This window comes from Streptopelia decaocto (assembly GCF_964273445.1).
Source record: "Streptopelia decaocto genome assembly, chromosome: 3".
In the NCBI taxonomy this organism is placed as follows: Eukaryota; Metazoa; Chordata; class Aves; order Columbiformes; family Columbidae; genus Streptopelia; species Streptopelia decaocto.
The window spans coordinates 96,106,336-96,178,424 of record NC_138656.1 but is presented as its reverse complement, the minus strand read 5'-3'; the positions used below and the strand labels follow the sequence as shown (position 1 = coordinate 96,178,424).

The 72,089-nt window shown below is 42.4% G+C and overlaps 1 protein-coding gene across 3 annotated transcripts; it reads right to left on the bottom strand.

Annotated features, from left to right (window-relative positions):
* Positions 1-13,899: 13,899 nt before the first annotated feature.
* Positions 13,900-48,847, bottom strand: GCLC (glutamate-cysteine ligase catalytic subunit). 3 transcript variants are annotated; one of them, XM_082047816.1, is made up of 17 exons: positions 48,581-48,674; positions 38,351-38,519; positions 34,808-34,920; positions 33,570-33,752; positions 30,608-30,721; positions 29,716-29,774; positions 29,489-29,625; positions 25,638-25,712; positions 24,668-24,784; positions 23,663-23,801; positions 23,017-23,129; positions 22,254-22,346; positions 21,445-21,549; positions 19,319-19,400; positions 19,119-19,222; positions 18,897-19,017; positions 13,900-15,410 (listed from the first exon to the last, which is right to left on the bottom strand). In XM_082047816.1, exons 2-17 carry the CDS (start codon positions 38,459-38,461, stop codon positions 15,205-15,207), a joined length of 1,872 nt encoding a protein of 623 aa, XP_081903942.1. In that variant the 5' UTR covers positions 38,462-38,519; positions 48,581-48,674; the 3' UTR covers positions 13,900-15,204. The 3 variants fall into 3 exon arrangements, with proteins under 3 accessions (XP_081903942.1, XP_081903941.1, XP_081903943.1); XM_082047815.1 differs by lacking the exon at positions 38,351-38,519 and having other exon boundaries at positions 48,581-48,846; XM_082047817.1 differs by lacking the exons at positions 21,445-21,549; positions 38,351-38,519 and having other exon boundaries at positions 48,581-48,847.
* Positions 48,848-72,089: the final 23,242 nt, after the last annotated feature.

Genomic DNA, 72,089 nt, shown 5'->3' with positions numbered 1-72,089 from the left:
AAAAAAGGTCTGTTGAGGCAAGCTTGGCTGAATGTTTCATTGTTCTTTTGTTTCTAAACACATGGAAGCTGATTTACTTCTACTGCCATCCAGTTAGAGGGAAACAACTGCTTAAAAAAGAAACAAAAACAAAACTAACAACAAAACCACCACCTCTGGAAACACAAGGGAAAACAATTGGGTTTTGAACATGAATGGCCATAAGCTCAAAGAGAACCATGTCTGACAAAGAAGAAACAATAGATTTATCCTTGCTATACATAAAGCAAACTGTATGTTTTTAAACCCATGAGAACAAATACCCCTTTTTTTTTTTTTCAAAGCGTGTTCAAAAACGGTGGCATTAAAAGCACGAACAAACAGTTTTGATGCCTGGCTGGGGAAAAAGGGCTTCAGCATGTCCCGTCTTTGTTGGCGAACTGTTCCCCAGCCAGGTGAACAGCCGGGCCCCTCCACGGCGTGACCGGGGTGCACGTGCACGTCTCCCAAAAGCCGCATTTGCCCCTTTCCCTGCCCAGCTGTTGAGTTCAGCATTTGCTCTGAGGTCACTGAATAAGCTTGTTAGATGCTCACAAGGTATTATTAAAACTGAAATATTCCTAAGCTGATCTTGTGATTTTCTACAATACTACCAGGAATATGTTAGCACAGTATTTTTTGCCAGGCAGCAACTGCAGAAGCCAAACGTATGATGGTGGCTACAAATGTGTTTTTGTGGTCCACAGAAGGCTTTACTGGAAGTACAAGAATGAGCTTTAATGTCTGCACACTCTTTTGCTCGATTCCTTACTTGCTCTTCTAGGATCCACAAGAAATTTAGCTTGCAACAAGAGACAATTTGGTTTTGCTATGAAAACAGCACAAATGAATAGTTTTCACCTTGAAATCTTAAATTGTTTGCTAATCTTAACTACCAAAAAGTGAGAATAATTTAAGAGAAACCACTTAAAGCACTTGCAATCTAATTACAGTGGTGTGTCCTCTGGCAGTAGGAAAAGGCTTTAAAACATGGATACACTCCAGGCTATTCTACTTTGCCAGAAAGATATATGTAAGTACATGTGTCAGTAGGGCAATAACCACTGTCTTTTGTTGCAGTAATTTGAAATTATGTGCCATTCTCTTACACCTCCTGCAAAAGGGACAATGAAGGACAGGTCTAAATGCAGCAAAGTCACCTACTGTACCTCCTGGATTTTGTAAATGATTAGGATTTATCAAAATGAAGCTTTCTGTGACTTTTGTGTTACTTTTCCTGTTCCTGTAAAATGCGCAGTTCAAATGCAACATTCAAAAAGGGAAAAAATGCTCCTCAAGAGCAACGTTCTCTTTCTACCCATTTGGTGCTAATATCTGCTTTTCCCAAAATAAATTCAGTGTATTTGCAAAGGACTTTAAGGATATTGCCTTTATATGTTTAAACAAACCCTGAGTGCAGGTGTAAGTTATGTAACATCACCAGTGAATGGATAAGCAGATAGGAACAACAAAAGATAATTGTTTACCCATTCCAGTCACAAAACCTTCCTGCTGGATGACTTTCTGCTGTCACTGGTTGTGTAATACTGAGGTAACCTCAGTGCTGTAACTCCATATCTATAGCAACACAGGTGAGAGAAGCAAAATGTAGCTGCCTACCTCATTTTGATATAAAATTATCTGGCCATGGTTTACCACTGGCCAATGTTTTGCTTGGCGCTTACAGTCTTCACCCGGAACACATCTCTGCTTTGAGGTGCTAGCTTTTTTAGACAAAGACTGCATGACAAGTAGAAGTTGAGGAGTGAACCATGAAGTCAGCATTGGAGACATGCCTTACACCGGAAATCTGTGTGAACGATGAAAACTTGAAGGAAGAAGGGACACGTGTTTGTGCTTAAAAGATCAGGGAGGTTTCTCCAAGCACTGCAAATGGTCCAGGGAAAGGGAAACTGGTTGGAAGTTGAAAGCAAACGTCGGTGGGAGTATTTGGGAGGGAGGATATGAGTGCATCATTCATCACAGGGTGGGGATATAAAGAGACTTGCTCTGTTCTGAAACAACCAAAACCTATCTGTTACCTGACACAGGTGAAGGCCCTGCAAAACATTCATGGATACGATCAGGTTTGTTGGTACAAATTTGAAGAAGTATGAGAACTCCTATTAAAACTCCTCTGTCTTCTGTCTTTTCTCCTCCCCTCTGTGCTCCTGCCTCTTTGCACCCATCCACCACTCTTGCCGTCCTAGGCCTTCAGAGGAAGGAAGACCTGCTTTTCTGCTGCCAGCTGCAGACATACCCTTGGCTGCAGGTTGGTACCAGAGGTAATAGGTGTGAACCGCTCACAGCCCTGCAGCTTTCCAAAGGTGTTGGGTTTCTGTGGGGCTCCTGGGTACGCCCAGCAACAGAGGAGCAGGGAGACAGGGAGGAGGGATACCCACAGTATCTGCCTTCTGAACATCAGATCATGCACCTTACATCCTGTCCAAACTTCCCGATGCAGTATTTAGGCCCCAACACCACTTTCTCTTGGAGAAGATCTGAGATATTCAGAACAGATCTATGATGCTATATCACACACAGCAGTGTTCTAACTTCCTAATCTCAGAAAGAAGCACCAGTCTCTGCACCAACCATAATACACAATTTTCTGCTCTTTTCCTCTTTCTGTTTGTGCGTGTCTCTGCCACAACTCAGTCGTTGACCATTGAACTAGATTGGAAACTTGCATTAAGCCAAGTGATCGTCCGTTTTGTACTAGTGGATAGACCAACATGGGCTGTGTTGTTGTGGATCTTGTACAGATTGTGGGATCAGAAAGAAGTAGTAGATCTTCAGATAACTGGAAGAAGCCTCATGTGATTGAAGTGATTTGGAGTAGTCAACATAGATTTATGAAGGTGAAATTGTGCTTAACGAGCCTGATAGCCTTCTATGATGACATGAGTGGCTTTGTAGATGAGTAAGTGGTTTTTATCTTTACATTAACTAGACTTTCAGCACTGTCTCCCATCACATCCTCATAGACAAGCAGAGAAGTATGGGCTCGATAAGTCAATATTAAGGTGGACTGAAAACTGGCTCAATTGCCAGGCTCAGAGGGTTGGGGTCAGTGGCACAAAGTCCATCGGGAGACCTGTCACTAGGGGTATATCCAGAAGTTGATACTAAGGCCAGTATTAACATCTTCATTAGTAAATTGGATGATGAAGCAGAGTGCTTGCTCAGCAAGTTTACAGATGATACAAAACTGGGAGGAGTGTCTGATGCACTGGTTGGTCGTGCTGCCATTCAGAGGGACCTGGACAGGCTGAAGAAATGAGAGGAACCTCATGGAGATCAGTAAGGAAAATACAAAGTCCTGCACCTTGTTAGGAATAATCCCATGCTTCAATAAGGGCAAACACTGGCACAGGTTGTCTGGAGAGACTGTGGAGTCTCCATCTTTGGAGATATTCGAAAGCTGCCTGGACACAGCCCTGGGTTGCCTGTTCTCGCTGACCCTGCCTTGAGAGGGGGGCTGGACTAAATGATCTTCAGAGGACCCTTCCAGCTTCAACTGTTAATGTGCTTCTGCTCTGTAATTTCTAAACTGCTGTGCATTTGAACTGCATTTTGTTTTACCAGGAAAGCAAATCAGTTCCTGCTCATGCTATAGGGAACAGACAGATATTAGACCCTCTCCATGCATGAGAACATCTGTTTGCTATTTCAGACACAGAGTCTGGATGTAGCTTTTCAGATGTTTTACAAAAACCTGGAGTTGAAGACAGTGTGCAAAAACATTTATTATATGAGACTCAAATGCTGCTTGATTTTCACAAGGTTGAATAATAAATTTTGGACGCTTTGCCATTGCCTGGAGCTGCAGTACTTGACCAGCCTCCTCAACTGTGAAGGGCTTCTTGAGTCCTATATAGGATGTGATGTGCCATCAAGTACTACTGGATATAACCACAAAGGCATAACAACAGTCCTCTAGTTCCATAGAGAGTCTGGTGGCAAAACCAAGAAAAGATTTGGGTATACAAAAGTTAGATTTCATTATTACTAATTTATAGCTATATCTTCTTGTTGCCAGTGGAAGTTGGTGGGAGGTACATACACTACATCAGTACTAGTAAATGAAACAGTCCAAGGGGGCTGGCTCACCTTGAGGCCACCACAACTCATGTGCATACAGCTAAGTTCTCTCCCCTCTGAGCAGCATGGCCTCATCCTGCCTGGATAACTCTCCAGCCATGGCTGCAGAGTCCCGTCAGCTCGGGATAGGTCTACGCAGGGAATAACGTAACCAAAATGACTTATATGCATACATTGTCAGCCGGGACTTTTTGCTTTCCTAGGACTGTATATGAACCCCAAGATCTTTTTTTCAGCTCATGGGTATGGTTTGGTATCTCCATGGTTCAAAGCAACCAGTAGTTCCAACAAAGAGGCTAGTTAGTATTAACAAGCTGCTAGAGCAGTGTTGCCCAAGATATGGGCTGTACCCATTAATAAGGTTATAAAACATGACTGGGAAGGTAGTTGGGGCATGAGAAAGAGCAGCTCTAGGTAGATTAATTCATTACCTGAGTAGTTAGGGAAAAGAGTATGAATGACTGAGTTCACTTACAGCAGGAACATGGAGCAAAACAGTTGAAAATGCTATTGTATATCAAAGTTAATAGGAAACACTGAGGTTTTCCTTACATCCCACTTAGTGAAGGTGGTTAGAGAGGTAGCCCCACCAGAACCCTGAGTCCTCTCAGAAGATGAAGCACCTACGTGTTCTGCGTGACTGCTGAGAGGGCTGGGCAGACTTCACCCTTCCACCCAGGACCTGGCAACATGGCTGCCGCTGGTCTAGTTGTCTTCTGTGCGATGCTATTGTGTTTGGAGGGCTCACCCAAAAAGCTGAAGAGTTTGATTCAGCTGCACTCTCAGACAGTGAGAACCACCCTGCAGGAGGAACCACCAGGCATGGTCAAGGCTCCCACCAGAGAGCACATGTAGGCCTGGTGGTTGGGAGTTTATCTGCTACAGGAAAGGTCTGAGTGGTCCATATTCTCTTTTTGTGTACTCTACTAGTGATTGTTTGAATACTGATCCAGCTCCCAAACCCCAGGACTCCTAACCCAACACCTGCCTGCTGGGCTGCAGTCCTTCCTTTCTCCTATGGTCTCTTCTCAATTAACATTGAATTGTGTAAGAACGTAACTCAGTCAGGCTGGAGAGCCAATGTTTTTTCCCTGGTGAATGTGGATGCTTAGGGAAAGAACATGAGAAACATCCAGTATGAAATGATCCTTCCCTGACATATTTTCCACATTCCAGCAGTCTGTGGCTTGGGGATTTCCTCAGGCAGAGATGGCACCCAGGCCACAACCACCAGAACATTGAACATTAAATGAGATAATAACAATAATAGTAATGACAATGATGATGTTGCCACTATCTAGCTACTGTAGCTACACCTTTTCCATTAATTTGGCTAATCACCTGATGGTCCTTTCCATATTTTGGCTCCCATAACATCTTGCAGTGATCAGTTCCACAATTTACTTAGACGATTTAATTTTATGTACTCCTATCATGTTACTCCCCAGATGCCTATTTTTCAAGAGAACAAGTTCTGGCTTATTTTGTCTTCTTTGTTAGGAAAGACCTTCTATTTTTCTGAAAATCGCCTTTGGCCTTGGCCATCTCTCACGCTCTTTTATGCTTTTTTGAGATAAGGCATGAAGAACACTGCACAGTAACGAAGATGTCAGCACATTGCAGATTTGTACAAAGGTTTAAAAATATCTTCTGTTTTGTTCCCTGTGGCAGCAAAGTTGACGAAGGAGGAAGGAGAATTTCTATCCTTTGCAGAGACCCCTTAAAAATATGTTAAGGAATTGGTTTAGGTACCCTGTGTGGAGATTATGTGTATTTGAGCCCTCTGAGGCAGCAGAGCATCTGACCATATGCTTTCTGAGAAGTGCCCTAACCACAGGGTCTTGGGTCTTGTATGAACTCTGAGTCAACATCTTTTTCTGCTAAGCCCTTCTTGAAAAAATGGAAGTGGCCACTGTTTCAATTTGTGGATTGCCATTGCTGATTGCTTACCTCCCAAACTGAGTCGTTCTGAGGCTTGGGCATTGCTGGTTTGGGCGGTGAATGAACCTACACAGGTGTCTTGGCATTTCCCCTCTGTCTGAAGGGGTGTGTGCTGAGACACCTGAGAAACTGGAGGTCAAACGTGAAAGGAGTCTGGAGCTTGGACACTTGTGGAAGATAGCAAATGAGCAAGGGTCTGATGCCTCAACCCACCTTGGAAAGAACTGTTAACAAAAGTCAACGTTTATCATTCCCAAGGTAGATAAAAAATAGCCGTAAGCCTGCAAAAGCCAAAGTTTGTGTTAGAATCGCTGCCATGAGCAACATAAACCTTCAGCTGCTGTCCCACGGCAGCAGGACACCCAGCCATCGTTGCAGTGCTGCACTAGTTACGTTGGACCCAGCCGCTCGCCAGCTTCCAGCCTCGCCTGCGAGAAGCTCCTTCTCCTCAGCGCCAAGTCCTGACATTTCAACGGAGGCAGGGCCGACAGCCCAGTCTCCCTGTAAAATTACCATTTTACCCCAGAAATGCTTCAGTCCTTTTCAGCTTCTATCTGCCACACAGAAAGAAGCAGAGAGAGGATGGAAAGCCCAGCTTTTCTCAGGAGGAAGGAATCACTAGGATTTCTGTAAAAGAGTCGTCAGTTGGATGTCCAAAACCGGTTCCACAGCAGCCAGACGCAGAGGAGTTCCTGCCTGCCTTGCTGCGTGCCAAAGCTAACGATGGAAGAATACAAAAGCATTCCTTGGCAGTCATTTGTGGATGTCTAAGTTGCAAGGAGTAGCTCAAAATTAGAGGAGCTTTTATTTTATTTCTATTTTAAAAAAATATTTTTAAGGCAAAATTTTGCAAACAAAAGGGCCTTCCATTACAAATACTACACCAGCCTTATCTCCTTTGGACCATTAAGCTTCACAGACACTGCTGAACTCTCCCCACTATCTAATCTTCATGGCTTTCTCTTGTTGGTTCGCTCCTGACTATCTCCTTGCTTTACCAGGTCACCTTCGGTGGATTGTCCTCATCTTCCAACCTCTCTTACACAGCCTGCAGGTCTCCATTTCTGCTGTCTGTTCTCCTCTCTCTGGATTAGAGAAGAATTTCATTTGCCTGTCTTCTTGCAGACAATTTACAGCTTCCTCTCTGTGCCAGACCCACCTTATTCTGCCCACACTGAATATCGGCTTGTTTCTTTGAGATCAGCTGCCAGATAAGCAGAGCTTGGCCAAACTGGAGCTCATCACAATCTTCCTCTTTTGCTTCTTTCTTCTTTTTTTTTGGCTTGTGGCCTGGGTACTCTCTCCCCATGCCCAGGCTGCCTAAGTCTTGCAGTATCTTCCTTTGTAAGGACAAGTAATGAGGCATTTTAAGAGGTGACTCATGCCTGTATCTGGCTGCACAGGTGTTTCTGTCTCTTCCAGCACTTGGGCGGTGGGAAGCAGGCAATTTGCTCAGTACATGGGAATTCAGATTTTTTCTTTATTCCTATCCAGACAGAAATCATTGAGCAAGTCACAAAATCAGGAGCTTCCTGTTACCTCTGTGTTTCCCACCCTGTTGAAACAGCTTTTGAAAGTGGCTGCTAAATCACCTGCTTCTGTTGCAGGGCCTGTCATAGCAGCTGATCTCCAGCTGGAGGGATGCCCTGAAGGCACAGCACTAGTATTTAGTGATTTTGGCTCTATCTGTAATGTCCCCTGGGAGGCACAGGCAGCCCGTGGTACCCCAGGGCACAGCCTACAGGTGTCCTCTCACAGCAGGTGTCAGATAAACAAAATCTGACTGATTATTGTGTCCTTACTGCTCACGGGCTCCACCAGTAAAAATTGTTTGTAAGAAAGTAGCTAGTACAGACCAAATGTATACCTGTTCCATATTTGTTTATGATAAAAGATAAGAAATGGGTATGTGAGGCTATCACTATGTCATCTCTGTCCAATTCGGCACAGCCAGGGAAATGTAGCTGAAGTGGTTAGATGACAAAATTGATCACATACTTTTCACTTTATTTGTGATTAGAGCATCAAACTCACTACACCACATCATCCCATGGGCTCTTCTAGAGCAGCATCTAGACCGCTGCCTCTTGAAATGGATGGATCTTACTGTGCGGTGCTCTAGCATGTTGTTGCAACAGCAAATGTGTTCGGCACCAGAGTTTTCACACTACAAAACTCAGCTGGCTGCATTAGGACAAGAGGAGATAAACCCTCCCTTTCAGGATGGCAGCAGAGCTGGAAGCAGGAGACAGCTGTGCTAATGTCCTGATCCTGGCAGACAGTCCCCTCCTCTGGACAGCCTGGTCCTGGAGGAAGAGTTCCTCTCCACCAGAGAACAGCTTGCTCTGGTATATCTTGAAAACCATCACAAAGCTTTGTAAGAACGTGTGAACACAGGAGGCAGCCAGTGAGAAACACAGCAGCCTGCAGAGTTTATCCCTGGATACTCTTGTTGCACAGTTTGAATCTTCCAAGATTCCTTTCTGTTGCAGGGATTTTGCTTTTCCAAGGTAAGATGAGAAATAACATCTTGTCCTAGTACTGTGTCAGGATTCAGGGCAAGTATCACATTTTATCGGCTCACGGCAATGCCAAATACGCCACATTGCTGGAAGCTGGAGTGGCAGCCAGAGGGACGGAGGCTCTCCTCCCCCAGCCACCCCACATCCCCAAACCCTTGTGACCTGAGAGGGAACGGGCAGATGCTGGCGACACCACGTGTGCTGGGATGACTGGGATGCGGACAGTCAGAATGAGTTTCCAGGAACAGGTGGATGCCCCTTTCCAGAGCTCTGCTTTTCACACGTGCCTCTGGAAATGGCCTCATCCCTCACCCAGCAGAAGCGGCGCGAGTTGTGCTAGTCAGGCTGTGCTGTAAAGAAAGAGGAAAAGACAAAAGTCTGGAATATACTGTTTTGTACCATTCACTGAGGAGGCTCAGACAGTCTTTTTTTTACAACAGCGTGTGAAGTTTGTTGTCTAGAGGTAAGTATTTTAAGAGCAAGACCTAGCTGCATTTGAAAGGAGAGCCCTCTTGTTCATCTCACATTGCCATTCAGGGTATGTCATGTCCAGAAGCACTTGGATGTTACACATTTTAATTCAGACAGTGGCAATTTTGCTCTCAGCAGTGCAATTGTGCAGCTGAACTGAATGCTTGAAAGGGACAAGCTGACCTATTTTCCAGCCTGTGCTCCAGCATAACCTTTTAAAACACGCACCGGGCCTGCCCTGCTTGTACAACATCTACACAGCAGGTCTGCCAGGAGGGGTCCCGGCCGGGTGTCCCCGGGCAGCCCCACACCGGCCTCAGCTCCCTCTGCCCTTTGCCGGGTGGAAAGCATCAGGTGAGGGCTGCAAAGTCACCGCAGCTGCTCTAGTGAGCTCCTGGAGCTGTGCCGGGACACGAGCACATGAAGGGGTTTGCACTGGGTGCATGGGCTGGGGCGAAGCTCATGAGTAGACACTTGGGCCAAAATCCGTGGAGGATTTTGACCTGAAATACCCTTGTGGCTCTGGCTCCTTTTTTCTCTTTATTCCCCAGTGAACAGTTATTTTCTCTCTCCGGCTCTGTGGCCTTATGAGGCCACCTAGGGCTGGGCCTGGGCTTAGCAATGAGCTTTTCCCGACCTCACCCCCCCAGCGCCATGAGCACACCCAGCAACGACCCTGGCTGGTTTTCCACTCTCCCTGCCGGGTTTGTTTTGCTTTGCTGGCAATGTTAACGCTGTCGTAGCGCAGGGATCACATCGAGCTTTATATTGCGCTGCTCTAGCTCACCCTGCCGAGGTGAGGAATTACAAGCAGAAGCAGTTTGTGCTCGGTAGCCTGGGTTGTATCTGAGACACAAAGCACAATGCAGCCACATCTGCCACTCACCAGGATCAGGGGCTCTGGAGAGAGCTGGCTGCTGGCTTGGCCTCCCTCCCGTGACATCCCTGGCCACCCTCTATCCTGTTGCTGTTTAAAATCAGATGCACTTTAGCTGATGCCAGAGGGATGAGTAATGCACAGGAACGCTGCAGGGTGGGGTGGAGGGTGTGACATGTTGGTGATGCTGAGCCTTGCTTCCCCTTGGTGGCAAGGTGGTTGTGGTTTGTGGTTTTTGTTTTTGTTTTTGTTTTTGTTTTTTTCTGGAAGGCTTTCCTGTTTTTCATTAAGCAGCTGCATGATGGTCTCTGTGCAAGGAGTCCCAGTCCCTTACATGGCCAAGAAAAATACTTTAAGTTCTTGGCCCCTGAATGCCCATGTTGTAAGCTGGCAGGGATTAGAAGTCCAGCACTGCATGTGCGTGCACGGATGGGAATGGATGGGAAGGCGTATAGTCCAACCTAGCAAATGGTTTAAGGGAAAGAATAAACCTAACTGAAAATTGTTGGAGAGTTTGAGGCCACCTTGGAACAGCTGCTTTCCCAGTGCAAATCAAAGAGTGGGGAGAAAGTGGGACATTTCAGAGACTTGCTGGTCATAGGCTTCACTCCTTTATACTTTCTTCCCCACTACCCCAGCCTCCTCTTCTGAACAATAACACGCCAAAGCAACATACACAAAGCAACTCCTCCCTTCCACATGGACTGACTGTAGTCAGGTAACCAGGCACTCTTTAAAATGTCTTCATCAAAATCTGTACCGTCATCCCCATAAAAAACCTCCTTTCTTTTGATCTAATTGCATTTAATAGGAATTTGGACTTTCTCCAAAGTAAGAACAGTTGTTGCTGCATAAATATTTTATAAACTAGCATTTTTTCCAGCCAAATCACAAATTCTGGAAAGTCAACGATGAGGAGCCATCATGCACCAACACTTCCATTTGTGATTGCAGGAGGTGGCCATCCTGGGGGAATACATAGGGGGCTGCCAACACCTGCCAGCGCTTCACCTTCTGTATGCCGAGGACACTGCAATTCAGTTCTTAATTTGCAGCTCACCGAATCCTGAGAGAGAAAACATTAAGCACACATAGCAGAGAGGGGAAACCCAATATCCCATCTTCTCCCAGTGAGGCTGCGTGGGCTGCGGGACAGAGCAGGGAGCGGTGCCGCACGCGGGCTGGGGGCACAGCCGCGGTGTTTGCACAGTGCCGAGGCATCGCTGAGGCCCGTTCTGCCTCCCAGCGGGTTCGCTGGGGGTGGGCAGCAGGTCAGGAAGGGACACAGCCAGGGAGCTGACCCCAGTTGGCCAAAGGGACACTCCACACCGTAATAGCTTTGTGTTCCTCTATGAAATAGAAAGTGAGGGTTTTGTCTTCCAGCACAGCTGTAGCTCAGAGATGGGGTCGGTGGGTGTCAAGCTGCTTGTGGGTGCTGAGTGGTTGCCTTTGCTTTTCCTGTTCTTTTCCTCTTTCCTTCCCTTATTAAAATGTCTTTGCCCCAACACACAAATTTTCTTGCTTTTGCTCTACCTACTCTCCCCTCTCCCACTGTGAGGGAGCAAGTGGGTGCTGTGGGTGCTCAGCTGCTGGCTGGCGTCAGCCCACCACACAGAGAAAGAGAGGAGTCAAACCTGGTTTATTAATCCCTTCTCATTGTCCTTTTTTTTTTTTTTGGCAATTATTTGAAGTGGGGCCCTTGACTCCTTTTGACATTAGTGATTCAGAGTTACAGGTAAGAAACATTGCAGATCAACTCTCCTTTAGCTTACACTAGATCCCATTCCTGTAAAATACTCTTGATTGAATGCGCTCTGGTGTCCTTCAGTTAAGAGGCACAATGAAGACTGACAATGCTGTGTGGGCAGGTTTGGCTTAACTCACATGGTGAGAATCATAAAAAATGATATTCTGCCACCTGCCCACCCCAGGAGCTGCACTGTCCCCTCCTCCCTCAGGGTGCAAGTACACTCCTTGCAAAGCTCACCGTTTACAAACGCTGTTTCTGTTTCTCCCCAGAGTGGCTTCAGAAAAATTCTAATGAAGCATCAGGTCTTTCAGACCTCAAGAGACAGTGTTTCTGCTATAATGCTAAAATTGCACATTCTTGCTTCCATTCCCTTGTAAATCACAGGTTCTTGAACTGTTCGGTGTCACACTTAACAGCCACCTTTTGATACCACCACAGCAAAGGGAACTATTGCATTTCTCTCCCCTCATCTCCTCTGCTGGAGCAGAGAACATCCTGACTAGCTTATTTTTGCATGTGCATGTGTTGCTGATTATCCTTAAGAGGCAGTTCAAAGGAAGGACCTGGCTCTTGAGAAGGGACTGCAGCATCCTTTTCTGCTAAAACCCAGCTCCCACCATCCCGAGAGCTGCTGAAATAACCTCAGCTCCTGCCACCAGCTCCCTGTGTAGCAGGAGGTCTCTCAAATTTACTGCAAAACCATATCAGCACACTTAAAAATATTAAACGACTACAAACAAAAGATGAGGTAATTTTTCAGGAAACCTCAGTTCAGCTTCTACAAGCTGCATGGTGCTTGTTTCACAGAGATCAGGTGGTTTCTGCAGGACCAAAGTATCATACAAAGCTTATGCTCCACTCCCAGGAAGGCAAACCGCTTGCAGAGCTGTGTGTGCACACAAAAGGAGCCATGTGTTAAAGATTTAGGCCATGATAAAAGCATAGCTAAAGTAATCCAGAAATAAAGACGCTTGTACTCAAGAAGTTTGACTCTCAAGAGAAAACTGGGCATCAGAGTATTGTTTATAGCATTGAGACCTCTGGATATCACCACAGGATCTCCCAGGTGAAAACTGAGTGGAAAACTTGAAGCAAATTACTGGGGTTGAATTCGGGTCAAAACATTAGCAATCATGGGAAAAGCCATGACTGATATATTACTGAGATCTTTGGGCAAGCAATCAACCTCGTTTCAACTCAGGTGCTCAGTGTTTCTTTTACTCCCTTTGCTCAGGTCGCTGTTGGAAATATCATTATTTCCATGAGAGCGCTTCACGACTGCAGGACCCAAAATCCTGAATCCACAGCCCAAGGGAGTTTCTCATGCTTTCCGCAAACGATCAGCCAGAGCTTGAGGTTTGGCTTAGGGCTTGCTTCTGCACCTCAGATACCACACAGCCACCTCCAAGGCGTATTCAAAACTGGTGGCAGAGCTTGCTGCTCCCTGCAGCACCTCTGGTTTGCCCTGAGAGCCTTCACCCTGCCACACCACCCAGAACAGGCTGGAGCACATTCCTTCACTTCACATCTGGGGAACGTGAGCTGCTCAGATACTGCAACCATGGACACCTCAACAAACAAGCGACAGCTTTGTGTTTTATCTTCCCTGTCCTTTCTGAAAACACATGTACAAGAACCCATGAGGGATTACAGCCACAGTGTTTAGGCATGACAAGATTTCCTCTCACAGTTCAGCAGCCACCTACTAAGCCAGAAGGGTGATTTAATAACAATTTAAAAGGGGAAAAGGACACATGTTGATGCAATACGAGCAGGAAAGCATTCTAGCTTTTTTTTTAGTGGTCTTCCAAGCCTAGCAGCTGATGCTGTGCAAACAGATGGTACCAGGACACAGACTTCTCTGTTGCAGGAGGGGCAGACAACTTGCCATTATTCCTGAAAAGTTCCCCTGTGAACAAAGTGAGTCTGGATGAGCTGTACTTGCCACATACATAAACTCCTCCTTTTTAAATCTGAAAATGTGGGTTCAAGTCATGCAAGTGACCAAAAAGTACTGCAAATTTTATTTTTTATTTCCTTGTTACAGAAACTAAATTAGCATATGCCTACATCTCAATTAAAACAAATTCACCACCACAGAAAAAGAAAGCATTTTTTTATTCTCTAAAGCACACCTGTGAACACAGAACAAAGTCTAATGTCAGTACATAAAAGCTGCTGCTTAGTGCACCTCTTCATTGCAGTTTCTCCATTAGTTGTTTGTTTTTTTTTCAAAAAACCAAAACATTACACCTTAGATATTTATATATGCTTGCATTAAGCTTTGCATTATCTACCCAAAACGCAATTCACTTCTAGTAGTCTGTTAAGCTACATCAAGAAGGTCCCTTAAGTTTGCTTTATTTACAATTGCAATGGCTAAATTTTAAATACTTTACAGTCACTCCCAGCACTGGCTCCTAGTTCAAAGGATTAGTGCATTCCATGTTTTCTTCGTAACTATTTTCTAGAGGGGATTAAGTTGTCCATACCTATGGCTATGTAGGTACCTCAGCTATCTACATGAAGTGCCTTATAGGAAATAATCATGCTGACAAAAATATTTATAATAATGAATGATAAACTCAGCCTTTAGGAAGAATGGGCAGGTCCTTGGTTTTGTGCCACAGCCACTGTCGACTGTGGGAACTGCAGAAATGTGGGAGACGGAGCAGTTCAGGAGTGCTGAAGTCCAGAGCGGGGCTCTCTGGTTCCTTTGGAAAGATCTTCCTGCTCAGCTCTCAGTCCCTCCTCTCTTCCACCACCTCTTCCCTCTTACTGCTTTTTTTTTTTTAAATTATCAGGCAAATTTCTGAACTGTGATAGTGTAGAAATTTACTTCAGAGGGGAAAAAATAATGATGCACCTGCAGACAGGCAGACTTGGGTTATCTGAATAAAGACAGATTTGTTCCTTTGAGTTTTACAACTTATGAGTAGATGCAGGTCTTGTGGCAACTGAGAAACTGCTATAAATATTACCAAATAGGATGCACATGCATTTATCTGTTCTTATATACTTTCAAAACCCAAATGGAAGCAAGAAGTATCTGCGATTCAGGTAGGTCTGTAAGATTTTTGTTGTTGTTACACAATAAGGTAGATTGCTTAGCACATTCCAGGTTAAAAAAATTACAGTAAACATCCAGTAACTGGAATGCATATAATATACAAGTACCATTACATTTACAAAGGTGTTCAGGACGATTTTTCTTTCTAGAATAAGCATAAAAAAAGTTACAAGCTAATTCACAATAACTTTAGATACAATGTTATTAAAATACATTGATGTTAATCATAAAAATATTTTACTATTTACATGTATATTGTATAAACCTTAACAATAAGAATATGCCCATTTTAGGATGCCTTAAATGAATATTTAGACAAATTGGCCCATTTTTATAGTGCAGTATCCCTGTTTTGGTTTTCACACCATGAAACTGTACCAGATTCACAGTATCTTTGCTAGTGCTTGGCTAAAAGGCTTAAACTTTCTGTTATTTAAGAAACATTCATTCATTACAAAGAGCCAGTTTTATTTCCACTTTGTTTCTTATTAAATCCTACCCCCAACAGTTCAGGACACTCTGCCTGGCCTTGTGCGATTTGGTTGCATCTCCAAATAAGGCTGTAATTCATTTCATCAGTTATCACGCTATCTTGCTTGTAGTCTGGATGCTGGGCGATAAATTCCCTCATCCATCGAGCAACTGTCATTAGTTCTCCTGTGGGCAAGGGGAAGTCAAGTTTCACATTTTATACATCTCATTTAGCAGGATGACATCCAAAGTTGCATACATTACATATACAATCAATGAATAGTCCTTGCTTTCATGAGAAACACATTCCTATACATATATATATATATATATATATATATATATAAAATATGGCTAACCTGCAGGCACAATTAAGCTGACATATTGCTGGTAGTCTAAAACCCATGTGTCTAGTGCAATCTTCAAACTTTGAGATGTTGTAATGAGACAGCACAGAGAAAAGCAGCTACTAGAACAGGTGTTACCAACAGCTTGTATAGCAAGAGGTCTTAAACATGCCGTTTAACAGAGGCAAATCAACAGGCACCACTACAACAATTACATATGTCTAAAATAATTTTGAAGCTGATCCATCCAACTCAGGTGCCAGCTTGCTTCTGTCTACCTTGACATTTGGGTAGGCTGATGGGATGCTCGACGAGCATAGCAAAATTTTCATTGCTACTGGAACCTCAGCTTCCTTCTAGGAGTGGGAAGAGTCAAGGGCTTCCACTACAGAAATGTTTGGTTTAAGAATATTATAAAAAGCAGGAAGAATCAAATTAAGGAAAGCAAGGAGGAACACACAAGTAAGAAGTAAAGAGCATCATCACTATTTAAAGATATCAGTGGTTTTGAACAGAGGTACATGAACAGAAATCAGAAAAATTGCAAAAACAACAGGAAAGAAAAGCAGAATAAAAAAAGGTTATTAGAAACAAACATGTCCCTTAAAAAACAAAAGTCATGTTTTAAATAAAGGAGAGGCCAGAATATATACTTCTACATAAGAAGTGAGCAGAAAAAACACCACCCAAGAAGCATTATTTGTTGATGGCATTAAAAGCTCACATGAAAACTTTCTCAAAGCAACGAGAAGCAGGGGCCCTGCAAGAAAATCAGTGGGGCTGGGATGTGAGCAGAGCAGAGCATAAAAAGACACACATTTTTAGACTAAAAGCCGCTGCAGGCTGTCAGTGCAGAAGGAGATGGGAGCGCAGTCCGGCTCACACCAACACAGACACCTTGTGGTCAGGCAGTCCAGTCACTTCCCATCCTTTGTGGTGGTGGAAACCTGCAGCACCTTCATGTGAACACGGCGTGCAGCTCTCAAAGAACATACGAATAATGGGAAAAGGCACCACAGACTGACAAAAGGTGTGAGACAACTTCTAAGCGAGGAGAGACAAGACAAAGGTAATTTCAAGTTTGGAAGCAACAACATACTGTAGAAGTTTGCAAGATCATGAATGTTGATGAGAAGTGAATAAAGAAACATTGTCCTACAATGCACGAACTAAAAGGCATATGATGGAACAAGTGCCTTTAAACACACAAAACTACATGAATTATATTCTTCACAGAGCATGTAATGAAAGTTTGGCATTTCTTATTGAATGACTTTATGGGGGCCAAAAGCGTAACTGCTTCAAGAAGGGTAAGGCACAGATCATGGAAATGATGCTTGTGAGCAGTCACCAAGCACCACGATTACTGCACAACCTCCACCTAAGAAAGCATCCACACTGTAGACAGCCAGGAACCTGGAGACCGTGCCAGGACAAGGATCACTTCATGCTGCTACCTTAACATCGCTTGCATTAAAATCTGGTGATGGTCAGCAGCTGCTGCCGGCCCAGCAAATCTGTGGTCTCACTGAGAGGTGGCAGTCACACACCAGCCAGCCAGAGACCAGGAGGGCAACACCCAGCTGTGCTGCCAGCAAAGGTGTGGTGGAAGCACAGGTGAACTGCACTGGGGCAAGGTTAAAGCCACAGCAGCTATGGTGCAGCAGTTAACTCTCATGAGTGACTGGTGCTCACCGTTTGAGGAGTCTGAAAAGTGGCCACTCTCTGTGGACTTGTCTCATGCTAGACAGACTGCAGTTCAGGAACATTTGATTTAAGATTGAGAGTAAACTGGAATAATCCAAAGCTACAATTACGAAACATAATGGCACAGCAACACAATACCGAATGCTTTTATGTTATGTGAATTTTGGTTCTTATGAAGTATCATTTAAGAATCATTTCGGTTCATCTGAGTTAAGATACAAAGCTTAGACTCTACTACCTCACCCTCACACCTTTTCGGTCTGTGTAAACACAGAAACTGACTTTTGCAATGCCTGTGACTTCTCACCAGGTAGCGAAGTTGTTCTTTGGAAGGGGAACACTTGCCTCACAGGGCTGAGCTCAGGTCATTAGCTCTTGGAAAAAACCTCTACAGGACTTATGTATTCCTTGTTTTTCCAACAGCATTCTTCTGAAGAAAAAAACCCCAACAACAAACAATGGAATATTTCAAAAGCATTGCTATCCTGAGGGCTCATGTGCCTCAGACATTTTCTTCCTGCCAGTTTCTCTTCTCTCCCTTAGTTAAGCCAAGCATCAAATCCCTGCCCATGCTCCCTGAGGGCCAGAAGCCTCCTACAAACATGCAGCCTTAGGAAAGAAAATTTACAGTGAAAGCTGTAATTAATTAAAACTTGTTACCATTCTGAAATACTGCTAAAGTACTGAATTACCAGGTAAGAGAAAGTCCTGATTTCCACCTCAGCTTTAAAAAAGTCTTTACCTGGAAGCTCCTATAGCAATTTTCAAGAATTAAAGAGGAATGCGACACTTTAATTTAAAACCAACGAATATATTTCACTGTGGAAGGGGAAAGATGACTTACTTATGAGACTAAAATTAACTGTCTAGCTAAATTTACAGCAAGGCAGACATACAAGGGATTTACGTATAGAAAGGTATAAAGCTGCTGCAGATTGTGCTATGCATCCAGTTCTGAATGAAAAGTTTAGCCTGCACTCACCATACTGCTGCATATTAAGACGGAGCATAAGAAGTCTTTATACCATCTACCTTCAAAACCACTGCAACATGAGGAAGACAGGGGAAGAGCCTGGTTTGCTCTTCCTCAAAGGAGTTTTGCTACTTACAGAAGGACTTTCTTATCAGGGAGCTAAAGACCAGGTCCCTGGCTCTTCCATACCAGACTTTAAACTTACGAACACTTTGGAGTCACGCCAGTAACACCGGGCTATCAGACCCAGCCTCACATACTCTTACAACACTCAAGTGACAGGCAAAGGGGATTGTAGTAGTTTGCACATATACTGAAGTGAACGATACAGTGGTAAAAGCAGCAGTATGAGGTGCTGAAAACAGAAGTCTTGAATTGGAGATACACTACCCCTATGCTGTAATTGTATCAATTACTCTGAATTTAAGTTCTAAAACGGATTACCAAATATTTATAGTCAGAATTACACAGGAACAGATTTAAGCCAGAGAACACATTGCAGTCCTTTGCTCCGATGATTAAACACTTAACCAGACAGGCACAGCTGCCACCAGTTTTACCCATCTGAGAAGTAGAGAACAAGCCCAATTACTGTCCTAGTAGAAAAGTGCCAGGAAAATCAATACCCAAAAGTGTCAAACGTACCAGACGCTCTCTTTTTTATTAGCTTCAGGTAGTTTAGGATGGTGCACCTTGTGTCCACATCCACCTCCATGCTTTCAAGATAGGAATTTAAAATTGGGATCAAACCAGGAAAGACTCCTTCCTGTGTAAGAGAACAGAGTCAGCATAAACACACTCAATCTGATCTCTGGGAGGGTGGAGTAAAGGGAAAGGTTGTGTGTTCCAGGTAGAAGAGGCTATGACCTTCCCATTGATAATTGTATCAATGCTCATCAGGGTGTACTCTTCCGTGTCGGTGCCCGTCCCGTTCTGTGCAGAGCCACATCCATCCACAAGAGCATTTCCACCTTCACAGGTGACAAAGGGAAAGAAAGAAGCAGTTAGAAGGCAAGAGATGCACTCAACATCGACAACAGCGTTAATCAGAATGCTTGTTGTGATACCTTTGCAAATCTCTTTTCTGAAGTAAAACATTCCCTGCCGGACAGCATCTCTTTTCTGGGCCATCTTCATGTTTTCATCCACCTGGCAAAAGAAGTATTTCAGAGACTTGTGACATATTAGAAAACTAGGACTCTCCAGACTCTCACATTTTGGTCTCATTAGTTGAAACGTCTATGTTTCTTATTATTTCATCATACAAGGCCAATCTGTGGAGATAAGTTTTGTTTCATTGTTCAGGGGTCCCAAGCAGAACCACAAAGAGATGACGTCCTATGAAATTAGGTCTCCGTAGAAAAGGTAGCGGTATTATGTTAGAACATGCTATGCTAATCTTTTGAGTTTGGATGAAAACACAGGAACAGCTGTGATTAACAGGTTGCATCCCATCTGGCAGATTTTGAGTATTTAGATGCAATTTACAGAAGAAGAAAATTGCCATTTCCCTAGCCACAGTTTGCTGCTCTTATTAACAAGATAATCTAAATCGTTAGAAGAGTTATTGCTGTATTAAACTTTCCGAAACAGAATTCCAGTAACTTTGTATGTGAATCATATCTGTTCCATACTCAAACATCTACTAGATAGTTAGGTAAACTCAGACTGCTAGTAAAAATCTTCTGCATTGCAGGGTCCTTGTAAAGTCTACAAAGTACAAAGCACTGCTCATACACTCTGCAAACAACGTAAGTATTGCTCTGTCTGGATGGGAGATTTTGTCCAATTTCTTTGATTAGCAGGTTCTCAGGGAATTAACATGACAAAGCTTTAGGACATTAGCTTTACTGTGTTGCCTGCAGGAGGAGGATATGATTTGCTGAATTCTTTGTTTGACCTTTAATTATGAGCAATGCGAAAAATCTTCACTTCTTACCTTTCAAAGCTTTGTTTTCAAAACTGGTTTTGTTCATTTTTTATTATGAAACCTATTTACACAACAGGCTGTTTTGAAAGTTTAAAAGAACTCCAGTCCTAGCTGACAGGAATACAACCGCACTCAGACAGCAAAGATTAGTGTGAGATTAGTCCCATAAACCCGTATCATTTTACTTGAAAGAGGCAGGCTTACCCATGGTTGTGCAATTCTGTGTTTCATTACCTGCCAACTTACTTGGAAAGCTCAAGCAACGTTATGTCTCCTCAACCCCCCAACTCTGTTGAAGTTCTTTTGGTACCCAGTCTCTTTTCCAGTCTTCCAAATAACAGTATAATTAAGGACTCAAAGTGCTACAGTGATGCATTGTTTATAGAATCTGAACTGCCTGACATTAGGAAAAAAAACTCCTCTTTTTAGAAATTATTCCAACTTTATGGTATGATTACTGTTAAAACTTCAGTATTTTTCTCCATTTAATTAAGAACACTACTAAGGATACTACTGCTACGGTATAGCCAGCACTGGCAGTATTTTCTAGTATAGAGCATGTCAACAGTCTGTTGTGCTGCAAGACATTTTTTTAAACGACTTGCAGGATTACCCATTCAAAAAGAAATGTTCTGTTCAGGTGCCTCAGGAAGATGTACAACGACAGTTTCACCCCAAACAGCTCAGCAGTTGAGCACAAGATAAAGGAAAAAAGCACATTTTACACAGCTGTGACCAGAATCAGCAGTACTAGTTTTCACTCAAATACTGTGCAACACTAAGCATGCTGAACTCCTCCTCTCCCACTCCACCAAATACAAACGTAACAGAGAATAAGAACCCAAGACATAGGCAACAGCCATGTTAAAATACATATCTAAGTTTGTTTTTATTTTGACTTTGACAGGTTATTTTCCCCACATGTAAAATGGTGGAAACATGCCCTTTCCCAGTCTCAAAACAGTTCAGTGACAATGGTATTTCTCAACACTTCTGCAGCAGTCAGACACTGTTAGGGACCACAGAGATTCCCACAGTATTTGTCTATAAAGTTTGATATCATGAGACAGCAGTAAAATATTTGCTTAATACGGTAGGGTTGAAATTGATTCAAAGCACTGGTACAGATGGAAAAAGAATGAAAGATGAAAATGACTTTCTGTAAGTGCATAAATATTAGTTCCTAGATTGCAGAGGATAAAAATCAGACTTCATACAAATACATTGCATTTAGGTCTAATAGATTTGATCTTTCACACCTACCTTGGACAAAGGAATGAGAAAATCTAGTTTATATGACAGAATCACTCTGGTTAGCAATACCACGAACACAACATACGCAGAATTTTCAAAGTCTGTTAACTGGACCTAGATATCAAAGAATTAGAAGTTAAATCACTTTAGTGGAAACACACTAATGGAAGTAGATAAATATTTGGGAGAATTTAAAACAGTTTGACTTGAAGGTTCATGTCGGTACTTGTATTCACACACGCTCTGCCAGCAGAGATGGTGAAGGACGAGCTGGAATCATGAACGGTGACTTCAAATGCACAATGCACGCACACACCTCAGGAAAATCCACCCTATGATCCAGTGCCAAAGCACACTTGCGTTTCAAAAGCCCATCTAATAACCTGCACCTTCAGCTCTCTGTGTAACTAAAAACACATAATAGCTTTTAAATTTCCACTTTAAAGGGATTAAATTCAGAGAGCTCAGAAACAGACAGCTATAAAATAAAAGCCCTTGTGAAGAACAAAACAATGACAGCAGAATTGTCAGTACCAGGAAAAGTACTGGAGAAAGACAGTCCCTAGAAGCTAAATGGAGCTTTGTTTCCTGTTGCTTTAATACAAGCCTAATTTGCTGTGCTGCAGTGGATTCTCCTGTCAGTTACATTCCCACAGTCCACGTCTGATTGCACACTGCTGTCCACTTCCCTCGCCTCTGGCAACTCGGGGGAAAAACCACAGCATAAGTAAGAAGGGTTTGATACTGGATGGCAGAATGCCTGGTACTTTTCTGCTTAAAAGGAAATGTATTTTTGTGCATGCTGATGCCTTCCTTACCTCCATAGGTCTGAATTCCACCCTCCATCCAATATCTGAATTTGGAGGAGGTGGCTTAAACCTCATTGTCTGCCAGTTTGTAGACTGAATATTCTGCAAAGCACATAAAATAATCCATCACAATCAATATAAGCATCATTCTATAACACCACCTAAGAAAAATAAGCAGATAACTTGAGTCCTAATATTTTCCTTGGGACAGCCCATCAAGTTAGAGAAGTGATTCCAAACTAAGTGGCATGACTTCCTAAAAACCACAGTATAACTACCTATCCTAGGAGCAAATATGTTACACTTTCTCATGCCGTTTTGCTTCAGGACTACATATAACATACTAGTGGGCTGAGATTTAGCTGACTTTTTTTTTTTTTTTTAATGAGTGATTGATGCATCCCAAACTAAAAAGACCTAATATTATCATAGCTATTATTTCATAAAGCTGTATAAGAGAGATATTTATACATAAATGTCATGCAAAACAGTTTCTAGGAAGCCATAAAAACAGACAGTTCCCCATAACACAAATATACATAGCTATAGTTTGGGCCCTTGATATTCTATTGGGTTTAAAGTATAAGCCACCACCTTCTACTAAATAAATGATGAAGCAAAGAAATGTGCTAGTACCTGCAAAGTCATATGCTAAAGAACTAGTTGAAGTGAAAAATTCAGGAAAAAAAAACTTAGCTAATATTAAATAGTACTGTAAAGAATAACCAATTTTATGTATATATTTATTAAATTCCTCTAAATCAGACACAACCTCAAAATGGTCGGATTCATTTGCATCATCTAGATGTATTTTCTCCTCAAACAAAGTCAATGGGTCTCGAATGAACAAGTGTGCAATATGCTGTGCCAAAAGGTGATCAATGCCTACAAAATGAAAATTCAAACAAACAATTCAGACATAGCAAATCAGGCTCTAGGAAACTATTTGTTTTACAAGACTGAAAACATCCAACTCTGCAATGCTACCTCAACCCACCACATCCTGTTAAAAGCTTAGATGATGACTTCGGGAAGGAAGGAAATGATTAAAGAGAGAGGAAAAAAAAAAAAGAACAAGTTCTTGTTTGGAAATGGCAGCTGAATATTGGCATGGCTGCCATTCTTCCTGTTTTCTGATGCACCTCTCTGCCCTGTTTCCTAAAGCAGATCTGCTCTCTCCACAAGGATAACAGATTAATGCGTCAAACACTGGGCTTCTCAAGCTGGAATTAGGGAGTTTCCATTACAATCAAAAACTTTTTAAAAACTCTCAAGACCACGCTACACAGATATTTCCTGAGTAGGAGTCCTTCTGAGGGACGTACAGTGATTGAAACAAACAAGAATGAAAAATGTAAAATAACCCCACACAGTGCAAGCATAATTCTTAACCTGCTCATAATGAAGCAAACACTTACCTTCCTTTATTAGGTGCTCGTAGATATCTTTGTCTATTGTCAAATCAATGTCATTGTATTTCTCACCACATTCAGATAGATAACTGTCTATGGAATCATATCTGGATTTACTGATTCTATAATGGTTGTTCTTCAGTGGCTATATAATTTAAGAATACAATATTTTAACAGCTTGTTAACAATGTTACCTAAGTTTTGCTCACTAATGACACTTATGTGAGAATTATTATCCTGTTTAAAAAACGCTACAGCCTCAAAATTATTCAACGCATGAGTCTGAAATAGCTTAACAGAAAGCGATCCTGGAATTATGACTATTTTGTTTGCAGATATACTTATCTGAGCAAAAAAACAGCCATCACACAATTGACTAGAATTCTCCAAAAGTGGAAACATTTTCCTGAGGTAATGTACCATTACCCCAAGTACCTGGAAGGTGTTACTATACCTATTGCAACAGATACCAATACAGTTTCACTATGCACACATTGTCAGAGATGCTCTTAAAATGGGTAATTCCAATAAATACTTCAAGTAGATTTTTAGAAATTATTATTTTATTTCCTGTAATTTTGTAATTGCCTTGAACACCAATTCCTGCTTACAGAAACTCCTTAAGTTCTGACAACTGTCTCTTTTCACACAGTTCTAGTTTATACTACTAGATTACTCAGCAGCATCCGCTATTTAATCCAAAGCAATACTTGCTTTTTGGGCTCAAGCACAGACTGGAAAGTTTTATCTCAGAGGGACCTTTTCGGCAAGCTGCAGAGGAGTCAGTGGAGTTTTACCGGGATTCCACACTTGACTAAAAATATATATATGCTAACATAAACTGTACAACCAAGGTGAATGTTTACACCATCTCTTCTATATTTACTGCAAAGACTGCCACCACATTCTCTCATCAGCAATTCTGATGACCACAAGCAGAATTTGATACTAAAGGATTTAACTTTTTTTTTGTCTGAAAAATACCAGACATTTGCTACTAACATTACTTACCTCCAGCCCTCTCTCTTCTCGCGTCCGATCATCTACAGATGCAGAGATTACTCCCCAGCGACAGTCAATATCGGACACGTAGCCTCTGTAGAATGGAGATGCAGCACTCAACGCCATCTAAAATAAACCAGCATGATATCAAAATAAACGACAAGCCAAGGAAGCAAAAGCAAAATACAACCCCACTGGAAAAGGAAACTTGCTGGCTAGAAATAACTGATGTACTTCAGTTTAGATACAGCCAAAGCCCCCACAACCACAAATCTCTCAACTGCTATCTCCAGAAAATGCCTAGATGAAGGGTTAGTATTAATGAAGTGGCCATCTGATGTTCTCCAAATCTATTATCCCTACAGATCAGCATTTAAGGAACACAGACAGATGATGATATAGGCAGAAGCAATTTTATGACAAATCAGCAAGTATTTTGCTCACCTACTTCCAAACTCTAAAAGTTTACCTGGTAATCTTTGTATTTTTTTTTATTTTTGCTTAGCCAAGGACCTTAGCAGTACAGCTGGAACATACCTCACTCAGAGCAGGATCTGCTCACCACCTACACCAGAACAATACTTTATTTTGATAACGCCTATTTATAAACACATGCTTACAAAAGGGATAGATTTAAACAACTCAAACCCTCCATAACACCAGACAAGAGCTGAAAAATTAAAAATTATTTTGAGTGAGCTTGTCTTTTTTTCCCCCCAAAATGACACAAATATATTTCTAGAACTATTCAACAAGAGTCTTGTGCATGTGGGAAGGAGGGCACAGGACAAAAACCAGACATAGTCTGCTTTGCGGTGTCACTCAGACATTAAATAAATCACACCACTCATGTGACAGCCTAATAAGTGACTGACACTTGTGAGTAACAGTCAAGTTTTTTCTAATTTAGATTTTATTTTTTTACATTTATTAGCTTTTGCACAACTAAGAGCTGATGTGATGGAAGACCATTACTTACCACAATGGGGCAGATCGTGGCTAGCTGATCATAGAGATATCTTGCTTCAGAAATGCTGCAAGCCTGGAATGTTACCTGTTGGAAGAAGTGCAACTGCTATCACGATTTCTATAATCATAGTGCAAGCACAGTCTTCCTAGAATTAGAATCAGTGATATCATAAAAAGATTTGAATCCTGAGAATTTTACAGGGTTTTTTTGGTTGGTTGTTTTTGGGTGGGGTTTTTTGTTTGCATTGCCCTCCCATGGCCCAATTCTTGCACAAACTTTTGCCCCAGCTGTCAGCAGTATTTATATCACAAGCTTCTTTCCACACCACTTCCAAGTTCATTGAAAGATTTCAGACCACAATGCTTCAGCTGTGAGGCTAGATATACAAACACTTGCCAGAAGCAAAGAAAACTGAGCCAACATCTACAATACACATGGGTTGGTAATGCACCTTCAGGAAATGAGCCAGGAACCTACTTACTTAAAACAACAGTCAAAAACTATTGTAGATGTAACATTTGTTTTACATGACAGTTAATCTTGTTTTAAAGAACATTTCAGGATGCCTTTGTTTGATCCTGCAAAAGCACGAAAAACACAGGTCTTCAAGTCTACTGTAACTTTTATTTTAAAAAAGTCCAGTTTTGCTTGTATCAGAGGCCAAGACATGGCAAAAGATGGAAAAGAAATGTTATTTGCAGAAGCCATTAACAATGTGGAAGCCCTACCGCATACAGGCCACTGGAAAATGTAACTTCTTTGGAACTTTTGGTGAAATTTGCTCAGAGCAGCAGCAGTAAACACAAGACATATTTCCAGTAGCAGACCTTACCCCCCAGACTTCCCAAGCTGATACTTTATGCATTTTAAAAATGCAGAAGGGGACTGATCACCTCAAAACTGTTAAAAAACACTACACAGAATAAAAGTCTGTCTCTCCTTCTTCAGAGTTTACATATTCGTAGATCAGAGGATAACTTAGATGGGAGAGTACCCCTATACCACTCTCATAACATTGTACAAGAGGCTTCAGCTCTAAATCACCATTGCTGCTTGTTATCCTGAAGAATGCCAGCCCAACACAGATCTTGCTCTTCCATGGATTATAACTACAGAGTCCCACAAAACATACAGATTCTTGTCAGTTTGCCACTGAAGCCCAACCCAAGTAAGCGTAAACCCCAAACAAGAACCAAAAAATATACATACAAAACCAAACCAAAAAACCCCAACAACAAAAACCAAACAAACCCACCCTCCAAACACAAGAACAACAAAAAACCCCAAATCTGTGTTTGCTTTGCAGCCAACATTCATTAAAACACCCCAAGTCATAAAAACGGTATGCAGTATTCTGTGTCTATCCTTCAAAAAGCTATCAAAAAAAGAAAAAATAAAAACCACACTTTGAAAAGACAAGACTAATTCTCTTGCACAGAAGCAGCTAAGTAAGAGTTCTTACTTCCCCTGTACTCTGCATTGGTGAGGCCACACCTGGAGTACTGTGTTCAGTTCTGGGCCCCTCAGTTCAGGAAAGACATTGAAGTGCTGGAGCGGGTCCAGAGAAGAGCAACACGACTGGTGAAGGGACTTGAGCATAAGACCTATGGGGAGAGGCTGAGGGAGCTGGGATTGTTTAGTCTGGAGAAGAGGAGGCTTAGAGGTGACCTCATCACTCTCTATAACTACCTGAAGGGAAGTTATAGCCAGGTGGGGATTGGTCTCTTCTCCCAGGCAGTTAGCAATAGGACAAGGGGGCATGGGCTTAAACTCTGCCAGGGGAAATTTAGGCTGGATATTAGAAAGAAATTCTTTACAGAGAGAGTGGTCAGGCATTGGAATGGCTGCCCAGGGAGGTGGTGGACTCACCGTCCCTGGAGGTTTTTAAACTGAGATTGGACATGGCACTTAGTGCCATGATCTAATAAATGGACTAGAGTTGGACCAAGGGTTGGACTCGATGATCTCTGAGGTCTTTTCCAACCCAGTCGATTCTGTGATTCTGTGATCACTAATTCCTGGGCAGCCTGCCTTGGGGCAGGGGGTAGACAGGACACCTACACAGCCACATCCACCTCCCCTCCGAATCACATTAAATCTGGGACTCCACCTGGTTTCTAGCCAAACATCCCATTAGAGAGGAGAACGGCAGGGCTGTAGCACGGCAGGGACTGTGGAGAGCAGGGGCTCCGCAGGCAGAGGGAGGCGATGCCTTAGAAGGAGCTGGAGCACAAGGCTCAGCATTCGCAGGTGCTGAGCCTCCAATCCCACCACCCCGAACTCATCAGGACATTGGCTGTGACCTTGGGAATATACCTAACCAACTTTGTACACAGTGAGAAAACAACAAAAAAAAAAACCCAGAAAAAACAAACACAAAAGGAAATATGTGTACTGCAAACTATCTTACAGAAAATAGGTGGGGAATACATGTTTTCTTCTAGTCAGTTATCAAGAAATATCAGTTGATAAAGCTTATAGCACCTACCAGCCTTGTTTTCATTCTCCATTTGATGACAGCAAGACTACTAAATTTGACCACTGATTCCAAGAATGGGGAATAGTAAAATGGTGCCGCATGAAAATTAATTGAATAGATGTTTAAACAAGTTCATATGATGACTGAATGGTAAGGCTGTATTTCTTTTATTCATCTTAAATAAGAAACAGATGGTACAAACCAGACCATATCGAACCTATCACCTTGTAAAAACACGCAGCATTATATACGTTTTACTACTTCAGACTCTCCCTAGTTCACCCTTAGTGACAAGGGATTTTGCAGTTCCTCAGTCTCAAAGGGAAATGCTTTGAATGGGTTTATTTCTGCCAGTGCTGTGAAACAAGAAGAGTTTAGTGAATTTCCTTTAATCCCCTAGAGACTAAACACCAGCCTCTTCCTAGCTCTGCTTCCAAGACAGTGGTGGCAACAGGCAGATTTTATCAACAGTCAAATACATCGCTGCTACCTAAGGCATCAAACCCTTGCATTGGGTTACTATGACGGACAAACACTTAAAACAAACAGATATTGAATGAATTAAAGCACTCCAAAAGACTCACCACTTAGATTTAAAGAGAGGACACTGTAAGATAGTAGTAACTCAAGCAAGTGAATGAAAACAAAAAGTGAGCATGTGTTAGTGGCAGAAAACAGAAGCAAAACCAGCTCCCAGCATGCAGCAGCAGAAGGCAGCTACCCATATGGATTCAGTAGGTTCATGGCACAAGCAGGGAGAACACAACTTTTTAACAGATAGCTAAAAATATTTAAGAATGAGAAATTTTATACAGGAGTTCATACTGTTTGTAAATAAAATAAAGTTACATTGAAGGTCAAAGCTACTTATTTTTAAAGATATTCCAATGACTTCTTATCAAGTCCTTGCTTTTGCTGTTCTAATAATGGGGAAGAGGGGAAAAAAACCCAACATGAATAACCAAAAAACCTCCACACACTCCTATAAGACACCTCAGTTTTTGCTCCCACAGCATCCTTTATTCATGCCTGAAAGATGACCACAGTGGAAGATGATCTTTAACACTTAGAAGTGCCAGAGTTCCAAAAGAAGATGCTTGATCAAATGGGATTTGACCAGTTCAAGAAACCTCTTCAGCAAGGCATCCAATTACATTTGAATCTTGGCAGAAAATAAACATAACGCAAGCAAACAAACCTGGATTTTAAGACTGGATTACCAGCTCTAAGATTAAATTTGCTGTTTTATTCCCTGTTTTGCCATTCTGAAAACGTATCAGTTGAATTAAGCTAGAAAAATTAGACATCAGGCAAGACTTAAAAAGGGAAGCATTTAGACAAGACAACATTCAGTAACATCTTGAAAGGAGATGCATTTTACCTGAAGACAACAGTTTCCCATTCCAAAGCCCATAGCATCCATGTATATATAGTCTGGCTTAGCTGCCTTTGCTGCTTCTCCATCATCGTTAGGAAATGTTTCAGTAAATGGTGATGGTGTGTTCTTGTCTTTAAATACTGCATGGAAAATGCAGGTATTCAGTAACCCAGAGTATTAGATTGAACAATTATTTCGAAAAAGAAAAAAGATAAATCGGATTTACTCACTTGGCACATTTATCACAACCTTCTCTCCTCTTCGGTGCCGAATGTTTCTGGTCAGTGTACTATGAGAAAAAAAAAAAGTTTGTTGAAATATCTGAAAATTTATCTTTATGTAAATGTTTGTTGTTTCTCAGCAATTCTCACTGTTTCAGAATGTCAACTTTCTATTTATTTTGAGCATTTTCCTTTAGGACACTTCTTTTCCTAGTTTAAAACAGATTATAACGGATACAACACCGAATTTTTCTTCAGCTAGGTCAGTCTTATTTTGATGGACTTCACAGCACTATGGTGACAAAACAGGCAGAAGTAGAAGGCCACTGACCTGAAGAATACAAGGGCAAGTGAAAAGGCACGCTTAGTTTTTAAATAGGAATATTTTAATTCTCCCACGTCTCACCTTACAATGAAAATCCCTATCAGACTGTACAAGTAGTCTGACACCACGCTGCATTTTAGAGCAACTAGAGGAAGTCACTGAGTACACTGAGATGTTGCTGCAACAGACCCGAGTAAGACCTGGATTAACTGTGGTGGAAGTGTTCAGCCTTGGGATGTCAAACTGGAAACAATTTTGCAGTAGCATAATCAACACCTTGTGCCCCATAATGGTGTGAACTGTTATATAAAGTTGCTTTTGCTCCATAATGGCATGAACTACAATGTAAGGTTACTTAAGCTTAACAGTTCACTTTGAGTCACATGAAAATACATGTCAGCACAACCATCTCTGCTCAAGTCCTTGTGATACCTGCAGTAACTAGCCACATAGATATCTATTCCAGTAATGTAAACAAACTGCAAGTATACCTCTATTTAGGTCCAAAAAAATATTCAGCTTCTCATTCATTCACAGAAAAATATTAATTCTCATTCACGCCACAAATACTCTTACCTAAATCTAGGATGTTTATTGATGGCTTCATCTGGAAAAAAGAGGGATTTTGAAGCTCCTCCTTCTACCGGCGTTGGCTTATGTTCTGGCAGCGTAAACCCAGGACACCCTAACCTATATGAGACAACAATGAGAGCCAAGCTATAATGAAAACAGACTGTGATTCTAAAACAGTCAGATGATCATAGATAAGGATTCCAGTAGGCAGTGGAATAGAAATAAATTTGTAAAAACTTGCAGCTAGCCTGAGTATTTCTGAAGCACTTTTCAAGGCTGGTACTCATGCATGTGGAATTGCCAAAAAGATATCTTAAAACAGTTGCTGTTAAAATGTCAGTGCCTTCCAACAACTATCATCTGTGGTGGTTAAAACAGACCTTTTTCTGTGTTGTTTTTAAACTGTTACTTTATCATTGGATAGTAAATGTGGACTTTTTCAGTGGTTGAAGCAAGAAACTTCATAGTATTATGCAGAGTACACACACATTTTAGTGTGTTGGCACCTGTCATTAATAACAACATTCAGCTGCATTCTGTGCCTTAGAACAGTTTCTCTAGAGGGTATACGTTATTGTTGATTGCCGCAGTAATTCATCCAGTTCTGCTCCCAACAATCTACTCCTGTTAAAAAGATGTACCTAACCAACTCTGTAAGAATTAGACATAGTTTCAAGCGATACAAACTATTGTGAGACTTGGGATGTATGTAATTTAGGAGCTCTGAAAAGCCCCGTTAATCAGAGAATTGTAATAGGCAAAGAAAAATTACAGCTATTAGGTGTAAAATGCTGAGCGATACGCCAGTAAATCTGAATACAACCCTCCCCTTTGGAACCTCCACTATAAGTTTAAAAGTCATCTGAAACAAAAATAATTAGGTTTGCAGTACAACTGAGACAATGGAACATTTGAGAAGTTGGAGGTAAAGTTGTAGAAGATAAACTTCTCCATACTGCACAGTATAAAGGACAAAGACGGTGCTATCTTGAATGCATATTTGAATGCATATAAAAAAGGAGTAGCTGATGCAACAACAAGCGAACTACTCAAAATACCAGGAAACACATTTCTGGAAATATTATTTATGCTTAGCATGTAATTCACTATTGGTTTCTTCTTCCTGTTTTAGTACACAAGTTGTGATTAAGTACACAACTTAATCACTTACATAAGCCCAACATTGTAAAATGCATCACTCCAGTCCTCAGGAAAGAAAACAGATTTCTGGTCCAGTAGCGAGGGCTCAACAAGTTAAGAACTAAGGATACTGATTTAGCTTCTAAGCTAGTATTTTTTAATATTTAAGCATTTTCAGGTTTGTTCATTGTTAACTGAGTAATTTGAATAAGCCTATTTCTTTACCTTCTGTGAGCACTCTAACATTTTTCTTGTTTTTTCAGATGCACAGAGTTTTTTTTTATTATACACACATGTATCTACAGATGCAAACAGACATATGTATATGGTATTGTAGAGAGAATGTAGCAAGAGAACCTAAACCCACAAAACCTCAGCAATGTTAGCGAGACTCCAGTCAAACTACAGGGACCTGAATAGCAAGATCGCAAAAGGCGGAAATAAGAAACTAAATTGCCTAGGGAGAGCAATCTCTGAAGAATGAAACTATGTTTGGGATGATTCGTGAATAATAAACAAACTAATTTTATTATTTACTGGCTTTCACTGAAGTCCAACATATTGCTCCTACAGCAATGTAAAAAGTATTTCTCTGTATCTACAAAGCAATGAAGAACCCCTCTCCCTTTATCCGTTGCACAACTGGGTCTGAAATGTTTGCATGTAAGATTTTATTAAATGACAGTCTATTTGTAGGGTTGCATGGAAAAAACAAAACAGAACAGAAAAAAACCCCAAACAAACAAAACCACCAACGAACAACAAAAAACCTCACCACAATTCCATCACATGCTGAGAACTACCTAACCACTGGACTTCAAAAAAGCTCTTATTACTTTAAAGATATCTAGTACAGCTGTCATAAAGAGGAAGCATATTTTCTCAACAGAGCGTTCTTAAAATAGTATTCATGGGGCGTAAGGGTGCAAGGTATCTGAACTTTGTTCCTAAGTCACACTTTGTATCGCTCTTGCTCTCAATGAGAATTCAGGGCCACTGCATTCTGTGCTATACAAGAAATCAGTCAGTGAGGCCAGCTGCTTCTCTTCTACTACAGACCATTTTCTTTTACTACTTTAAGCATAACTATCTTCATTCCTTTGACTGACCGGGCTAGTTAGAATGAACATAACAAAAATCCCTGCCTAGAATTAGGTTTGAGAGGAAGATCAGAAAGTACCGTTTATCCTAGTTAACGTAGTACATCCTGAACTTCATTTCTTCAAGAGTCTCTTTGCAACAATAAAAAAAAGAGGAAACCTACCCTTTGTAAGGGTGTTACAAACCCAGAAGAAGTGCACTCCTTTCTAGATTCAGTAAGTACAGTATTATAGAAGTTTTAAGTTTTCAATTTGTGAGGATAATCACATTCCTGTTGTACTGTGTGCTCCAAGCCACCAAAAGAAGTTTGCACATGCTTTAGTGAAAAAACAGTGTTAAAAAAAAACCACATTGGGTACAAACCTGCAATTTATAGACATCAGAGGTTTGCAAAATAGGTGAAACAGAAAACTTTTATATCTGATTTGCCATATCAATTCAAGATGGTTGACTACATACAATACTTAATGTTACAAATATTCAGGTATTCTTTCCTAATACAAAATCATCACAGATTAGAAACAACCCAAAACCATAAAATACGACTATTTGTTTGTCTTGTTGCAATACAAATTTTAGGAAAGACGATTGAAACATTAAGTCAAAATACTTTAACTGAAATGTGTTTTGCTGAGTTTCATTGTACAATTTAGCTATATGCAGCAAGCAGAAAAAGCATATAAGGAGAATAGCAAACAGCATGACCCTTCAGCAACCACCTCACCTTGGAAATGATGTCACAGTGCAAACAGCCTCATTTTCTTTGAGCACAGAAGCGGCCTCTTGCCGCCTTTTCCTCATGTTGTCTTGCACAGTGTTGAATTCAGACATGGTTCCCCCATACGGCTGCCCAGGCGTCCCTTCAATCATATAGCTTCCATACTCTGGTCTCCAGAGTGTTGGGTGGCTATAATAAAACAATAACCTCATTTCAATATTTCTACAACTTAAAAAAAAAAAGATGGATTATTTGCAAGAATTTCAGAAATGAATGCAATTTGCAAGAAAAATCTCCTAAAGCTGCTTATTTGGTAGAGTAACACAATGTATCTGCCAATGTGCTTCACTGTTGGGAGGCAGCAAAAAGAAATCAAGGCACAGTTTGGCAGTAGGAATTGTTGCCATATACTGCAATAGGTAGGATTCAACCCCTTTAGCACTTGTTTCAAGCTTTGTTTCAAGCAAGAGGACTCCTTCTTGCAGGCTTTCAACAGCCACTCTGCCAAGGAAGACAGACAGGGAAGCCTTACTGGAAGATGAGGTTAAGGTACTCAGAAAGAAGAGGACAGGCCCAGGGCACAAAAGCCTTTCATCACGATAGCAGAGTTTCTTCACCTTCCTGTAAGCTGTGACCTGTTTTTGGCTCTCTTCACTCAAAGCACTTTGGTGCCTCTGGTCTCATTTCTCTGCTGCCATCAACTAAAAGGTAATTCATGCTTCTCTGGCTAGCTGAGAAGCGATATGATCCAGTTATTCCTGAAAACTCCATGGGAGAGGATGGGGAAGAACTGCCCTTATGCCTACCTGCCTAATTCTGCCAAAAACAGCAGAGCTGTTCCTACAGACAAGAGGCTTCCCTGTGCAGCCGTCACTTGTGAGGGATACGTGGGTGAGTGCACACACTTTACGGGGCAGGGGAGGTACAGCATGTGGTTACTGCATACAGACAGACAAAAAAACAGAGCAAGACCCAACAAATACCCAAACTGCAACTGCTGTGGGCTCACCTTTACATTCTCCTTTTTTTCCAAGTCATAACACAAAAGGTGCACGGACGGTTTATGAGTGTGCTGAAAAATCTTCCACTTCCTGCACCCCAGCTTTATCTGAAAATATTGCTATCTGTGGCTTACAGTTTTACTGACAGCAGACTTGAAAGTTAAGCCAGGTCTACAAAGTTCTGTACAGTATCATAACAAGAGGGAGAAAAAAAAAAAAAAGGAACAGGAAACAGCTACTCACTTGGGGTTTACCTTCTCCCCCTTGTCTTGCAGTGTTTGAAGAATTTCTTCACCACAGAGCAACAAGCGCACTTTCTTATTCTCATGGTCAAATTTTACTAACATATATTCCACCTTGTAAAAAAAAATAAAAACAAAATGAACAATTAAATGGTAAGACTTTGTTCACACACAAACACATTGGCACATAACTTTAACCATCAAGTAAAAAAAAGCATCTCTACAGAAGCTTAAAAAAACATCTCTAATTATGAATGCAGTAAACAATACCACAGAAGAGGGCTGCAGGCTTATTTCAACTTGAATGGAGAACTGAAATTCCTTGACATCATCCTTCAAAATGTTTTCCCTCAATTTCTAATTGTGGATATTTTGCAAAAATATTTCTGAATTTGTATTTGCCTACACTTTTCAGACAAAAAAAAATGAAAACCCTATGCAAGCTATTAACCACAAACATATCTTTGAGTTACAGTCTCATCTGCTGACAAAAATAAAACCAAAAACAAACAAAAAGAAAAATTCTACAAACATGACATCCATTTATATACATTACTTATTGGAGCTATTTGGGACTAGCAGGACAGAGCCCCATTTACACCCCAGGAAGCCCGGGGTTGTTACAGACAGCATCAGTCCTGCTGTTAACACACTCCAGCACACTCAGCACAGCACAGGGGTTTCCACCCATCCTTGGTCCAGCCCTGCTGCCGCCTTCCCTTTCCCTCCTGCCCAGCAGGTACCTTGCCCAGGGCCTCTGTCCAGGCTGAGACCTCCAGCGCTCCCACTGACACATCCAGCCAAGAACTTGGTCCAACAAGCTGCTGACCACAGCACTGCCAACCCTGCTTCCAAGCACCGGAGAACACTGTTGTCCTAACAGAGATTATCCAAAAGCAGCCAAACCTGGAACACCCTCATGTCAAACTTTCTAATCTCCATGCATAGTTGCTATCAAAGCTCTGGTAAGGACTTTTAGAGTGCCACTGCATACAGCAACCTAACAGCTGCCTGGAACTTAAAGCCCTTTCATACTTACTGACACAATCAATTTCCCAACACCTACTTGCTTTGCATTGTTTAAGAAACATCTTCCAAGCATGATGTGCTGCCTGCCATGGAAAAGCAGAAGTCATACACAGAAATGCATTACAAGGCTACTGGCTTGGAAAACCTCAGCCAGACCAGCAGCGAGACGTGGTGCCCTTTGTTGGAAACTCTCAAACCACTGCCTCTGAGACTTCTACAACTCCATCAACCTGTGGTTAAAAATTCAGGCTGCAGTTCCACAGGGAGAGCTTGTCAGAGGTTTTGCACCATGCTCCTCAGCGTTATTTTCCAACACTGCCTAGAACCACATCCACTGGTATTTACCAAACACCTCTGGTCCAGTCCCAGGAGCTGAGATTCAAGCAAGATGCTGATGTTAAAGTTGCAGCATATTAACTTGTATCAACTTCTATTTAGTACATCAGTCTGACACATATAGAAAAGCAGCATGCCAGAACAGGCAATTTGTGCAGTATTTTCCAGCACACTCTAAGTAGATTGGTGGGCTTCATCTTTTTTGGTGGCTTCTTTGGTTCATTGAATAGTTATTGCTAGCTACCATGAAAATGAATATAATCCTCCATCGGGATTTGTGATCAAATAACAAGAAGCATTATGCAAGAGTGCCTGTATTAATAATTCTACAGAATCTGATTAAACACAAACTCTGGAGGGACTCATTCAGCAATTATACACGTATCTGTATTTTTTTCTTAAGACCAAATACTAAACCCTTGGAAAAAAAAATCATTTATAGTTTCTGTTCAAGACATCATTTTTTTGTGTGGTATATTTTGTGGTTTGTATGTGTTATGCCACAATAATCTACTTGAGATAACTACAGATAATAGTGAACCAGACCGCACTCCAGCACTGATTTACTTGTTATCTAGTACCAGCCTCTCCAGTGACACCTGAGCCATGATTGTTGCCAATAAAAAGAGACTTCTCTTGCACCTTCCAATTTCTTGCCATGATCAACAACATCTCCGGCTTTGGAAAAGCATCATCCTCACTCAGACCCAGCCTAAGCGAGAAGAGATAGGCAAGCGCACAGTTCTCTATGTCCTACAGATGGACGCGTGAATGAGTGTCAAGCCCAGGGCACACCTGGCCTCTGATCACACCGCCCACGGGGACGAGCATGGCGGAGGGCAAAGGAACTGCAGCTGCACTCCAGAGAGCACAAAGCTGAACATGTGCCCGCTGTTACATGGATATGTTACTGTGATTAACCTCCAGTTTTAAAAATCCCTCTGCAAGTGCAACTGCAATTGGCTGATAGTGTGAACACTGCAATTCTCTGTAAACTGTAGTACAAGTTTCACAAAAGAAAAGAAGCCCAAAGTGTAAAGAAACACTAAACCAAGAAGGCAAAACCAAAGAAATCAAAACGTTTCATAATCTGAGGGCAGCAGTGAATATATTGCGCTCATGCATCTAGCTTTAGAAACAACTACTACTCTTTGCCTCGGGAAACACTGACTAAATCTTCAAAGCTGTCTTAACACACAAAAGATCTGCCATTAATTTTAATGAGAATAGAAAAAAGCTTCAGACAGCTGCCAACAATTCCAAGTAACCCACAGAGTATCTTGCCAACAGAGAGACTGACTGAATGGGCATCCTTAAAAAATTTAATTTAAGCTCATCAAAAGATTTAGCCTACAGCTAGAAAGAGAGAAACAAATTCAGAGTTCACACATTTTTACATTTAACTTCAACTCATCGTTCACAGACTTCTCACATGTTTTCTATCCACAATAAACTTCAGAGAATTACAGCCAAGCTGAAAGCATCAGCATGCCTAGCAGAGCTTCAAGAGTCCAAAAGCCAAATCTGCAGGGTTTCACCCAACACTCATAATTCATCCTTTTGCCAAGCTCTTTCGAGTTCAGTTTTCTCCCTAATTTTAACTAGTCTCCCTAGCAAGCAGTACAGCGCACATCAGGTCAAACTACTGATGCAGGCAGCTGACAAGCAGCCCGTCTAGGAGCTGGCCAGGGAAGCACACCTGGCCATGGAAAGGCAGGCAGTCACTTTGGACCCATGTGCCTCACCAGTGCCCTCATCCCATGCAAACCCTGCACACCTCTGTGCTCCAGACAGCACCTGCTGCACAGCTGCAAGAAGAGGTGGCCTCCCTGCTTCTCCCTGAGGACAGACAGACACACACCACATCGCTTCAGCAGATGAACCTCTCCAACCAGCCCAGGGCTGTCTGGCTTGCACAACTGCTGTGGGACCCAACCAGAAGAACAGGAGAAGGAACAATAGTTTGGCAAGCAAGGCTGTAAGGCAAAAGCTGTAAATCCATGCAAGCACAGAGAGCAAGCCTAACAAAATAATTCAAAGTTAAATGCATTAAAAAAAGCAAACAAATTCTTAGTGAAAGCAAATAATTTAACAGATCTACCCATGAGCCAACACAAAAACACTATTATTCACAGGCTTCCTTCCTCTCAACTACTGACTAGCAACATACTTCACCTACAGAGGACTTCCAGGCCAGCTGCTCTCCACCGCCATATCTTCTAGGGAAGGACCATACACCATTAGCTTGCCAGCAGGACAGCAACCAAAACGGCGTTACTTCACTTGTCATGATTATTTCTCACAATTGGCTATCAAAGAAATTCCAGGCTTCTGAAAATTCTTTGACTCTGTAAATACAACCATAAGTGAGACCTCGAAGTCCCTCAGCTGGGGAGGAGCCAAACCAGCCTCCATGCATTAAGCCAAACAGTTGTGCTGGACTTGCCCACTGGCAAAGTGAAAGGTGACTGTTCTCTGGAAATGGGCAAGCATGGCTGAAATTGTGTCTGAATGCCTGAGTTATCTGACCATAATTACACATATTATTTCTGCATAAAGCACGCTACTTACAAATGAAGAAATCAGCCAAGCAACTCTTTAGTAGCAATTCTGAGGAAGAAGGAGAACCAAAGGTGACACACATCCCACCTATGATCACCACCCAAATACTTGCCTTGGCAATGGTCTGTTTTCTAACATCAAAACCCCTCTTGCAAACTCAATTTAACACCATCATGCTAAGTACACTTGGAATAAATCCTATCTAATGGTTGAGAGTAAACCCTCTGCTGCAGAATTCATGTTAAAATAATTTTAACATTTGAAGTGCTTACCACAAGGTATTTCTGCATATGAAAACATGGGTAAGCATGGACTCGGGAGTAAGGTGCTGAGAAGATTGTATAATAGAGGAAAATAGTTTATGAAGAATGATCTGAAGAGAAGCTTTTTTGAGAGTGAGACAATGCAAGTCTGGATGCTCTCTACCTGCGAAAAACTGTTCCCCCTGTTTGCCTTTTATGACACTCCTGATCATCCATCAGCTGTGGATGCACCATCCCTTAAGTGTTCAAGGCCAGGTTGGATGGGGCTTTAAGCAACCTGGTCTAGTGGAAAGCGTCCCTGTCCATGGCAGGAGGATTGGACTAGATGATCTTTTAAGGTCCCTTCCAACCCAAAGCATTCTGTGACTAAAAATCCCGATCATGGGTGACCACAGACCACCACTGATCCTCAATGACTATGTTATTGACAGTTTATTTCTCCTTCCACTGGGCAACTATTGCCACATATACTTGGAGCAGTTGTTAGCGGTCTCCTCATACGTACCTCACCTTGGGCCTGGAGGTTTAAGAGAAACTGAATTTTTTTCCTGAACACCCAATGAGGTCTCATAGCTTTTGTTTACTACTACCAAAAGTCACTACAACATTTAATATAAATATTTTTTGTGCAGTATTGCCTCCTGTATTTATGTATACAATAGAAAATAGAGATAAACTTTACTGTCAAGAGCATCAAAGAAACGACACTAATTTCACTTGTTATTAAGCTCCATTATGGGAGAAAAAAAAAGTAGTTCCCTCGTTCATTTATTAATCAGCTAATGCATCATTAAAATACTACATATCATTAAAACAGTCTACAGGAGAAAAATGTTTTAATAATTTGACTGTTCATTAAAGAACCTCTGCCACGAGTTTTCAGCATTAAGATGGAAAAAGACGATTTTTTTTCTGTAGGTACATATACTTCTGATGGACACAGAGTGTAATACTCAAGAATTTTTTTAAAAGCAGTTATTTTCTCACCACTACTGTGCTAAAACATGGAGCCGCAGTAATAACCAGCTGGTAATGTACCTTTAATGAAAGGTTTACTGGCCCACAAAGGCAAGCCTATGCCCTAAGGGAGCAAATTTCAGAGGAAAACAAGTCTGGAAGTGCAACAGAGGCAAAAAATAAAAACTCCTGTGCCACATTAAAGACAACCGCAGATAAAAAAAAAAAATTAAGAGGATGCAGGGGCTCTCAGTCAACACAGCCAGCCCAGGCTAAGTGCTCCAGCCTGTTCCCCCTCCTGCTTGCCGACATCAGCGCTGCAGATTTCCTTCTTAGGCACATGATATGATACAACTAGAGATGTCCTGTGCTGCACACACCACAAACCAGGAAACTGGGTTGTTGAAAACTAAAATCTAGAGGTTATAATCATTTGCATTCTGCTAAAGAACAAGACATGGCTCGTTAGAGAAGCATCTCCTCTTTGACTGCAGTACTATATAATACCTGAAGTAGTAGTATAAAAAGACAACTAGGATAATTTTCATTCACTTATGAATTTCTAGATTAAAAGCAGAAATGAACAAGTGGTTTTGGCAGAACTATGCTTTCTATTCCCCACAGGCTAGACATTTTTATGGACTACTAAAAGATCATTTACTCAACCGTGAAACAAGACACTGCAAGCTTCTGAGTTGTCTCTTGCATCAGAAAGTAAGAAGAAAAAAAATACAACAAACAAGAAACATCAAGAATAAAATCCTTCCTGTATTCATCCTTCCTACTCACTCTTTCTTACACTGTTAAGTAAAATAATGTGTCTGCACAGCAAGAAGAGGAACTCCCATGGCAAAAGAGGAATTAGGATCAAGCAACAGACAACAATCCCATGACAAAACCATAGCAATTCACTTGACATCCACAGAAGGAAGTTCACTGTGAACAAAATATTTCGCTATCGGAAATATACAAAGAGCAGATAATTTAAGCGTCTCTTACTAAGATCTGAGATTGGGAAGGAAGAAATCAATGCATTCCATGAGGGCTGGTCACTATTTATGACAAATCACAGCTTTTTTAGGGCCAAAACCACACATACACAAAACCTAAGCACAACACACAAGAAAACCCCTCCTCCAAACTGGTATCCACAAACTGCAAAATTAGCCTTAGAAAAAGCATCTCACTATAACCTACAGCAAGTCCTGCACTGTCACGTGCAGTGCACCCGGTGGCAAAGCACCCAGGCAATGCTGCAGCACAACCTGTGCCTGTCTCATCACCCGGCCGTGCAAGAACGGAGCATGAGGGAGATGAAGCAAAATAATCAGTCGTCAGGAGGTTAACACATCACGTACATTTTCGAGCTAGTGGGTATAGATGTAATTCCATAATTTCCCTGATGTGAGGATTAAAACTGGGTGGAAGAAGTAGTTTCATGAGCATCAGCCAAAGCATCCAGGGAAAAAATGAGCATGGAGTGTCTTCAAGGGCACCTATTTTGTTCAAGTCAAAATTTAAGGAGCTACATTTGCACACATTAGTGTACTCATTTTAGAGGTTGCATATATATACTCAAGGCTGTTGTGAGCTAATGATGCATTAACATCATACCTTCAGACCCTAACCCAGAAACACCACTATGATAAATAGCAGATACAGCTACAAAAATACCAAGGAAGCCCTAAATCCATTTGTAAACAAATAATGTCAGTGTCCCTTTATTTAACCAAATAAAGCTCAGAGAGGAAGGATGAAGGAGCAGACACATGACGAATAACCAAATCATTCACGAGTGCTGCTTCCCCCCACGTGGCCAGCAGGCGATTACATCGGTTCAGACAGCTCCATTCAGATGTATTCGCACATGCTGTGACTGGCAGGGAGCCTTCACCAGGAATTTCTGCATGAGAGAAATTCAAAAACACATTCTGTTTGGGGAATTTTGCTGGGGGAAGGGAAGACTAAAAGTAATTGTCTTCAAATGACAAGAGCTCAAATGTAAAAAAACATAATTTTGTAAGACTTCAGGCTACGTTAGCTTTATTATAAGCACAAGATCTCCAGCAAATGCTTTAAAACAAAGCAATTTCTGCACACCAGTATATTGCACCAGTTTGTACAAAGTGAGAATGTGAGATCCTCATCATATTGATCATAAGTCTGTATAAGGACTTGGCTGAATTTTTTTTAAGATCTGTTACTGACAGCCAGGAAAATAGAACTACTTTTTATGATTATTTTATAACACATATAGTAAAAAGCTAGTTAGAAAGTTTCAGACACCCACAAAAGAAGCCCCATGAGTCACTCGACAACTATCCAAATGGTTTGGATAGAGAGACATACATTTTGCAGCACATGGAATTTAAAGAAACCATAACAAACTGTCTGTTCTTGTCATCCATGTGTCTATCTCAGCTTCAAAGCTATCACATGGCATCTTGTTCCACAGGACATCTAGGCTTTGTAAAGTAAGTAATTATCTTAAAAGGACATCTGCTGCTTTTCTGTTCCACTAGGTTAGCCAAATTTCTTGTAAAATGAGAAAAGAACATCACCTTTCCTGTACACCATGATGCTCTCTGAACCTACTGCCTCTCTTATCAGTCACAGTCCTTTTTTATCTCTATTTGAATGTTTCTGTGTGCATGTGTGTCTCTCACCATGCCTTGCTGTTGTCTTTTAGTGAAGAGATGACCAAAACTTTATCTGTGCATTTTCGGGATAGTAGCTGTACTTATTTCATGCAGCTGGTAAGCAAGATTCACTGTTGTTAAAAAACACCCTAGATTTTGTTCCTGGTTTTAAATGGGTGACAAACAGGAGCCTCAAACTGTGTGCATCTGAACCCAAACCAATTTCCTTAAGATGCAGCAATTATTTTACCAGTCCAAAGTTCTGCAGACTGTGGTGCAATGTTACTGATCATATAATCTGTATATTCCTACTGCTCTGAAAAAAAACAAACCAAATCAAAACAACAAAACACAACATATACAAGCTGTAAATTGCAGCAAGACATTAGTGCAGTAGCTAGGTCCCTGAGAAAAATCATTCCAAATGAAAGAGTTGACTCCACAGCTCAGCCTTTCATTAGGAAAAAGAAAAATGCTTTAAAGACTGTCATGCATCTTCTAATCACAAGTAGCACCTTTGGGACATCCTGGTAAGAAATCTCTGACCTCTCTTCTTGAAGCATCCAAGAAGGGCTGCTTTGCCTCTTGCATGAGGAAGTGCTCAGCAGAAGATGTTAATTTTAATCCGCATTTAACTGATTTACCAGATATAATTAAAAAAACCCTAATGGATAAGTAGGGAAATGAACCAAAAGTACAGAAGAAAGATCAAAAGAAGGTTAAAAAAGACTGAGATACCATGCAGGAAAAAACAAAGAATGAAGTCAGGAAGACCTCAACTTGCAAGCAGTGAGGCAGCACATTCTTCATACTGCCTCAAACATACAATTCATTATCAAACCAGTTTAAAGGCCTCCAAATTTAATTTCAAGTCTCCATGAAGAAAATAACTTTCTAAAAGCTGAAGATGCTTATTGTGTGCTACGTCCCAACACCAACGGGAACAAGACTTGTATGCAACAAAAGGGTCATTATGTCCAATTTCACTGCACAAGGCTGGGCAAGTCAGACTGCCATTTCATTCACATACACTTTCAAATGAAACTGTCATGTTTTGTCCATGCTTGCTTTCTACACCCTTTCTTCTGAGTGAATTTCCCCCTACCATGCCTTTCTTGACATTTTCATATGCTGAAGCAGCTCTTCCTTACTCTTTATTGTTTCTTCGTCTCTGTTAATTTCCTTTTCCAGCGCTTCTTGCTTATATAATTTCTTCCCAGTCCAGATAGGTGTTCAGCCTGGAGAAAAACCAACCTGTCCCATTTAGCAGCAAAACAGACTGCAGAAGAGAAGTATTACATGTATGTATGCATACATATATGTACGTAGCTATGCATGAAGTGCTGCGATGCGTACACTCGTATGCATGCTCAGCACAAAGCAACAGCAGCAAGCCCAGCTAAGGGCCAGCCATTCCACTTGTCTGATCACAGTGTCTGCAGTAAGCTGCACAACAAAATTTAAGCAACATCCGTCAGCTAGAGGAATGCAACCAGCAGACAAGGGGAACGAAACAGCATAGGAGATTGGTAATGTGCTGGCACAGAAGAGAGCTTTTAGGGACAAAAGCTGGGAAGCAGTAGAATAGGCTTTGTCTTGCTCTCAAAAACCCTTTAAACTCTTTTGGTACCATGAACATCTGCCAAGTTGCACAAACTAATCGTTTCACATAGTACCTACTAAATCTACTGGAGTTTTAAAACACAGTTGAAAATCTGCAGGTTTTTGCATTTGCTGCACAAAAAAACCCCCAAACAAACAAAAAATCCCACAAAACAAAACACAAACCAAGACGTAATGATGACTACTCTGCAAACGCTAAGATATACATATATGGTTGGATGGGAAAAGAAGATGAAAACACAAGGAGACCACGAGATGGTACTGGTTAGCGCAACAGGGTCTCCTCAGAAGATCTAATTGCTGTTCAGCTTTTGTGGGCATTAAAGCAAGGACAATAAGGAGAGGTTTGATGAGGCCTAATGAGATAGCTCAGTGTTTTTTATTTTCTGAAAGAAGTCAAGCATAAACAAGGAGGCCAACTGTCAGTTTTAAATGAAGCAGAAGGATGATAAAGAGGCAAAGGACCTTTACCTGCAGGTTCATAGAGACCTTTACAAATGTATTTTTTTAAGCAAGTGTCCTGGTTTCACCTGGGATAGAGTTAATTGTCTTCCTAGTAGTCTGGTATAGTGCTATGTTTTAGATTAAGTATGAGACAAATGCTGACAACACACTAATGTCTTGGTTGTTGCTAAGCAATGTTTATACCAAGTCAAGGACTCTTCAGCAAGGAGGCTGGAGATGCACAAGATGCTGCGAAGAGGGCACAGCCAGGACAGCTGACCCAAACTGGCCAAAGAGATATTCCACACCTTATGATGTCATGTTCGGTGTATAAACTAGGGAAAAGTTAGCTGGGGGACCACTGCTCAGGAACTGGACAGGTACTGGTGGGCAGGTGATGAGCAACTGCATTGTGCATAATTTGTTTTATATATTCTTTCATTATTTTTATAATTATTATAATTATTTTCCCTTTCTGTCCTATTAAACTGTCTTAATTTTAACTCATGATGTTTACCTTTCTTCTGATTCTCTCCCCTATCCCACTGGTGGGGGGGCGAAGTGAGCAAATGCCTGTGTGTGATGTTTAGCCACCTTAGTGGCCTCCTAGTCTCTGTTACACTCACATTTACAGACTTCTTTTTTTTAACCATTGTGAAGACTTAATCGTTGTGGAAAACAGGGTAAAAAAGAACCACCCCCCACAAAAGACAACAGCTAGTTGGTAAACCTTTTGGTTGTACTAACCCTGCAAGGGAGAAGAGGGCTGACTTTTCAAGAGGTAGCAGAACCAGTGTTTTGACCTTTCCAGCTCTTTACTCAGGTGATTATGGGACCACTAGGGAACACCACCTTGCAACCCAAGTTGTGATGCTGCCTCACTTCCTTCAAAACAAGTGCCACCATCCTGCCCTGTTAGCACTTAGCTTCAACACTTTTGTCTGGCACTCAAAGAACGGAAAGCACATGACAATTCCTCACACATTTTATTCCTTGGGACCACAGGGAATGGAGTCCCCAGGAAGTTACACGCACCCGAAAGGACCAGCACAGCTACAACACACAGGGAGAGGCAGAGTCCAGTTGAAAACAGATCCCAAGCAAAAGCTGGTGCTACGCTCGTGAGTAAACACAGGATTTCTTTTCCACAATTGCATCAGCTAAAGCATTCACATATCTGCCCTGAAACACAATCTCAGTATATGCTAAAAAAGTTGGGTTTTCTTCTTCAAAAGCATTTATTAAAAATGAAGTAAAAAAAAAACAACAAAAAAACCCATCTTTCGCCAAACTTGTTTTCAGAAACATCTCTCAAATACAAAAGTAATTTTGTTTATTCTGATTTAATCTCTACCATTATGTGAGGGCTGTTCTCTTCATTCTTGATTTCTATCTCCAAGAGGTTTTTAAGACAATAAAACACCCTCAGGCTATGACTTTATACATAAAAGTCAAAGTGCACAAAAGGCTTTTTATGGAAATTGTCCAGCTAGTCAGTTGATTCATCTAAGCTGCATGTAAATGTGGCGCCACCTTCTAATAACTAGATATTTGAGAGGAAAAATGTAAAACAAATTTACTGCTTTTCCTGGTAGTCTATCTACAACACAGCTGAAATAAGTTATGGAGACAGGTGTTTCTTTTCTATTTGCACAAGAGCAGACTAGCAGCAAGTATCTGGTACACTAACACATTCATTCCTAAATGCTGTGTTATGTAAAAAATAAAAAAAAAAAAGCATGATACAGTGGGATAAAGATAAGTTGCCACATTTGAGTTTATTACCACTTGCTAAAATCTGAGGTAAATGATGAACTGGGTTACCTGAACTTCTCTGAATGTTCACAGGAATTTCAAATACGGCTCTTACCTCCTTATCAGAAACATGGCAGTAATCATGCTGCTCTTAAAATTCTGCCTATTATCAACACTGAGCAAGACAAAACAAAATTGCAAATCTCATTAAACATAATGCACCACCATTTACAAAGCATAAATAGTTTCTTCAGTGGGGTCCCCATGCCAAAGGAAGAACAAGGCTCCTGGGGTGCAGTCTCACTGTACAGCTGCAGGGGCTGGTTCTGCCTGTCCCCTTCCTCCACATGTTCCTGCTGCTTTCCTCACATTAAACAGAACTTGTTGGATCTCACAGTGAAACAGCTGAAGCTCTGCTGAGAAAACAAATCACCCTAGGAAACTGAATGGGAGAAGAGTTTTCTGCTGGGTTAACTTCTTGAACTCAGGTAGCCAGTAACACAAGGAAGGCAGAAGAAACACAAACCTGGAGCAAGCAGAGGGAAGCCAAAACAGCTTGCTAGCAGATCAACCTTAGCTATCTTGTGAAATCTCACCCTGAGAAAGCCAGGACAACTAAAACGTAACACCCATTGGAAAGTGAGTAGCCTGTCTTAAAGATTAATGAGAAAACCTTAAAGCTAAGTCTCAGAGCAATACAGAGACTCTGCTCTGTCTATACTCCTGAACTTAAGACTGTTTGTGAGGCTCTTCTGTCAACATAACTTCAGTCATACAAAAGATGTAGGAACACAGAGACAACAGACAAGAATAGAGGTAAGTATATTTAAATTTCCTGAGCCCACACCACTCTGGCTACAAAACCCCATGGTGTAGACTAGATGTGCTGGCAAGCATCATTCCCTCCACTGGACAGATCTTAGTGGCCAAGCTCCCACTCACTCCTCTTGAAAGCAGCTCCTGTGCTCCACTGCTTGCCTCGCTCAGCTATGTTATATATGACAGCAATTCCTTTAAAGAACAGACTAAGAGCCAAGGTATCTCAAGGTGCACACAGGTAACAGCATTTACCTTTGGCAAAGAGTGTCTGTGAACAGCTACTATCACCACCCAGACAAAGTTTTCTAACAAGTGCCTTTGCCATTCAGAAAGGAAACAGAACATGATGGAGATGGGATGGACAAGCCCCTATACTGCTTGCTTTCTACTCTGCTTTTCAACTTCTCTGCAGTCACGTCACAGACAGCCCCAAGTGGCAAACACCAGACCACACCAACACCACGACGGAGAAGGGTTTCCAGCTTTTCCTGTCTCCAGGGAAAGCCGGGACCCTTGGGAAATCCTGCTGATCAACACAGGAGTGAGGCCCTGCTCCCTGTAGATTGCTGTCAGCCTGGCACACGATTCAGCACAGGTTTGCATGGCAACACAAGTAAGGCCGGGGATAAAGTCACAGCCCTCTGGTGCAAAGTACCCATAACAAAGTTCAAGTCACAACCCAAGCGATTGTTCTCACTCTTGTCCGAAAAGCTGTCCCACTCACGCTGAACACCTGGAAGGCTCTGGAGAAAAGCAAGGCTCGTCAGGTCCCTCCTCACAGGGGCAAGCCCGGACCACGGAGAGACCCGGCGCATGGTGACAGGGCTGCCACTGCTGAGCTCCCGAACACCTCCCATCCCTGTTTCCCTCGCTCCCCTCCCGAAATCCAGTTTTGAGGCTGAGCTGGTGCTACCCCGGAGTTTAAACACTGACACGCTTCAGTCAGACCTCACTCTACAGAAAATAAACAAACTGAGCAGTGCGAGCAAGTGCTGCCAGGCATCACCACTCCCGGGAACGCGCCTCCCGAGGGCTCCGAGGGCGGGTTTGCAGATGCCCGATGAAGCACCGAAAGTTATTTAAGCGGTTAAAAACCACAAGGTAACACCGGGGCAACTGTGCTGCGCAACCGGAGGCGGTGAGTGAGTGAGCGAGCGTGTGCGGGGAAAACAAAGCACCGCCGGGCAGCCTGAACTTTCCCCTCCGGCCGAGCCGCCGCGGCCGGACCCGCTCCAGGGCAGGGCGGCGGGCAGGGCCCGGGCCCCGGCGCGGGGCCCACCCTGTCGCCGCGGCACCTGCGCCCGGGTGGTGGAGGCCGCGGCAGGCCGGGCCGCGCCGGGGTCTCACCTCGTCGCCCCACTTGAGGACGTCCTTGTGGCGGTCGCGCACGGCGCGGTAGATGTGCAGGAACTGGAGGATGCCGTGCCTCCGCACGTGCTCCGCGTGCCGCCGCGTCTCTTCCCAGCTCAGCGGCGAGCCCTGCGACAGCAGCCCCATGCCGGCCGGGAACAGGAGGCGAGCGGAGCTTGCGGAGCCTGCGCAGCGTGCGGAGCGCTCTGCGCCTCGGCAGCGGCGGGAGCCGAGCCCGGCGCCACGCGTGACGGCGGCAGCGCGTCAGGCCGTGACTCAGCACTTTCCGCCGGCAGGCCCCGCCCCCGGCCGCTGCGGGCGGGTTGAGGCGCCCCCTGGCGGCGGGGCGGCCCAGGCGGCTGCCGGCCTGGGGACTGGGAGCGGGGCCTGTGGCGGCGGCTTCTCAGAGACCCCGGGGCTGGTCGGGGCGGGCGGAGGGTCTGTGGAGAAGCAAGGCCAGGGGAAACCGCGAGGCCGCCGCTGCCCCGTTACTTTCCCGGAGCACGCCCCAACATGGGAAGGAGGCGTCCCTGTCCTGCGGAAATGGCGACGGGAAAATGTCCGCCTGCGCCTGGGGTCCGGCCCTCCCGGCGCTCGGGAGTGGGAGCACAGGGGCGGGGGGCGCGGCGCCGGGCCCGGCAGAGGCTGGAAGGGGCTCGGTAGCTGCTCTGGGCGGGCTGGTGAGGCGGCGGGAAGGAGCCGCGTGTGTGACGCGTGTGGCTGATCACAGAATCACAGAATGTCAGGGATTGGAAGGGACCTCGAAAGATCATCTAGTCCAATCCCCCTGCCGGAGCAGGAACGCCTAGATGAGGCTACATATGAAGGGGTCCAAGCGGGTTTTGAATGTTTCCAGAGAAGGAGACTCCACAACCCCACTAGACAGCCTGTTCCAGTGCTCCATCACCCTCACCGTGAAGAAGTTTCTTCTCAAATTTAAATGGAACTCCTGTATTTCAGTTTCTACCCATCGCCCCTTGGCCTATCATTGGTTGTCACAGAGAAGGGCCTGGCTCCATCTTCATGACATTCACCCTTTACTTATTTATAAATATTAATGAGGTCACCTCTCAGTCTCCTCCAAGCTAAAGAGCCCCATCTCCCTCAGCCTTTCCTCATAAGGGAGATGCTCCACTCCCTTAATCATCTTTGTTGCCCTGCGCTGGACTCTCTCCAGCAGTTCCCTGTCCTTCTGGAACTGAGAGGCCCAGAACTGGACACAATATTCCAGATGGTGCCTCAATGAACCTCCTGAGTGAACAGTCCTGAAACGTGGGTGCTGTACTGAAGGCCAGTGTGTGTGTATTGCAGATCAGAGCACACATCATATTCCCCACATTAGGGGCATATAGATGCTTTAGGTGGGTGCAGTGAGACTCCAGGGAGATGCACCTCATGCCCCCATTTGTGCTCGGGCCGCAGAGCTCACATCCTGTGGTGCCAAGAGGAGGGCCAGCTAGTGAAGATGCTAAAAATGAGTTAGTTACCTGGTCATTGTCCTGAAGGGGATCAGAACAGCATTCATCTCAGGAAAGAGAGTGCAGGGGAATCTCATGGTGTGTGTTTTACATTTGATACAAAATAGAAGGAAGGCCTCTCAGTACTATTACAAGTGTTTTCTAAATGAAGAGGCAAAAATAAGGAGCTGCGTGTTACATGAAGAGAAAGGCTCTCACTTCTGACAGGTCTGGCCTTTAAGGATACCATTAAAAAGTCAGGAATATAAGCAAGTTTGCAAAGCCAACAATGAGGACTCAGAAGCTGAGATTCATTATGCCTGAACCCTTGTTTTCATCATCATCACAGAGCTCTTTCTTCTTGGGCCCTGGAGACAAACACAGCTGTTGTGCAGTAGAACTGCACAGCTGAGGTTTGAGGATTAGTAGAATATTTAAATTGTGGTATAACCCACTAATGGATGAGTTGTATTATTAGATATTTTATTAACTGAATGACTATACTAACAAGAACTACCTAATTGTCTTTCTTCCAGGATATGAGGTGCCTCAAGGACAGGACAAGCTTCCAACACATTAGAATAATAAGTCTAAAATGCATTAGTGAAAAATATCAAATATTAAAGTAAAACCACTCAAAAATAAGATATGTTATATCTTGGTTGCTTTTGTAATGACCTAAGTTTGTATACAAAGAGCAGCATTGACAGAACAAGAACAAGCAGTGACCATTAAAATACAAACATTTTGAATGCACTGTTTCTAGGGACATATGATTTTTTAAAAGCTGACAATTCTGGCTAAAACGTTAATGGCCAATCTCTAATTCAAAGCAATGCTGTTGTTGGTACTGTTGTAGATTTGGAGAAGGCCTGTGGGGTTAGTTGGAGGGAGAATACAACAATCTTTTCTTTGAGTTAAAAGATCCAACTGCCTTTTTCATTTTCAAAAAATCAGGAGGTCAAAAAATCTCATGCTTGGCAACCGGAGTCTGTTGAGGTATATCCCTCACACAAAAGCTGAGTCATGCTTTATTTCAGATCTGAGACAACAAAGAGACTTCATGTGCTGCCCTGGATATTTGAGGACAGTTGCACCAAAAGATGAAGAGTCAGCATTGGTGCCACCACGCTGCCACCCAGCTTCAGGTTTTCCACAACTTTAAGTTCAAGCTGGAGCATGTGAGGAGCCCCAGCAGTGACAAACGTGGCCAAGAAGCACCTAATGGCTTTTCTGCCAGCTGTGTTGGCCCCTTTCCTTCTTTTGGGGCAGTCTGGCCTGATTGCGGAGCAAATATTCTGTCAGAGCAAACCTAACTTTTTCATCTTCTGAATCTGGGCAAACCTGTCCAGGTTATTTAGGATCCTTGCTCCCAGTTCACTTGGCCGATAGCAAGAGCACTATGTTGCTGAGAGGTGTTTTTGAAATAATTGGGTATTTGGTCTGATCCCAGCTGCTTTGAGTGTGTTGCTGTGTATAAATGACTGTAAACATTTCCAGCAACATACACAAGATTTCCAAACCAAGATCAGCTTTATTGCAATGCAGGCTGCTATTGCGCAGCCCATACTCTTCAGCTGACCACTAATGCTGCTCTTTGACCTGAAATTCAAAAGCACATTTTCAGTGTCTGTCTTCCTCCGTGATTAAACTCAGCTGGTTTTTTTTGTGTTATTTCACTGCCATTATCTGCTTGATTTCCAACCCGTGTGCTTAGTCTTATCAACTATAGAGCTGGTACATTGTTTACAACAGAAATCCAGGCTGTTTTCCTCCTGCACCAATAAAACTGATAAAAATGGAATCTCTGTTTTCTCACGTTGTAATCTTTAGCACAACAGCATGACAAGTCAGCTCCGTTTATGAGGTGTTTACTGTCTTCAGCTGAATCCTTTTCCCCTTCAGTTCTAATGTATGTGTTCTGGCAGTGTGGAGTTATTTACAGGCCTTTTCCTTTGCAGGGGCTGTGGCACAGAGGAGGAGTAGAAGCCATTCTAAGGCTGACAGCATCACATGCAGAAGCATTCATTTGTGCATCACATAAAATACGACTTAAAGACAAACTACCATTGTATAATATCTGCCTACATGCATAATCTTGTGTAGTTATTTCCAGTACACTTAATATCATGTATAATTACTTCCAGTACACTCAATATGAAATAAAGCTTCTCTAAACATACAGGCAGTACTTTGGATGGTGTTATTAGTTTAGCTCCGTACCATTGTCTCTAGCCCCAAGACCTGACTAGTTTCTCTGGACAGTCCAAAGGAAAATCTTCCTGATCCAACTTGGAAAAAAAAAGTTCGCTAGAAAAACATTTTGTGGGAAGAAGTATCTCCTCCTGAAAAACATCCTTTGCCTAAACTTAGCAAAATGGAACTTTTGTAAGAGCAGACGCAGTCCAAATTCCCCTTAAACTCTCCCTTTGCTCCAACAAGAGCTGTTTTATAACTAGGCCATTTTATTATTTCCTTATCTCTTGAGTAGCTGCTTTTCAGTCTCAGGTAGGGACTGTTCCTCATTCCTGAAGCATTATCTACTGATCACAGGGCAAATCAGCATTTATTTGGGAAATGTGACCATTGACTCGAGCACATTTTCAATCTGTTGGTTGGTGTTTTTTTGTGTAACTCTTTGTTCGGTCAAAGCAATTAGAATGATTGTTCGTATTAAATTGTATGTCCGGTGACCAAAATACCAGCTTTTCTGTTTTGTTCTTATCTCTGCTCTATTTTAAAACAGAAAGTTAATGGAGAAGCCTTACCTTGTATGAAAAAGAACAAAAAATTGTCTGCATCAAATTGTAACAAAGAAACAACATTTATTTTTTTGCAGAGATGGAAAAATCATTTCCAGGTGAGATTCCGCTGTTTGTTTATATTATTGCTGCTGCAGCATGACAACACCCAGAAATGTCTGTGCCAGGAAACAAAAATATTTTACGAAGCAAAGATGTACTGAAGTTACAAAATCATAGGAGATCCTGCTGATCCTTGCCTTGAAAACTAATAAAAAAACCATCAGCTGTTAGAATTTAGATGAAAGTCAGTAGGGATTTGGTAATGCTTTACAGTTGGGATAGTTGAGGGAAAAGGCCCATGTACTTTTAAGTTGGAGACAGTAAGTTGGTGGGAGGAAAATATGGCACCTGCAACCCTGAGGAGCTGCCCTTAAGGTTCATGTGTTCTTGTCTCCCTAGAAATTCCACAGAGAACAATCCAACTCATCTTTTATGTATCTGCAATGCCGTTCAAATCAGCTGCCACTAAATCTAAACAAAGTACTATAGTTTGGCACTTTGAAAATATACCCACTGGGAGAGATGAAAGATGTGTAGACTCATGGGTGAGACTGCTGCTACAGAATCCTTTATTTAACTGGCTGTCATGAGAAGTAATAAGTAAAAAGCAGGTGTCTTGTGATGAGGCTTTTGTTACAGGGAAGAAAGAAAAGTTTGTTTTTCTTCATGAATCATCTGCAAAAATTTTTAAAAGCAGCGTTGTTCAATGTGATTGTCAAGTTAACGCTGCTGAATATTGTGTTATTCTCTGAATAAAATCAAAAGACTTCAGATAGAACAATCTACTTTCAAAGTTTTGGAACTGTGTGTTTGGTAGAAAAAAGATTTATTTTATTTTTTTAATCAACTTTTTATGCTTCCAGATCTATAATTTATGATGTGCACCTGTGTCCAGTGTAAATGACTCAGGTGAGCAGCAGATGAGATAACGGCCTCCTTTTGAGCAAGGAGGCCTCCAGGCATTTTCTGAGGCACTTGAGAGATCTGTGCTTAGGCAACTATTTCTCATGCGGAAAGTCTTGCCAACTAATACGTTGAATTAAATAATCCATTTGAGGGGAGTCACGACACTGAAAAGATTCAAGTGAAGGATTTTTTTGAAGGATCTTCAAGTGAAGGTCTTCCAGCTGTATAGTGGGGAAGATGACTAACAGACTTATTATTCCAGTCAAAGTTACAATGCTGATTCTCCTCCAAGCTAACTTCTCAATTAGTGTATGAAAGACACTGTTGTGGCTTTTCAATATTGCTTTAAAACTTCTTTTTCTTGCTCTCACCTGATGTGTGGAAGCACCTGCAGTAGGATTAAATTCTGGCATGAGTCTGAATGGTGCATTTCTAGTATTCTGTGGGATTTGTCATTTGTACAGTTGGTTTTGAGGGTTGGAATTTTTTACTTCAACACAAATGAATTGTGCATTTCAGTCTATAATTTTTAATGTTTATATAAGAAGTGAAAATAATGTTTTTTATCACTTTGGTTCATATCAGCATGTTCTTTTGCAAATAACTTGAATTTCTAGTTTCTTAGAAGCCCACGTATTCTTTTGCAGTGCACAATACATGAGTATCACAGTATCACAGTATCACAGTATGTTTGGGATTGGAAGGGACCTCAAAAGATCATCTAGTCCAATCCCCCTGCTGGAGCAGGAACACCTAGGTGAGGTCGCACAGGAACATGTCCAGGCGGGTTTTGAATGTCTCCAGAGAAGGAGACTCCACAGCTTCCCTGGGCAGCCTGTTCCAGTGCTCTGTCACCCTCACTGAGAAGAAGTTTCTTCTCAAATTTAAGTGGAACCTCTTGTCTGGCATATCTAATCATGTCATGAATGCTACCAGTGGTAATAATGGAGGTTGCAGTGTGTGAGTTATTCTGTGTGCAGAATGCTGGGCTGCTACCTCGCAGAGTAGTCTGGTGTGGTGACTGACACTCATTGCATCTTGTTTACCTTTTCTCCTGCCATGACCTGCTCCCTTGCAGATGCCCTCTACTACCAACTTACCTTTCACGATGTCCTCATTTCTCCTAAAGAGGTGGTTCTTTGGTGATGCCCGCAAGATACAAAGTACTTCCAAGGAAAGTAAGAATTTCCAAATTAATTCCCAGTTTATCTTCTTTCCGGCATCTTCTAAGCTGGACAGCCTATACTAGAGGACTATCTACAGATTGTTTTCCACAAGCTGACTTCATTGTTTTTTTTCTTAGTAAATAATAACTGTGTAAGATAAAATAATGCCAGCTGCTCAATATCAAAACAGAAGACTATCTTTTAATCCTCTTTGCAAGCCAAGTTGTTTTCTTTAACATTTAACTTAATTCATCATCAATATTAGAAACAGTAAAATATCCTTGTAGATATAAGACAGGAGAAACATTAGAGGTATGACCTGAAACAGGGGCTATGTACAAAATCCTTCCAAAGGCTTTGTTTACAGCTAAGCTTTACAAAGGACTGGATTTGGACATGTGTGCAACGTATCAAAGAGACTGAATTTCTGGATTATTTGGATTCCCACCACAGGCAGGAGTGTAGGTCTGTGCAGTTTTGTTGCAGGGAAAGAGGGTCCACAAGAAGTCCTAGCTCCACGATTAACTTCTGAAAACAATGCCCAAACACCCAAATATTAGTTGAATGTTAATTGGAACATTCACAAGTTAGCTGGAAAGTAGGATAAATAAATAATATTTTTCTCTTTAGCAATGGCCTCATTTTTCCTGCCATGCTCAGACTGTAGCTTATTTATTTTATACAGAGAAGTTTAGCAGCTAAGACTACAATCCTGGTCCATAGTGTAGGAAAGTATTCCTAAGTAAGATGCACTAGAAGCAGTTCTTACCTTGGTTTTAACACAAATTTTCAGCCTTAAGTGTTTTCCTGACCAGGAAGTAAAAGCAGAGCCTGTGAGCAGCAGTGCCAGGGACACCCCAGGCCACTGAGGGGCAAAGAAGCCAAAGCACCGTGCTGGGCTCCTGCCTTGGGGTGGGTCCCACCTGGAGGCATGTTCCTCTGCCAGTAGATTTCCCATCCTGGAAGCTGTTTGATGTGTCCTCATGTAGTGAAGTCTCCCTGCCAGAGAAAGCAGAAGTCTGATATGTAGGTCGATACCTAATACGAATCTCCAGTTCTTCTGTACCCACATGCCTGCAGCTCAGCTCCAGCTCAGATACTGAACTGCCACAGTGTTACATCCACAAAGATGGAAATATCACAAATTTCCCAAGACAGGATCTGTTTCCCTGCCCCTCCTTTGTGTATTTGTTCACTGCCTGGAAGCTTTTTGTGTGTTGCAGTTCTGTTTCCTTTCATCTTTCAGTATTGTTACTCTGGTGTAAGTTATGGTGGATTGATTTCTGGTGGGAGTAGTCAATATTTGCAAGATGGCTCATTCCGTAGGCTTTTGGTCATGTAACAATGAAGCAAATGGGAATAATCTTCTTGCATTTTAAATGGCCATACATACAGGTGTTCATACCCTAGATAACACAGCGGTAGGAAACAACCTAACCTTCAAGAAGAAAATGAGATAGCAGAGCAGGATTTGATGAAATAAGGAGTTTTTAAAAAAAACTATAGTGAAAACTTTCCAAGCCCCTGAGTAAGTCCAGATGATCTGATTGAACACTTAATCTTCTTGTCAATTTGAAGCAGGGATGGTCACAGAAAGATTACACATAAGTTTACTTCTGTTGACTTTTGTCCAAAGTACTAGGGCCCAGGCAGTAGCTGAGTCTCAAGAACTGCATCTAGTTATAAAGACTAAGGCAGTCAGCAAATACCCTTTGGTATTTTTCTAATAACCAGGGCACCGTTTTCCCTAAAGACTAACCCACGCTTCACAAGACAAGAAAAACACTAACTTACAGGCTTTTATATAATAGTACTTCTTAGCTATGGCCATTGTAAAACTCCTGCAAAGCAATCTCAAATTTCTATTGAGGGCCATACCTTAGCTCCTCCAGCTTTTGATAGCTAGTGGAGACTAATCTATTTTAAGATCTAATATTACACCAAAGTATTTTTTTCAGGAATATAGTGAAAAACAGGATATATTAAGTAGCAGGAATGGAGAAAATAGTCCATTGGTAATCACAAACTGAATAGTCTCCAGAGATCAATTACACCTTCCTCAGTTGCAAATTTATCTCCAAATCTTTAATTACAAAGTATTTTCATCTCGTCTACTTCATATTGTATATTGTGTATAATATACTTTATATGGAGTATAAAGTTCTACTGAAAAGTTGAAAAGTATTGGAATTGCATTCTCCTTGTCTCTTTGATGAAATTGGTTGTTTGGTGATTTTCTAAATGTTTTTAGACAGGGATCCATGCAAATTCAAATAATAATAAGAAACCTTGAAAGGGGGAACACTGAGAAACACAGTATTTGTTATCACATGCTCTTCGTAAGGTAACTGTTATCACCATTCATACCTCCAAGGTGTTTTCACCACACAAGTACTTCTCAGGGTCTCTCTTCCAGAGGGAAGTTAGAAATGTTTTGGAGACCCCATTTCAAAGGGATGTCAAACAAATGATATTGAAAATGCCTTCTGTGAAATTTCTCTATGTGAACTAATTGATACAATTTTAAAAGTGGGCCCAGTACTTATAGCATTTTTTAATACAGTGTTATTTATAGCACTTCTGAAGAACTGGGAGGTGGTCTAGTGTACAGGCAGACAAGCCGAGGAGCAGAGATGTCAAGCTGCTTTGGGTGGGATCCAGAGTGCTTAATTTAAGTACCTAGAATAATTATTTCTCAGCTTAACTGCAGAGCCCCAGCTCCAGAGATCCAGTTGTCTTAGAGCAAGAGCCTCAGTTTCCCATAAGGTCTGCCAGCAATCACTGTGTAAGAAAGCGTTGTGCCAGGGCCCCGTGGACATGGGCAGCAGAGGGTGATGATCCCGCGTGGGAAGAGGCTGCCTGCGGGGTGAGGGGTGCTCGGAGGCAGGGCCGGCAGCTGTGTGCAGCGCCCCTCAGGCAGTGAATTTGGCAGCGGTTCAGCAGATATGGTTTCTCATCCCATCCCCTCTGCTTGCATCCACATAGCTAACAAGAGCCAGGAACTGGTTAGCGGCATCCCTACCCCGTGCCAGCCTTTAAGTGCTTGTGAAAGTGCGTCCTTGGTGGGCCGTAACTCAGAAGGGGGTTTAAGGCAGATGCATCAGTGACTGGGAAGTGCAAGGGAGAGCACTGGGACAAAGAAGAGTGTTGGAAAGGTCAGGGCTACTGAGGGACCCATTGCTCAAAGCTGTATATTCCCTGGCAAACCCCTGACATGGGACTCAGAGAGGCCTGGTGACTGATCTCCCCATGCAGAAGGTCAGAGGAGCAGGTAGATGAAGTGTGTACTGTGTCCTCACCCCTGCTCAGGCTGGTTGCCTTGACAGGGTTGACAAACCATATTTACTTGGGCGTTCAACAGCTGATACTAAGGCCATGATCATAAAATAATAAAGATATGAAAAAAGCTTTTAAAGTAGTGCTTCACCTTTGTATGATCAAGTATGTGTTTATAACTTTGCTTTGTGAAAGGTACATATTTCAGTTGTTTATATTCCCTGTTTCAGCTCAGGCTCTGTAATATATAGATGCCTTTTGTGTGGCATTCAGAAAGATTTTTACCTAAATAAATAGTTAAAGTTGAGCAGCTGAGGTAAGAGTTGGAACCCAAACCATGCTTCACATTACTGAATCCCCCAAGGCTCCATTGTTCTAGTATTTGAGGTTTATAGAAAATAACTGCCTGGTTTCTCTCCTATGCCTGTAAATGATTATATGTCTCACATTTCTAACCCTTGCTAATACTGCCAGTAACACTAATAAGGCCTCCATGTGGTAACCCAGTTGTTCATGTCCATATCTTCTTTAATTTTTATCCAAATCCCCACTTCTGCCAAAGAATGAGACTAGAGGAAATGTAACCCTTGCCCCAAATAACCTGTAATATACTGTAATGTTTTATCACAGGAACTGTACTTTGCACAGTTGTGTAAAAAAGCACCTGTCCATCTGCCAAACCCGCTCCATGGTGCTGGCATCAGGATTCCTGGTTTTTATCTGTGCGATTAGCTACTGCGAGCCTGTTCTTTCTAGGACCGTGGAGGAGCAGTGCCAAGGCAGCGTTTCTGGGGAGTTTGTGCCCTGCATGGATCCATGCACAGTGCAAAGGGGCAGAGACAGCTGCAAGGTTTGTTCAGTGCAGGCTGTGCTAGTCGTATAGCAGCAGAGCTAGAAGGAAGAACAGCAGACACAGCCAAAAGACTCCATACCCAAAATAATTAAGTCTAATACTAGTTATTTTCTTCTTGGGCTTTGATACAGGAATAATGGTACCTTATAAACTCCTTTTTAGTGTGTGTATGCATGTGTGCAGTTTTTGGTCATCTGGATTATCCCCATGAGAAACCTTTGTTCTTCTCAAATTTCTCATGACTCTAGTTCCACCAGTCTGCTCTAATCTTCCTTTTCAGAAGAGCTGTATAATTCTGTGGCACTCCACCAAGGAAAAGGCTTTAACTAAATCATGAAATAGTTGTTCAAAATCCCGAGTAGAAACCGTTTATTACTATATGTAACAGGAGACTAAATTTACTAATAAGCCTAAGCACATTCCAGGCATCTCAAGAGTAAAATGCACTCTTAGCTAGCTCAGCAAATACTGATGAACTGAAATGCCTATTTGCAAATAGACCAACTAGATCAAAAAAGGAAACCTTGGCCTTCCATTGAGTAATTCAGGTATTAAAATAATTTTATGTCCCACTTGTATCTTTGGCAGCTTGTATTCTGAACTTCCTGAAGAATGGGTGGAACATGAGCTCTGGTTGGTCCCTGTGGGAAGCCACGTTGTGTGAGGGAACAGCTCTGCTGGCTGCTGTCTCACCAGGGCTCCCACACGCTGTGTAAACACCGCTGTTAGAAGAAGTCACCGTGGGCTGCAGGGTCCTTGATGTTGTTGCCACACTTGTTTCTCAGTCTGTTTTAGAAAGAAAGACATGGTCCTAAATGACCAAGGAGGTTGTGTGGAGGTGAGGGCCAGGTTCCTGAGACAAAGATGCTACAACTAAAAATACATGCACAGCTCTCAAGGGATAGCTAAGTGCTTTGCAAACACCTCAGTAGATGCTACTCTACATTTTAGGCCTGTAACCACATTTAATATCTGGTCTCTGAGACAGTTTTCTCTTGGAGTTCTTTATGTTCATTGTGAATCACATTATTGCTCAATCACCTAAGCCAGGCTATGTAATTACTGACAGGCTGAAGATGGCTGTTAAGACAAGTCTACAGGGCATGTAACAAAGAATTAGAATGTCTGTGGCGACGTTGCCATGGGTGAAGTTACACGTTTGGGCTTGAGATGGTCTAACAGCTCATTTCCACATAAAGAAAGAGGCTCTGTGCCCTTCTCCCTGCTCTCCCCCTGCCTTGGCCCTCCTCCCCTCACATGCATTGGCTTGTGTTTTCTGACCCTGCACTAAGCCAATTCAATGTACTGGAATCAAGAGGAATATTAAACTAGGAAAAAAAAGGTGAATCATTTTGTCATGGCATATGGAGTTGACTCAAACTGTGAATGTGCTGCAGAACACCAAAGCTAATACAGAGGATGGGATAGGATTGTGTGACTTGATGTGGGTCTAGGGAAAGGAAGAGGAGGAAAAGGAACGAGATCTTTAAAGCAGTGGCAAGCTGGTAAACCTGTTTTCTGCTCATGTGCCACTACCCCAAATAACAAAGGCCAAGTTCTGTTCATCTACAGTCCACATTCAGCACCATCCTGCATCTATTTGTTATTTTTATTTGCCTTTATGGATTTGTCTTTCACAGAGTGAGTAGATAAAGCCGGGAGTGTAATGTGACAGATTAGCCAGAGAGACAGCAGCAGCAACACTTTGCTCTAAGGGAAGATGGTCAATAAAATCTGCATATTTTGTAAGCTCATCCCTCAGCTCCCTCCAAGAGATAACAGCAATCTCTCTTGCTTTCTCCATAGGACCTAGGTAGGCTTGCTTTCTCAATTTTTTGTTTGTTTGTTTGTTTAGCTGGGTTGTTTTCCTATTACAGGTTTTGGAAACGGATCAGCTTTTCATCTTCCTCTCAAAAATCTGTGAAGAAACTATCAGTCTAGACAGCAAACAAATAAATGATAATTAAATGTACTGCCTATGAAAGATTTAACCTGATTGAATTAGAGGAAAAGGAGGAAAGCTAATGACTGGCAGTGACTGGTAATCACTCCAGTGTTCAGAGTTTTTGCAGATTAACTCAGACATTTTCTGTTTATGTTGAAGTCAAAGACAATATTTCCATTGGCTGCAGCTGGAGCAGTTTTAATGTTTTTGAACACTCCTGTTTTTAATCTAAAATAATAAAGTATGGTATTATTTAAAAACTGGATTGGTTGTCTGATGTGTGGATTCGTCGTTCATTTTAATACATATCTGACTGTTTCCTCATACTTTTGCTGAAGTTAGTTTAAAAGAAAAGGCACCTCCCAGGCTATCCCCATTGAAAGGTCATCCAAGGTTTTGTTTTGCACTTTTTAAGCTCTGTGGGAAGTACAGCTTCATCCTCATTAAAAACAAAACACAGCAAGAACAATCCGTGTTCCTCACACAACAGCGTCTTGGGGTGACCACTGCAGTGACTCGCTATTGCCTTTGGCACCTTGCTTTAGACAGGCAGGTGCAGCTGGCAGATATATGGGTGCACTGGGCGTGTGGCAGCGAATGGGCTGTGCAAGCCGAAACACTGACAACCTCAGTGAAATGTTTGGTAGGGAGCAAGGCAGATACCTGGACATAAGCTACGAGGGGCAGCCAAGACATCCACACAGTGCTGCAGATACAACACAGGATCTATTCGACACCTCTGCCCCCTTCCTTGGTGGCTGGAGGCTGGATGGCATATCCTAGAATATTCAGAGGGCATCTATATGTGAAAACCTCCACACTTCTTGAAGATCCCCTAGAGCTGGTATATTAAGAAGTCATGTATGAAAGAGGTAACTTACAAAGCATACTTGCTGGTTTCCCTGAACAGATCCTCCTCTGAAACCTTTAAATGGATTATGGGCTTCCACTTTAGCCTCTGTTTAAGAAACAGGGTGTTTGTGTTGCTTTTTACTTTGTTGTAGCGTATTGGACCTCTGGGCAGTCTTAATACGAAGTCTTCGTGTTGCGGCTGCCACAGCCTTACAGGCACCTCTCAGCCTCGTCCTGGGGCCACACATGCAGCCCTCATGTCCACTCCTGGGAAACAGGAGGAACAGATGCTTTGCCTTATTCTGTGAGTTTTGGCCCACCTATCCACCTTCGGGTTCTTTATAAGAGAGGAGTCCATTCTGTGTGCATGCATGTAGGCACTGGATATAGTGGCCAGTTCTGGGATAGATCAGAGGGAATTTCAGGTTTTCAGATTCACATTTCCCTATTATACCTTTAGGTATTTCTCTGTATTGTGCAAACATATCCTACGGTCAGTCAGAAAAGCAGCAGCCTGAAGACATTGATGTAACTGTGCCCACCGAGTGCAAAAGATGAACATTTTCTGGGGTTAGGCCAAAACACGCTGCTCCCTTCAAGATCTCTATGGCATTTGCTGTGGAATCTGAAAAGCTTTTAGTGTTGAGTGGGGAACTTGAAAGCAGAGTAGGACTAGTGCCACAGTGAATACAGCTGGACATGGTTCTGTTGCACAGCCTGGGGGAGGCAAGACCTGATTTCACAGCTTCCTTAGTCTTAATTTTTGAATTTTTTATTTTGGACTACTGAGTCTTGGCATTCGGCTGCAGCTAAGTTGAACTTACAGAATAATGACTTAAAATATAACATTTTTAATTTTCTATTCAGAGCTGTGCTGGGAATGAGTTCAGTAAATTAAACAGGACACAGAAGAACAGTGCTAATAAAATTCCTGCCTAGATTCTCACTAAGTCGTCTCTGCTGTTCCTGTGTAATGAATGAAGCAGGCATCTCTTAAAAGGAACATAATGGAGTGGTACCGTTAAAAAGGTGTATCATAATATATACACAACAGGGAGCCACATTAAAGGAAACTTAATTCTGGCATTTCATGACATTAGAGGGACTGATTTTGCATTGATGATTTTCTTTTAGTTCAGGCCCATGTTTTCTGGGGTGCAAGTGTGTGTATAATCTCCCAGGTTTACAAAAGCAAAGGTGCAAATGTAGACCTTCTATATATATATATACCATGCATGCCGATTGTGTGCACAAGTGCAGGCATGTCACAAGAAGAGCCAGAGGCCACAAATGCATTTGCAAAGAGCAAGTTTTATTTTAGTTACCTCTCTACTGGGGGATCTCCAAAGTAGCACCGAAGCTCCCATGCAGAGGTGACACAAGCGAGGATGCAGATTCTGCAGCAATTCAGCCCTGGTAGAAGATCACTGGACCTGCTGAGCTCACCTGTATTTCAAGGCTTCAGGCAGGCGCAGCCTCTCGCTCTTTCTCACAACAAAGCAGGAATCTCATAGTGATAAGTTGTCTAGAGTTTCTCACGGGCCTATGTTATCTAACACAGAGGTTCTATTCGTCAAGCATACAAGGTCAGTAAAACAATTAGTGTGATGTATGTGCTTTTTCTACAGACATCTGCAAGTCACTTGAGCATATTTACATTAACCAACCTCCTTGCCATTCTTCCATTATACCCCCATACACTGATGCTTATGCGCTCACTGGCAAATCAGACATTTTCAATTCACAGTGCTGACCTCTGGCATTTGAACTTGTGCACTAAGAGATAGGCCATCGGGCCCAGGGAGTCAGTCCCAAAAGGGTGCCAAGACACATGTGTTCCCACTGCCTTTCACACATTGTATGCTGATCATAGAATCTTAGAATTACAGAATCATAGAATAGTTTGGGTTGGAAGGGACCTTCAAATGTCATCTAGTCCAACCCCACTGTCATGAGCAGGGACATCTTCAACTAGATCAAGTTGTTCAGAGCCCCACCCAGCCTGACCTTGAATGTCTTCAGGGATGGGGCTTCTACCACCTCTCTGGGCAACCTGTGTCAGTGTTCCATCACCCTCATTTTAAAAAATTTCTTCCTCATGTCTAGCCTGAATCTCCCCTCCTTTAATGTAAAACCATTACAACTTGTCCTATTGCAACAGGCCCTGCTAAAAAGTCTGTCCTCATCTTTCTCATAGGCTCCTTTTAAGTAGTGAAAGGCTGCAGTAAGGTCTCCCCAGAGCCTTCTCTTCTCCAGGCTGAACAACCCCAACCCTCTCAGTCTGTCCTCATATCAGAGGTGTTCCAGCCCCCTGAACATTTTTGTGGCCTCCTCTGGCCCCTCTCCAACAAGTCCATGTCTTTTCTGCACTGAGGGCTCCAGAGCTGGACGCAGAACTGCAGGTGGGGTCTCACCAGAGCAGAGGGGCTCCAGAGCAGGCTCCCTCGACCTGCTGGACACACTCCTTTTGATGTAGCCCAGGACAGGACTTCTGGGCTGCAAGTGCACATTGCCAGCTCATGTCCAATCTTTCATCTACCAGTACTCCCAAGTCCTTCTCCACAGGGTTGCTCTCAATCCCTTCATCCTCCAGCCTGTAGTGATACTGAGGGTTGCCCTGACCCAGGTGCAGGACCTTGCACTTGACCTCGTTGGACCTCATGAGGTTCGCGTAAGCCCACTTGTCAAGCTTGTCCTGATCCCTCTGGATGACATTCCATCTCTCAGGTATGTCTGATAAAGGAAATCTGTTTATTTCCAGTTCTAGAAGTTGAGAAAGACTGAACATAGAACTGCCCAGCTATTTTTTTCATCATTTATTTGTGATAAGTGTGTATCTTGTGCCAGTCTGTTGGCTCCTTGTGCTGATCCTTGCCTTGGAACTTTCACAAGAGCATGAGGCTGGCCCAGCTGGAGCAGCTGCAGCAGTGCTGCACGGGGACCACACATCTGTCAGACCCTGCTGAGTTCAGAAACCATCTCCAAAGACTGGTGTAGCAGCGTCTCCTGAGCACTCACAGCTTATGTTTGTTGTGTGCGTGGAATTTGAGGATTCCCACCTTTAGCGCAACCCCCACCTCTCCAAAGGGGAATTCTCCACCAAATTCATAGCTACTGAAGAGCTTCCCAAAGGATTGACTGTAGTTTTGTTAATCTAGGAAACATGGCATGTTTCCCACCTGGTCCTCTTCTCAACAGTGACTGAAGCCCCCCCAAAAGAAGGTGTATTTCAAGCCTTATTTTCAGTAATGACAACCATTTTTGTTAATACTTTCTGATGATGGGCACTCTTAGAGATACCAAGGATGAACTTTTCAGCTGTATGAAAGTTTTGCAAAATCAAATGAGGATGTTCAGATGTGAACTGCTGTACATTCCTGCAAATGCTGTTGCCAGCTCTGTTTATGGTACCAGCCAGAAAACAACAAACAGAACTCAGTCAGAAATTGTTGGTTTCTGTCCTGATTTTATCATGGAAATATCCTTTTTCCTTAAGGCATATCACTTCATTTTCCTCACTGTAATATCAAGATAATAGCTACCATTGAATAGCATATTGCACTTGTATTTGTGAAGGAAGCAAGTTTCTGCATTTCAGATTTCTGCCTTTGACCACCTGTCCCACTTGCACATTGACTTCTCCAAGAACCACAGAGCTGATCAGTAACAGAATCCAAAATAGAATTAAACCCAAGAGGGATCAGAAGACAGAAACTGTCTTAGTTGATGGGGAAATGTTTGCTTGACTTCACCAAGGATGTAGACTATTTTAAATACTTTTAAATACTTTTGAAACACTAGGAGATCTAAAAATAGAAGCTACAATTTTGAAATTAAACGTTGATTTGGGGGATAGTAACTGTAATTGCCAAAAATCCACAGGAATATTCTATTGTTTTCTGGCAAGTGCTGACCAGATAGAGTAGCTCTCCTGGACCAAGCCACACTTTAATTCCCATCCCACCAGTAGGTTCTTCACTTCTGAAAGTTTAACACCACAGTTTCATAGGAATGCAATAAGCTGACATCTTTTAGCAAATACTGACTGTGCTCTCTGTTATTTCTGACAACCTGACTAATCCAAACCAAACAGCCATTCTTGTGCCCCCCCTGAAATCTCAGTGTTCTGCTTCCATCTCAGATTGATTGGAGTTGAAAAAAATCAAAATTTGTGGATGGGTTTCTTTGTGGTTGTTCTTTACGTACCTGTGGGCCATCCATGTTTATAATGGTAAATGACATCACTACATGGCAGCAGGGCTGTGAAAATCAGGTCTCCAATTCCTTGATAGTCAAAGACAAAATATGATGCTTATTTGGAGTAATCTAAAAGGATCAGATCTTCTTTCAGAAAAAAAAAGTGAGCAGATCCTTTTTATCAGTTCATTTTGTTTTTCTGCTAACAGATGACGACATGAAGGCAGAAAGATATGGACTTCTTCTGGGAGGAAATTCATTCCTTTCTTATCTTTGTAAAACCCAGGCTGGTCTCCACCATTGAGCAATGTCACGTTATCTGTTTGAGCTAACAAAAAGATCAGTGACTCAGCACCTGTAGCTTGTAATTCAATGTCAGGTGAAAAGTTTGGATTGGGCAGCATGCCAACATTTCATCCTATTGTTAATGTATTAACTTCAGGAGAGTCCAAAAGGCAGCCTTCTGGAATAGGAATAAATGAATACCTTTAGCCTTAATTAATTATAAGCACTCTACTCGTTTTCCAGATGCTACCTCTTCTTCTTAAATGACTTTAATTCCTCATTAGGATTGATAGATCAAATTTGCCCCCTACTTTGCCACTTTCCTGCCAGAAGTAGTAAGAAGCAATCTAAGACAAGCTAATTGTGACAACTGATATTTTCTTTTCTGGCTAGTGACTTAGTTTATTTTAATCCTCCGAACATTTCCAAATGGTTCAAGTGGAAAACACAGATGTAAACAGACTTTTGGTACTTCCAGGGAGTACACACAGCTTGCACAACAGTTTCAGGAGAAAAAATAGTTTCAGGAATTAAATTCAGGTGACTTTCTTTTTGAAGTGCATTTGTGTTTCTGGGGAGAAGGGGAATACAGCCAGAGGAAGTGAAAGCCTTCACAATATTCATGGGGAGGTTGCAGTGTGGCAGCATCATTTCCTATGATTTCACCAGCACAGGACCAGGCTGACCCGGGAACCTTCCCAGGCGAAGAACCGCTTGTCCGAGTGTCTCCTGCCCACATCAATGAGCAGCACACACGGAGGTGCCTTTTACACATGTCATGATCTGACACAAACCAAATCTACTACTTAATTTTGCAGAAGGGGGAATGAGAGTTTGTCAAGTTGCTTAGTCACTACCATCTACCAATTAAAATAATGGAAAAAAAAAAAGCTCTATATACTCTTATCTATGTGATAACAGCCCTCTAAAAAAAAAAATTGGGGTAATTTAAAATTAATTTAAAGCCATAATTTGTTTGTAACATGATTCCAAATTTGCTGAATGACCCTGGTCTCAGGCTATGGTGCACCTTGTGCCCTGTGCCCTTCAATAATGTGAAAGGTCACTACAGCTTCCATCCAGTCATCCTCTGTTGGCCCTGTTTCACATGAGCAAACTCGCTAGCAAACCAATAACTTTGTATTTGCACAATATACTGAGCATGAAACACCTAGAGCCATGTGTCACTGGGACAGGCTGTCATTGCACAACTCCGCTACACTATCAGCAGAAGAAAGCTGACTCTCCTTCAATGAGCTAAGAAATAGTACTGAAGACATTTTATTAAACTGTATGTCTTCCTAACACAATATGAGGAATGTACTATTTTTTTCTATTTTTTTTTTTCCATTTAAACTTCTCAAAATCCTTAATACTGCAATCTTAACAGCCACAAAACGGCAGTTTTTTACAACTCTCAGCAGGCCTGGCAACTTGAATTGGATTTCTGTGGGCCAGTTCCCTGCAACTGAGAAGATGGTCCTTTGGCAGTGCGGCCCTCTGATGCTGGAGAGTCACTGGAGACTGTCCTCTCCTGTTCATGCCTCCATGAACAGAAGCCCTGGCCACCAGGCCAGAGCTCTGGGAATGGGTGCCTGTGAATGCATCCAGGGAAATTTGCTGAAAGACTGATCTTACACAGGGAACTGCAGACTCACTGGAAACAACATCCCGGTTTTGACCAATGCCTCAAACCAGAGGGATCCCCTAGGAACGTGGCAGGTCACTTGGTGGCTCTGGGGTGGGGTGTCAGGCAGAGGACAGCCTCACCGTGTTGGCTGCCCATGAGCTGGCAGCTTGGGCTTTCTGCAGCAGAGCTGGAGGAGTGGAACACGTGCTATCCCCAGTTTTGTGAGGAGCTTGGGCAGGTCGGCACTTGCATCTGGAGGGGCAAGCCCATGAGCTCAGCTGCTTTGGTTTGCCCTCTGCCTGGCAGTCGCATCAAAGAACAGCCCTGGCAGCCCTGGGGGCTGCCAGGAGGAGTCCCATGCAATGTGGGCAGCCGACTGCTTCCTTTAGCTTTTCAAAAACCTGGTGACTTTGCTGAAATGAATGCTTTCAGAGGCTCCTCTCCTGGCAATTTCAGTTTGCATTCCAGTTCACAACAACCGCTGCCATTTGCAAACTGGATGACTTGTGCAGCCCGGTTTCAGAAGCAGTCGTGTGCTCTCTGCATTCATGGAGAAAAAGCTGAAAAGAACGATTCTGCTAAGGCTGAGAAGTTGGTTCGGGGTAGGAATTATATTTTTAAGCTGACATTAGCCAAAATCCGTTCTAAAAGATGTACTGCTGCCTCCCTCACCTGCTCATTCCTACCCTCTCCCTTGAGTCTACATAAGCCTGGTCTTACCAATAGAAGAATTGATCCAGCTGAAATCTCAGCCAAGGGGAACAAAAACACAAGCTGTAACCTAGTTCAGGGTCATGATATGGTTTTCCATGCAGCTGCACAGACATGTGTGCCCACAGGAGGCACAGCTGGAGGGGATGGAGGGAGCTGCCTCTGCAGGGGACTGGGGAGGACGATGCAAGGTGGTCTCTTCTGTTGCTTTGCAGGCTTGTGCTTCTTCACAGGGTGAGGTTATAAGACATGGCTGAGCCTGGGGGTGGTTGTTACCTCCCACCTCCACCAAATTTGTGTGTCTTGGTGAAATCTTTCTGATCCTCACTCCTTTGCAGGGATGGCACATATGTGAACACCAAGTGGACACCAATATAGCAGAGATGCGCATGTGGCAACCTGGGCTGCATATGAGAAGTGGTGTGTAGGAGATGCTGGAAGGTTCCCCCACCCCAGCTGTCCTGGGATTTCACTCATGAGGCAAGTAGTGAGCATTTACTCTGTGTGTTTCAGAGTGCCACTTCACACGGAAGTTGCACAAAATAGACTTTTTGTGTGTGTGTGTTGAGAAACCGATTCAGAGTTGTGGAGCACTTCTACATCTGCACAGTAGACCATGGTGGGGATTTTGCAGGATAGCTCCAGGCTTGGAGAAATGGAGGCATGTGGAAACTCGGGCTGTCCTTGAGCAAAAGTATGCAAAAGAAAGTTTCAAGATACTTTACATGTCAATGGCTTTTTTTTCCTTTTTTCCAATACAGAACAGCAAAATATTCTCAACTTGTTGGAACCCATATGTCTTGTTTGACTTATCTTTCATCTTCTTTCATCACCTTCTTTCTTTAGCTATGACTGAAAACTGTACTTTAATTCCTGGAGAGGTTTGCAAGAGACAAGAAGGTAAGTGAACTAGGTTTACTGTTGTAGAGTAGGTGTCGTGGTTTAACCCCTGCCAGCAACTAAGCACCACACAGCCTCTCACTCTTCCTCCTGGTGGGATGGGGGAGAGAATCAGGAGATTAAAAGTGAGAAAACTCGTGGGTTGAGATAAACACAGTTAAATAGGTAAAGCAAAAGCTGCACACACAAGCAAAGCAAAACAAGGGATTAATTCACTACTTCCCATCCGCAGGCAGGTGTTCAGCCATCTCCAGGTCAGAGCGGCTCCATCACGCATAACCGTTACTTGGGAAGACAAACACCATCACTCTGAACATACCCCCCTTCCTTCATCTTCCTCCAGCTTATATACTCAGCATGACATCACATGGTGTGGAATATCCCTTTGGTCAGTTGAGGTCATCTGTCCCAGCTGTGTCCCCTCCCAACACCTCGTGCACCCCCAGCCCACTCGCTGGTGGGGTGGTGTGAGGAGCAGAAAATGCCTTAACTCTGTGTAAGCACTGCCCAGCAGTAGCTAAAACAGCCCTGTGTTACCAACGCTGTTTTCAGCACAAGTCCAAAACTCAGCCCCATACTAACTATTAAGAAGAAAATTAACTGTATCCCAGACTAGACTATGCAGAAAATTAACTCTATCCCAGCCAAAACCAGCACAGTAGGTCAACGTGTTGGTGCTTGTGGTCTAACAATGTGTGGTGGTTTTAACTGCTGGGAAGATGGTGGTGCTCCAAACACTCACACACATACAGTTCTTGAGCAGTCAGAGATTGCTCAAAACGAGGCACAGAATGGCCTGGAATAGCTGCTACATAGAAGCTCAGATTTTCTTTAAGGCTATTAAAGGGATAAATGTAAGTTTCTGAATTTATTTTTTCAAAGGGAAACTTTGTCTCGATTTGAGATTTGCTATATTTTTCTGTATATTTACTTTAATGAGCAGCTGTGAACTTCATGCAGGAATTTTTTGTTGCAGGTTTATGCGGGTAATTAGGTGAGAGGTCAGACCTTAAATATTTAAACCTGATATCCAGGCATAGAATCCCAAAGAGAGACAACTAATAGTTTATGCGTTGAATGTAGCATCTTCCTCTGGAAATGTGCACAAATATATTTTTATTTTCTCCCACTTCCACAATTCTTTTTTGATTTTTCAGCCTAGCATCCCGATGAAGGAAGGCTTTAGTGATTACAATATCTATCCATCTGTCCCATTCTGATAACTTTTAAACCAACTGCCACACTTTAACATTGTGTGACACACAGCTCGAAGGCATGAAGGCAGGATTCATTTCACCTAAGTTTAGACTTCTGTAGTATCAGTGTCTTAATCTGAGACAGTCACCTTGTCCTTACAGTTAGTGGAGACCAGTTGGCACTTTTAACCGTGATTCAAGTGACCTGATTTAGATGACTATTTTGGGATGGGATGAATCATGGCCTAAGTGCCTTTTTCTCTTCACTGCCTAGTTGGGATGATGAGCTGAGCTGACCTGAGGAATAGTGGCATATCGGAATTTTCTGCATGACTTCTGAAGACTGACTCTGCATAAGAAAGGAAATTTAATGAGGGAAAACTGAAGTGTGTGCTCACCAGCCGTGTTGGGGCCAGTCACTGTGGGCATCCGGCTGCTGGCCAGCACATGCTGCTTGTTGGGAGGTGGAGGGAGCTCAGGCTGCACTTTACCTCGCTGGTATTTACAGGACATGGGAAGAAGATGAGTGTACTGCTGAGGTGAGGAGAAAGTCATACAGAGCTTTAAGGTCCGGAGAGCTGTCAGGGTTATTAAGTTGGGTGGGTAAGAAAATAGGACTCTAGTTCAAAAGAAGCAAGGCTTCACCAGATTTACTGCTCACAGAGTTAATTGCTTATTCCCATGAACTCAGCACAACTCTGCATGCTGTGACTGCTCAGATAAAACAAGCTCAACAATAATCCTTTCAACATTTAAAGGTCAAGCCTTACCTCTGATCAGCTTATGATGCACATTTCCATTTTCAACTTCATAATTTTCAAATAAGCACTTTTGGTGTTTTTTGCCCACAGTCTCTCTCTTTTCTCAGAAAAAGGCATTATAAACACCTCAAAACCACCTCATTCTTTACTCTGAGAGTCCCCAGGCTTGCTAAGTCCTGATGATGATTGAGCAGCTGCTTTGCACTTCGCAATCGATTGTCTCTGTTTCCTGTTTCTTTCCACCTGATGGCTCCTGGTCCAAGTTCTTTGGATGAGAGCATGTCTTTGTTGTGCACAGTATGTCTCAATCAACAAACACAAGCCTGTAAAATAATTGTAATGCAAGTAAATAAATAAGAATATATTGCTGTACTGGTTCTGTCCTGAGTATGTGAACGTTGGTGTTTTTCTTACTAACATGAAGGCTCTGGGTGTTGTTATGACTATGTCTCTAAAATATACTCCCCACTAAAAAGTTGTCTGGTTAAGCTCAGTCTCTCAGTTTGTGGAAAGAGGCAGAAAGCAGGATTGCGCTGTACCTGCAGGAGGGGCAGCCATGGACAACAG

Excerpts from the sequence above, each read along its gene's own strand:
- GCLC (XM_082047815.1), bottom strand. The coding sequence starts at position 48,730 with ATGGGGCTGCTGTCGCAGGGCTCGCCGCTGAGCTGGGAAGAGACGCGG. Across the intron at positions 25,713-29,488 it reads TGGGAAACTGTTGTCTTCAG|GTAACATTCCAGGCTTGCAG; the intron begins GTAAAATGCATC and ends TTCTTCCAACAG. Across the intron at positions 24,785-25,637 it reads CCACGATCTGCCCCATTGTG|ATGGCGTTGAGTGCTGCATC; the intron begins GTAAGTAATGGT and ends GGTTTATTTTAG.